Source organism: Phragmites australis, chromosome 20 (genome assembly GCF_958298935.1).
Source record: "Phragmites australis chromosome 20, lpPhrAust1.1, whole genome shotgun sequence".
NCBI lineage: Eukaryota > Viridiplantae > Streptophyta > Magnoliopsida > Poales > Poaceae > Phragmites > Phragmites australis.
Window position 1 is genome coordinate 16396977 of NC_084940.1, and position 71335 is coordinate 16468311.

The following is a 71335-nucleotide window of genomic DNA, read 5'->3' on the forward strand; positions in this document are numbered from 1 at the left end:
TAAGCTACTCGCCTATCCAAACCATTTTTGTTTTCGTGGAAGAATCGAGTAGTTCTTGAAGTTCTTGGCATCCTTGAGCGTTTTGGAGCAAAAATGGAGTTTTGGTCAAATCTGAGCTCTAGAGTCGTGTTGCTAGTTGATGAGTAAGTTCTAGTACCCTTAGACTGTCTCTAACATGTCCCCTTTAGGCTTGGAAAAGATCACAACTCGATCAACAAAAAATCCACTCGAGAACAGTTTTTCTAGGCTGACTCGGATACTCCAGACTCACCCGGATACTCCGAGTTCAGCAGAATTTGTCCGATGAATTGTGTTCAAAATTGGTTAGGGTTTAGGGTGCGAGTTTGGTTTAGGATCTCTTGGATAAGGCATATGCACATTTGTGTAGCACAGATTTGTAATATGAGCCAAATCATCCGAGGGAAAAATCGTGAAGAACCCAAGTCTGTATCACTCGGATTATCCGGACAAACCCGGAGACTCCGCATCGTTATGTGATCGTGTAGTCGAAAGCTTCGTTCGGAACCTCACTCGGAGTGTCCGGCACATCCCGGATAGTTTGGACCAACCCGGAGGTTTCGAGTCAAGTTAGAATAGTGCTAACCGAGAGCCTTCCCCGGAGGATGGCCCGGATACTCCGAAACCCGGACATTCCGAATTCACCCGAATACTCCGGGCCAGTCAAATAAAAAGCATTAATCGAGCGCCTCTTCTGGAGTGTCACCTGGAGGGTCACCCGAAGGGTCCGAGCCCGAATACTCCGAACCAATCTGGATATTCTGGATGGCTGTTATTTTCTGGTTTTTATTTAGATTGTTTAGTATTGCATTGATTTGCATATCTTATACTTCTAGTAGGGATGAAAACGAACGGGAACGGTCGGGAAAACCCTCTAACCATTTTCATTTTCACATTTTCTCTCGAAAACGGAATCGAAAACGGGAAAACCGGAAACGGGTACGAACTTGGGAATGTTGGGATATCAAAAACGAACCAATCAGAACATAAATATGCGGGTATCAGTCAGGAACCAATACTTTAAAATGAGAACACCGATCCGTAGAACAATGATTTCAAGCATCGGCGTGACACATAATTAATTCACACCAACAAAAGTAATTTATATCATACACAAGATGAACCACGTAATGACATAAGTATCAACTGAAAAATAACTACCATGTCGTAACTCGAGTACTCGACATAATATACAATCACACAAAGACTAGGATTGGAGGTGGTCCAAGAACTTGAACAACATCGGTAGATCAGCAGCCGACTGAGACTGGACCACTGGGATCTGGTTGAACTTTGGGATAGGGGTTATGTTTGGACTGGCCGGTCGGGCTTGGCATTTGGGCTAAATTGTGGTTTGTGAAGTTTGATCTCAATTAGAAAAACGGGAAAATCTAGATTAAAAACGGGAAATCCAAAAACGGTCGGAAAAACCCCATAACTGTTTTCATTTTCACATTTTTTCTCGAAAACGGATGAGAAAATATAGAAAACGGATCGGAATGGAACGGAATTTATCCCGTCCATTTTCATCCCTAACTTCTAGCATGTTGTTAAGCATTGTGGCATGCCTCATTGCATTCATTCATGCTCATCATTGCATGTGTTCTTGTTTAGCAAACAAGGAGCCGGAGCGGGAGGCGACCGTGGTCGAAGACAACTCCGATCTTCCGGATTTCAGCGAGTGTTGCGTGGATAACTATAGGTAGCTACCTGAGCAGAAAGACAAGCATCTATCATATTGCACCTTTGTCGAATTGAATGAAATCTAAATATTGATAAACTATGCTTATGTATAGGGAGTCGATATCGGGTTTTTATGGGTAGAACCTATGTTGATTACACAATCTCTATCTATATCCTTGTAGCCTTAGTAACGTGGTAAATGTCTAAGAATCGATCAAAATGCTTAGCAATGCATAGGTCCTCGGTAGAAGACGAGCAATAGTTCGACCGTTGTTCGCGAGCTTAGGGCTTACTACTTGTTCACGTATATGGTTATGTGAATGTTGGTTGGATGAGTTGTGAGTATGAGACGAGATGTGGGCGGTGTTAGGGGTGGCGTCTGCCTCGAAGGAAAGTCCTGGGGGCAGTTCGGGAGAGGAACCCGGGCACCGTAGACCACTTGCATCGTTTAAGGCCGATCATCGGGGTAGTTAGCTTTAGCACTTACCTTACTCACCGCATGCCGATCTAATGGTAAGGCAAGCCGAATACCTTCACAGCTGTGGCTTTGTGGGCCTGAACATCAACGGTGTGAGCGGACAAGCTTATAAGTGGTACTAGTTTGCTCCGGGAGTAGTTCTAGTACCGCCGCGCCGAGCGATGCACGATCCACACAGTTGGGGATGGTTGGGAAATGTTGTCACGAGTACCCCCTTGTATGAACTTTAGCGGGTGGCATAAGCCGTATGGTCCTCGTGTCGTGTGGGTCCAGGAGTATCCCCTGCAGGGTGTATAAATAGTTCGAATTACCGCGCTCTCGGTCATGAACATGCTATTGTTTCATTTGCACCCGGTCGCAGAGTTCTCGTATGTGGTTGATGGTTCGGTTATTATGGTGATGGATGAGTTGGTTCAATGTACTGAATTGTTCAAGTACTTATGTGACATTTATGCTACATTTTCATTTATGTTCAGATGGTTATTGCAGGGTAGAATGGCATATTTGGTTAAGTATAGGTGCTCACACATATATGTCTAGGTTGCTTACCGCATATGCTTTACTTAACCTTATGGCTTGTCCTTGCTAACAACTCAATGCATAATCCTTGGAGTTGGAATATTATATATCCATATTGTGTAAGTCTTGCGAGTACCTTCGTACTCAGGGTGCTGCCCTAAAGTTGTTGCAGGTATTGCTGCTGCTGAGGAAGAGGCTGTTTTGGCTACTTCGTGCCTTCCGATCAGGGTAGTGGGCAAGAGTAGTGCATCCTACTCTAAAGGTGGTATTTTGAGACGGTGCCTAAGGGCATGTGGCGCCATCCTCTTTTGTTGTTCATAAGTTTGTCTTTCCGCTACATAGTTCTTTTGTGGTTAGGAATTGAGGGATTCTGTCTCCTCCTAGCTCGCTTTTGTTGTAAATTGTTGAAATTAGTTGTATGTTTAATACTTGTAATATAAATGTTTATTATTCGCTCTTTATTAAGCTATGTTGTTATGTACATGTTGGAAGGCATGTGTTCCGATCCTTGGGCACGAAACACATGCCAGGACTACCGGAATGATATTTTGGTTAATCATTGAGAATGTGATTATAGATAATGATTCTCCTGGTGATTAATTAGAATATTGTTTGGACGGTTCCCCATAGTCTCCTCAATCGTCCGGCACCATGCACCCCACTTAGCCCTGATCATTCCGTTGTCAACTACCAAGTTGCATCCATCACCTACACAACATTAGACAAGCAAACATGCATCTTCAACACCATTATAGATTAATCTCTAATCAAAATCCTCAGGTAATGCACGTCTCAAAAAAAATCGTGAACACCGGATATTCCAGCATTGATGTTCCGATGTTGTCACCTCCTCAGCGCCGGATCATCTGGTGTATGATCCAGTAGACTAGCCATCATGCAATCTCTCTGCAAGAAATGCTTCAGTGTACACTTCATCCCATCGCCGAACCATCCGGCGAGTTCACTTTCACCAAACCACCATTTTGCAACCTTTCTGCAAAAAATAGTCTGACATACATTGCTCTCCATCGCCGGACCATCCGGCGAGTTTAAGTCCAACAGATCCGACTTGCGACATCTATGTAAGAAATGCTCCGACGTATATTGCTGCCCATCACCGGACCATCCGACATGTACTTTAATTTCTGCCTCTGGGATGAAATGCTCCGATGCGAACCTCATCTGAATGTCAAACCTTTAGATGTGTACAAAATCTCAAGCGTCGGATCATCCAGCGTGTACAATTTTCCTCAACTCAAATATAAACACGCCAACTCAATTTCTCTCTGCAACTTTAGTTAGCCATGATCATAATTGCAACACATATATATATGTTCGTACAATCCATAAATAAAAAAAATAACATTATCAATCACTCATCATATATAAATTAAGATATATTTTTACTTGGTTTCTCAGTTAGTTATTTGATCAACCGTGACAGTGGTACATGGAACATGGATGCCCTCTCGACGAACTTAATCCCGGCTGATGCTGCTGCACTGTGCAGAATACTGCTGGGAAGTATAGCTGAGGATTTATGGGCTTGGTTTGCAGAAGGAAACGCATGGTTTGTACACTGTACGGTCTGCTTACCGGCTGCTGTCTGATGCTGAGGCGCAAAACAGATACTTTGCTGAAAACAACGCAGCACGCTCAGTTACTGGTTCAAATCCCACCTGGCGAATATTGTGGAACCTCCCAGTGCGCAAGGCAATTAATTGAGTGGGCTATGGACACTACAACCCATCTAGTTCATGTTTCTCGTCCGACAACTGCACTGCAACGACAACAGACATCTGAAAAATGGTCCCCGCCTCCATCGGGTTACCTGAAGATCAATTCGGATGGTGCTTTCTCTTCAAATGAGTTCACTGGTGCTACTGGCGTCGTTGTTCGTGATGAGCATGGCTCATTCCTTGCGGCAGCTTCCAGATGGCTCCCATCTGTTGCATCCTCACTAACTGCTGAAGCCGAAGCTTGTGGTGGAGTCCGGCTACTATTGACATGGGCGCCAGCGCATGCCATCGTAGAAACGGATTAAAAAATCCTGATGGACCTGTGGCACAGCAGATTATCACAAAGGTCGGATATCATGATAATCGTAGCTGACATCCAAGAGCTTAGGTTAAAATTTTCCTCTTTTTGTCTAGTACATGTAAAGCACTCGGTTAACTTAGCGGCCAATGACGGATTTAGAGTTAAAAAGTATAGGAGATCTCTCCTCTTCTTTTTTTTCTTCCTCCTCTTCGTCTCAACTAGTCATGTTTTTATAGTCTATATACATTTTACAAGGGTAAAAAGGTATGTGAAGAATTTAATCCCTCCCGTCTAAATGTTCTTTTAAAGGTGCAAGGCTAAGAAACCTTACATCCAAAGAATGTAACAGATCCAAACAAAGTTTAAAGGATGTAAGATTTCAACAAGTAAAACAGTAGTTTTAAGGATGTACGGAGCCAAGGTTTGTTTCGAATATGAGGTTGTATGGGAACATATCCCTCACTGGTGGGCTAGTTGCTTACAGGTTCATAGATCCTAGGTTCAATCTCCACATCGGCCAGAATTTCCTACCAAAGAACAAAAGTAGGAGGGTGCCATTGAGCACTCCACCTGCGCTCGAATCTGAGTGCTTGATTTCCTTCCTCACATGATGCATAATTTCAAAAAAAAAAAAAAAATATGAGGTTCTATGAGAAAAGAAACATGCACGTGTATCAAACGTAAACCCTAATATTACACGTGTCATAGCCGCATTGTAAATCTGTAGTTGTCAAAACTAGTACGGATTTACGCATAGATTGATCCTTTCGTTACTTGCTAAGAATTTTTGCTTGTGATCATTTTTTGGCATGCTTTAATTCTGTCAAACATGATCAGTTCCGGTCAAACTGACGGCGACGGCTAAAACAAATGGGCACCAGAGAAACTAGTGGCAAAATTTGGGCTGCTTAGTGTCAAAAACAAGACGGTTTTTTTTTTTTTTGCACCTGAAGTCAATAATTTACTGAGAATCATATAGTACCGATATTGGTTCAATGTGTCGACTATTTTGAAGTATGTAGGACTGAACTTGTAAGCCCAATACAACGGTTTGAATCATATAGTAAAAATATTTTTCCTCTACAAATGCAACATACAGGGGCATCCTAGACTAAACTAATTTCTTAGCAACTTGTAATGTCTATGTTACAATTATGGCGCTGAGCCAAAAATAGCTCAAGCAACCAATTCAGGTACAATGGGAATACAATTAATGGAGTTATTGGTCGACCAGAGAACAGATGGATGTGTAAGGTTCCTTCATGGAATAAATCTGAATATGAAGACAGGACCCTGCAAGTCGACAAACTTGTAGGATCCTTCGAGTGAGTTCAAATATATTGCTTCACGGGGCTCCTCGCTTACTCCGCTCTGCATGGCGTAGTCCAGCGCCATTTCATAATCAACCTGGTCAATAACAAAAAGAAATAAGCAGATTATAGTAAAACATTTGAGGCCTTAATTTATCGGTATTCAGGACCTTAAATCTCTTTGCAGTGATTAAAGAAGAGTAAATTTCAAAAAATCTACAACTATTTTGTTATATATTGCAAAAAACTGCAACTTCAGGTGTTCATTTCAAAAACCTACAACTATTTTGACAGATATTACAAAAACTATAACTTTCTTACTATATACCCACCTGTCATTCTCTATAGCATGTAATAGGAGAATTAACACTAAGCTTACCTGTTGCTAGAGGATAACAGGTAAGCTCACAATAAGAAAGTTATAGTTTTTTGCAACATGTGTTAAAATAGTTGTAGGTTTTTTGAAATGAGCACTAGAAATTATAGTTTTTTGCAACATGTGTCAAAATAGTTGTAGATTTTTGAAATTTTCTTATTAAAGAAAGCACAACAAGAAATATGATACCATGATTGTATTCCGCAATACCAACAAATTTATTTGATACATCATATTCGACTTCTAGAAAGTAATGTGGTCACAACTTGCAACAGAAAGTTACAAGACGACAGAGAATAGATCGCATAAGAAGAAAAAATATATCATGGATTTTTCTTTGTTTTTTTTATAAACTCATTCTTACCTGTTCAACATGCTGCATTAAGCAATCTCTGAAGGTCTTATCTGTCACCTCCTGAGAATTCACCTTCTCAAGGAGTTCCTCATCTTCCTTATCATAGCGTGGCCTTTTTGGGGGAGAGTCATCAGCAATTTCTACCAGAGTCTCCATAATCGCTCTTGCAACATCAGGAATATATCTGCAAATATAAATCATAAAAATAAGAGAAAATGCGTACAATTTCGGATTATTTGGCGTCAGTGTAATGAAGCATGCATATCATTTTGTTTAGGGGTGAAAAATGGTTAGCACATATCCGTATTACCCGATATTCGTATTTGGCCAAACGTGAATGTGGTAAGAAAAATTCGTATTCGACTGACAGACGGATATGAATATGGATATATCCGAATTTGTTTCCCAGATATGAATATGGATATATCCAAATACGTACAAATACTTCTCTGGAATATAAATATGAGTAACATAAAATTCCATTCTTTTCTTTTGTTCTCTTACTTAATTCTTTCGATCCTACCTATTTTTTTATTGTCTGGTATTGTACCACATATACTGTAGCGATAAACCTTCTTTCATCTCCCATCCAACATTCCAAATCTTATAGAGCCATGGTACTGTAGCAAAGTGGCTCCCTGCCTTAAGGTGGAGGATCAATCCACTAAAAAATAAGGTTCCCTATGTTGGATTGTTGTCATGCTCATGTCAAATAAATTTATCACGCAATTTGTCATTAAAGCTGTTGGATATTCACATACAATTGAATCTAGTACATATTCGGATGCAGATTCGGATTCGTACAATCCGATTCGTATTCACATTCGTACTATTTATATACATCACTCAATCCCAAGCAAGAAATCACCTGTTCAGGTTTCTTTTCCTGTCCTGTCGCTCACGAGCCTGAAGTTTCTTCACAATCTTTGACTTCAGTTGAAGACAGCACTGCTTAAGGGCTGACTGAAGGTGCAAGGGGATCGTTATTATATGGCCATACAGAGACAGTTAATCAGGGAAGTTGGAATGTACCTTAACAGCACTTGATATTTCAGTTATGTCATCCCCGATGTACTCCTTTCCAGTTCCTTTAAAGGGTATCTTTGTACTTACAATGCTCACAAAGACACCAATCTTATCTTGCTGCTGATTAATTTTGTAGCTGCTCCAACTAAAAAGGAGGGAAAAAGGTATAGAAGAGATACAACATATGAACTAATGAAGTACTAACAGAAATAAAATCATACTTGATCCTTTTTAGAGCAGTTCTTGTGATGACATCAGCACCTTGTTCAAAAAGAAGTGGTATTCTGTTTGCAAACCTAAAAATATTTAGACCCTGAACAAAATAGACATAGTTATATAAGAACTCCAATCCTTGGTAGAAGAATATTGTGTGACAATATCTTGTTAGCAAATTCAAATACAGAAATTGGAAGGGCAATTCCCAGAATTGGAGCTCAATGTGTGATACTGACACAAATAATTATGTTTACTCCTATGGTCAGATGTTTCAACATTAAATCAATAAAGTGGTGAATCTAAACAGTGCAGGCAGCTATTAGTTTTTAATCTGGGCCACCCAGATCACAACAGATGGCCAAAATTGCTACCTCTCATCCTTCCACTTTCAGGGCAACAAATTTCATAAATCCCCTAAAAAGACTCAACTCTTTGCACACCAGACCCCTCTATGAGTTTGATTCAGTATAGCATCAGATAAAAAGAACCTAATCTAAAAATTTAACATAGAGATTTTAGCATCACATAAAACAGAGAGAATCAACAATCAAGAATTTTTTGACATCAATAACTGCCATCACATGCGGAAAGCTTCTAGAAACACAAAGGAAGAAAGAAAGAACGTGTTTCTAGAAAATTCTTTGAACACAATAAATAAAAGCGGAAAATGTTGCTGCATGAAATCAAAATATCAGTGTTTCCTTACTTGTTTGACATCTTTTCCACCCATGCTTATCCCAGCTTCAACAATAAACGGATGCCCTTCAAAAACCTGAGGACTAAACGGAACATTACATTATATTATTAGGATGTTCAAAATACATAATATAGAATTGCCTTCTGGAATTCAGTCTGATTAAAATGATATACCTGCTTGCATGTGTTGCAACCATATCAGGGTGTAGCTCTTTTATGATACCTAGGCGTAAGTTATATTCCCCTGCAGGACTAAGACACTATAGAATTGGTTGATTTCTATTCGGTGATGACTAATTGCATATTTGCAAGAGTAAGTAGCCAATGAACAGTTGATGAATAAATGAAAGTGGAAAGGGATGCACACATTGCCACTGGGATCATCAAACTTAGCCTGCCGAAATAATTGATGTATCCGAACTAATTGCTGCGATGTAAGGCTCTTAACTGTCATTTTTGGACTAAAATCAGGTCCCATCTCCCCTGCCAAGTTAAAAATATGTGATATTAAAAAAATAGAACTGATAACAAGAATAGTAAAGCCTAGATACAAAGCAATACGAAAGTATGTATGACAGTGCAACTACATTTTTAGCCCAGCAAACAAGTTCTACATAGGATTAGGTAAATGATTTTAGTGGACAGTAGCATACATTGAAAAACAGCAACATACAAAACATAAGTGAAACTCGAAACCCTAAAAGCAAGACAAAGATGTAACTGCTAAAGGCAGACTACTTCGAGAGGCAGACTACTTCATAATCTCGAAGAGATAATATTCTAGAAAATTGGACTATAGTAGTCCATGATTGTCAATGAAGATAGCAATTACTGAGTTAATTACTTTTCACGATGACTGCCCCAACCACACTGCATATCATACAACTCACCAATTAAACGTTCAGCGTGCAATTTGCTTATATTCACAAATTCGTGTTGCAGAAACTGCAAAAGATTTTGCTTTGTAGTCTCGGCAATTAAGCGCTTTATCAGTAATATATCAACAGCAGATGGGTGGTGCTTTGTTTGAAGCGGAACAGGAGGCATAATGTCTGTCCGTCGTGCAAACCTTATCGTCAAATTTTTGCTGCAAAATACAAAGTCATTTACGAGAAGAATTAAAGGACTACCAATTTAGCACAACATAAATAACCATAGACGAAATGCTTACTCTGCTGCATCAGATAGAAATCTAAAAAGGAATTGAGCATATGGTGTGATGACAGCCATCTGACGCATATAATGGAGGATCTTTGACTGCAAGAAATAGATGACCTGATTAGCTTTACAGTATAATACTATAATTCTACATTTCAAATTTCTAAAAAATGAGCCACTCACACGATGTGTAGCCCAATTTCCCTCAATTATAACTTGAATCTCTGCCCCATGCCATTGATTTTTGTTCTCCCTTTTCTCATGCAAATGAACATGAGGGACATTTCTGAGTAGTGGAAAACACCAAAAAGCATAATGATAAACTGCAGAAGTTATCAAATTGACATACATGGAGAAAGATAGAAATATCAAGTTAGTTACTGTGTTAAACAGACACATGAACCATCAAGCTGTGCTTACTTATGAATATCTATATCCAGGCGACAGAAGGAAATATAGTTCTGGCCTTTCATCGATGACTTAATTTCAATAGGAAGTCCCGTGCTCATTTTTGACCATATAAGTGCCTGTTTCAATTAACTATTATAAGATAAGCAGAGAACAAGAGCCAATGACAAAGTAATACATGTTCATAGTCCTGAGGAAAAACATGATAAGTATCTGGTAACCATGGATGCTTAAGCATCAGAATACGAACAAGTTTGATATGACATGAATTCAGTGAAAGAAAAGGTTCATTCTGCCAACTGCACATCACTACTGTAATTGTGACTTAAGCTTTCTGTTTTTGTTATGATCCTAACAGCACAAGATGACTCATGTCTTCATGCTACCAGCTATATTGCTTGGTTGCACACTTGCACTAAGCCACTATCCAATGCAAACCACAAGACGGTCATTTCCGAAGCAAAAGAAAAAAAAAACAATTCCAACATTATATGGTAACGTAGAAATTGACAAAGTGTTTGCTCTTTCTTTTATATTAGAAAGACTAGATGATACAAAATTACAGTTCACAGCAACCTACAATGTAGAAAGATTCTTACTCAATAGATTATATGCATAAAGTTTACCATTTTAGCACCAAGTCCAAATTTTCCACGCGTTTGCCTCAAACCATATTTTGTGCCCGACAAAACTGCACCAAATGTAAATAGTTTCAGTGATATTGAACAGCATGGTACTATCCCTTCTTCAGTCTTTTAAAAAAAAACTCAAATTGTTCAGATTCAGCATTACTGGACAAATATACTGTTGAAACTTACCTCTCCCAAGCATATTTGGTATATCATCATGTGGCATACCTCGACCGTTATCCTGAATTCACAGCCAAAAAAAAATGATTAAAAATAAGAAAATATTTTTTCATCATATAATCCACATCGTTGTGACAATACCTTGCAAGTCACTTTGAAAAATGCAGCCTCACCCCGGCCTTTTCCTCGAAAAGCTGGAGCATCCTTAACTTTCTTCCCAAGAGAAGCATTTTTAGCTTGAGTTTCTTGGAAACGTGCTTCCTTGGCTAGGCGTTTCTAAGTATTGTGAAATTATACAGTATTATCAAAACTAAAAAGATGCATAATTCAAAGATTAAAAGAAGAGACGAGTTTGTGAAGTCCATGACACCTCGTAGTGGACCCACAATGTTTAAACTAATACAATTATAGGTGACAACATTACCTCACGAGCCTTAGCTGATTCAAAATCATCATAGAGTGCTTCATCAACACGCTCTCGATCAACTAGCCCTATCATTGTGTTGAACTTGCTCTTAGTTATCTCTTCTCTGAAAGACATGACAAAAAGAAGCCATGGAGTGCCGTCTTGCATTGTAAAAAGGAAAATACCACAACACATACCTTTGAGAATCACTTACATTGTAATTTCTATGTCAGGGAGCTCAGAGATGGACTCAGCCGAATCAAGGGCGTTCTCAACTAGCTCCCGCATCGTGGTGTACAAGGATTTGCCAGGCTGGCCAATATTATGAAGTCAGTGTCTCCACAAAATACTGATTAGAACAACATTGTGCTTATGCCAGGAGTAACTAAATGGCATTCTTCGTTTACATGACAATAGAACAGTAGCATCTATCTATAACACATCGGTGTTAACCATTGCACCCAATTTGACTTAAAAATTGTAGAGAAAAGCTCACATTGTCAAACCCGGCAATGTTCTTGTTCTCGGCGAAGAACTCGGCGGGCGATTCTGCAACATAAACCACAGAAATGATTGGGATTTTGTCAGATAAACCAGCCTAAAGAACCTAAATTCTCGATTAGAAATGGATCGAAAAGCGCGAGAGGGAGCTCACTCTGCTTGAGGAGGCTGCTCTCCTTGTCTGCGGGCGACGCCTTGGGGCTGGCCTTCCCCTTCCCCGTCGACTTCCCCTTGGCCGCCGCAGTGGGAGGCTTCTTCTTGGTCTCCCCAGGGACCGCTCCACCGCCGCCGGTGGCTGCGTCGCCGGCGGTGTCCATGGCGAGATGGATCGAATCGGGATGGAGCTAGGGTTTTCGGTTTGGGCGCAAAATTGGAGGGGCGCGAGCTCCATATAGGATGTCGAACGAGCCGAGCTCTAGCAAGCCTAACGAGCCAAGCTTGAGCTCGACACAAACTCGAGCCAAGCTCTAGCGAACCAGATTTAGCCTTTGAACTCAGAGACAGGCTAGAGGTAGGACTAAAAATAAAACTCGAGATTTGTAAGTTTACTTGAGTTTAACTAGGCTTGATTTAGCTCAGTGATTAAATGAGATGAGCTCGAGCCACCTTCCTAATTTAGTGACTAAACTAGTTAAGTACAAGCTAACTTGTAAGTGACTCGGTTGCTGGACTAGTTCAGCACGCAAACCCTAAGGCTCACATCTCATATTTCACTTCCGCAATACTCACACATACACAATCATGCCTCTTTGTCTCTACCGTCGACTATCGCCCACCGCCTCTCCGTCCTCAGATCATATTAGTCATCGTCTCTCTGGTCACGACTGACGACCAGCCTATGACCTTACGCTTCCATAAACTATGAAGTGAAATAACCTGTAAGAAACCCCTATGTGAAGCAACCTTGGCTCGTGAGCCAAACCAAGCTGGCTGAGTCGGCAACGAGCTTGGGCCGAGCCAATATTTCATCTCGATCACCTAAGTGAGTCTAACGACTTGTTTCCATCCCTAGTTAGAGCTGGCTCAGTGAGAGGTGATAGAGCTTTGAGCTTGACTCAAACTCAACAGGGAAGGGTTTATCAGAATTAATTTCAAAAATAGTCTAACCATTTTGCCTCTTAAACTATTGCAAAATTGTAATTAATGTGCTCATCTTATAAAACCAAATTAATATTTTGTCCTTCGTAGAACATAAGTCTCTTTTGTGTTAATGATATGAAAAATTAGTGAGGCTGACGAGCTAATAAATCAATTGTGATAACAATTTCTACTGTAGCTGGTCACGATTTAAAGCTGGGTTTATATTTTTCTAATAGTGTCACACAACATATCTTAGGAATCATTTTGCTAACATGTTATCTGGACAAAATTAAAAATCAATTTCATAGAACTTTAACTTGCTCCGGCTACACTGTATCTATTATTTCTCCCCTAGATTATGTGAACGAAAGAGTGGCCCTTGCAATAAAATTGATAGTTCCATAAGGATTGTCTCAGTAATAGCAATTTATTTATTTGAAAAACAAAAACAAAATCACAATAGCATGAACAAGAAGACACTTCTATTCAATAATCTATATATACCGTATTAATATGACTCATTGAAGAATTCTCTAGCAGAGTAGCACAATTGCTGAGGGAAAAAACACAATTACATTCTTTGTCCAAAGCGACCAACTAAGCTTTAAGAGAATAATAGTCGCTCCGATTCCTTACATGCTAAGCATGGGCGTTCTTTTTAGCACAAGCAAATATTAAGATTATATTTGGCATTGCGGTGATTTTTCAAAAATATTTATTTATTTCTAGTTTTGGATGCAGTTTTTAGATGGAAGCATTTTTTCCACATGTAATCGTAAAAATTGCAGTAGGATCGGTAAATATTTTGCTAACTAACTAGATTACACGACATAACCATCATTATACATCAACCACTAACATATCCTAAAACATGTTTCTTTAAATTGGGTGAGCAGGATGATTCATAAAAATGGTTTTACATTAAACTATGTTACCTTACAAATCACAAAAGTTTTGGTTGGAACACAAAATTCTACTTATTTTAATGAAATTTAGAACATTTATTTTAGAGATCGAGAGGGAGGTAGGGAGAAAGTCACCATAGCAGGAGGAGCCGAGAGGTTTATCTCCGAACTCCAAAAGTCCAAACCACCCCTGGATCCGGATAACGCTCCTCTCTCTTCTCCCTCCGCTGTCGCTCCTCTCCTGTCCACTCCACTCTCTCCAATGGCGACCACCATTTCGTCTCTCATAACCCCTCCGGCCCTCCACCGCCGCTGCCGTGGCCCCGCCTCCGCCCCAGCCTCCCTCTCCTTCCGTGCCGTTGCGGCGCCGCGGGTGAGGCGCTGGCCGGTTGCGCTGCGGGTGGCCGCCTCCTCCGCGGTGCTGGAGGCGCCGGAGGAGGTGGCGGCGCGGAAGCTCTACGTGGGCAACATCCCCAGAACCGTCACCAACGACGAGTTCCGCGACATGTTCGCCGAGCACGGCACCGTCGAGCGTGCGGAGGTAACGCAGCGCCTTCCCTTTCGAAGTACCTAATCCCCCACCCCCCAAAGATTGCAATGCAACTATCTCATTTCTCAGTCTGTCTCGGTTCTCGTTTCCTCCACTCCTTTTTTGGAAGAAATTCAGCCTAATTTAGCGCTTGCTCATGCATTACCGGTTCTTGGAATGGTAATCATTAATCAATATGAAATTTAGTTTCTTGTACTGGTGCTGTAGAATTACATCAACACACAACGCTATGGTGTGATGAGTTGCTTGCAGTATGTTGAGATAATTTAGCTCAGCGAACTTATTGGAATGTCCAATGGTTTCGTGCAGGTTATGTATGACAAGTACACCAATCGCAGCCGGCGGTTTGGGTTTGTCACTATGAGCACGGCGGAGGAGGCTAACGCTGCAGTTGAGAGTCTCAATGGCACCGTAAGCACCCAATGTTCACAGCCTGCCATTCCGAATTCTTGTTTTGGAGCATGATCATGAGTGCAAGGCAGGTATGGCATGACTCATGTTTGTGCTTGTTTTGTTGTACCAGGAGGTTGGAGGTAGAACGATTAAAGTGAACGTGACAGAGAGCTTCTTGCCTAACATTGATCGATCGGCTCCAGAACCAGAGCCTGTATTTGTGGACAGTCAGTACAAGGTTTATGTTGGTAATCTTGCAAAGACTGTAACAACGGAAGTTCTTAAAAACTTCTTCTCTGAAAAGGGGCAGATCCTCAGCGCCACAGTCTCCCGTGTTCCTGGGACTTCAAAGTCCAAGGGATTCGGCTTTGTCACCTTTTCTTCAGAGGAAGAAGTTGAAGCTGCGGTTGCTACTTTTAATAATGCGGTAAGCTTCTCTTGCATACCGCCTTCTGTTTTCTACCACAAAAAAAAAAAAAAAAAAAAAACTTGCCATATGCCAAACAATAGCAGAATATAGTGTTGTAATCTGTATCTTATCGTTTCAGTGACACATAGATGGGATTAACTTTGTGAGTATTATATGTACAGATGAGTTAGAATAGCTCACTAGTATGATCTTAACTACATCAACTAATCCCGTATTTTTTTAACATTTCATGCTGAAAGAACCTTGTTTATCGATACCCTGATCCATTTTTTACCTCATTATTTCATCACACGAATTAAGTCAAATCAGCAATTAAATTTGCTATTCAAAAGTTTCTGTTGCATTATAGAATTGGCAAAGCTTCTGATCTGAAACTTCAGACAGGAGCATGTGACTGATTTATTACTGTTCTACAATTGAGCGTGATTTCAGGAATTGGAAGGGCAACCCATTCGTGTGAATAGAGCTTAGATTAGCAGAAATTTGCAGGAGCGCTGAAGGCAGGGGGAATATCTCGGCGGATACATGTAGACTGAGGGATACTTGGAGACTAGATTTTGATAACAAAATGAACAAGACCTTCAATGCAATTTCAGTCTGTTAAACAATTTTTGTATGATAACAGTGTATGTGAAGAATTTTGCTTGTCATTGTTCATATTCTTACATGGAGCATTTGTTTTTTGACCGTCGTTTCTATATGATTACATAAAGGCAGCATGGTTTCGTTTTTGTTGTGTACCATATTTGTTAACTTGAGTCGAATTTGGCATCTTATACATGCTAGCAATAGTATTTTTCTGTTTCATTCTCAGACTTCTGCTTTTAAAGATTTGCCTGATGGGATGTGGTTAATTGCATTCCTTTTTGGAGGCTCAAATGCATTCGTTGAACAGTATTGGGTTCAAAGAGAATGGCGGTGATATGAGTGTTAGGCTTTCAGCATTGCGCTCCAGTAGTCCAGTCATCTAAATGTGATTGCTTAACTAAATTATGTTGGCATCTCCAAAAGTTTTTTTTTTAAAAAAGGAAGTGAAACTTTGTATGCCTTGGTCATTTGGAGTAATAATAAAATATTTATTTAAGTTATTTATGTGCCTTGGTCATTTGGTCGCTTCAGATGTTTGAATCATTAGAAAAGTATCTTAAGAATTGAGATACCTGCAACACAATATGATCTCAATCCTCCTAGACAAGTGCAAGATTAGAAAAGAAGACAACAAAGAAATGGTTTGTTCAGACTCTACTATTAGGTTAATACACAAAAGACACTTCCATTTCATTTGCAACCGCAATTGGAATCTAGTTCGACATAATCTTTCAGATCAATGTTCTGCCGTGGATGCGAGCATGACAAGATGGATAAAGCACTTCTATTTGAAATCCTGAACCATATCTGCAGAGGCCTAATACTTCCATGAATTAACACAAACAAGTATATGAATCAAACATACAATTGAAATAGGATGTTTGATGTTTCAAACATAAACACAAGCTGATTTGTCAAAAAAATCACTATATATTACGCATAGAGCCTAACTTTCTTTTCGACCTGAAAACATCTCACTCAGTCCACTCGATCATACAGTCAACCTGTAGGAAATGGGAAATATATCTGATTAGTTCGCATTCAAGTACATGTCTGGTGGGATGAATTCTACCCGACAGATGCTGTGAATTAACTCAGATTTTCAAATGACGGGACAATGACTCAGATCTTATTTTTCAAAGGACAATACCTCAGATCTTTGGGTGAAAATCAAAACTTCAATAGGTTCTCTGGCTTACTTGCTACAGTATAGGCATTGTTCTTGGTACTATTAAGTTCATCCAACATTTTTTTTTGCGATTATCATCAAATAGTATTTACCTTAGGGTCTTTCATATATATGAAAATGTTAAGGAATTTAAGATTTTATTACAGTAAGGCAAAGGCATTTGCACTTTTGGCTGTCAAAAAAATGTTGGTAAGGTTCTAGCACTCACTTCAGTAGTCAACATCTAATCATTCTAAACTGTCTATTTTGGAGAGAACAGGGATCTCTGCATGAACATAGTTTTGATATAGATTTCAGGGAACAGAGACTCAAATAATGACCTGACTATGGAAACATGTACCCCCAAATGGAGTACCAATATGCAAGGAACGAGCATCAGTTCTGATCACAAACTGACACCAGCCAACTCAAAGAGCTTCTCAGCCTGGTCCGGGAAGAATGTTATAAACAGGTAGGCACCTGCACATGAACGCCCATAAGAGAGGATGGCGAGCCGATGCACTAAATTTATCTGAAATAGCATGATCCAGTCATCTTACTTATCAGTATAGTCCCAAGAACTACTGAAATCTTCCCTTGGATGGTCACAAGGCCGGCTTTCCCCGCGTTCTCCAGCTCGCTTTTCCCGACGGACTCAAACGTTCCTGCAAAATATGGCGCGCTGTATATAACAGCGGAAAGTCCAAACACTTGGCACTAACAGATTGATCTGTGAATAGCTGAGAGGTTTTTTCAGCTTATTGGTTTGGTACCTGGTTTCACTTTTTGAAGACCTGATGTGATGCATGCAATATTTTGGAAGCCTTCTCTCTCCAGTGCATCTGCAGCTGCTGCTGACCTTCAGCAAACAAGGCCAATGCTAATGAGCCACTCCAACTATCCAAGTAAAATATAGGTACTCCATTGTAATACCAAATTATACTTTTTACGTTTAATATAAGAAGCACAATTAGGTGTGTAATATGCGAGCTTAGCATGTCCTGACAAAGGAACTTGATAGCAGAAGTGTTCACTCACAAACCTGAGCCCTTCCTGGCAGACAACCAGCAGCTTGCTGTCCGGTGAGAAATTCTCCTTCACCGTCTGTGCGAAGTCAGGGTTGAGCTTGGTGAAGGGCAGCCCGAAGAACAGCCCGGCAAAGTTGTTGTGCAACTGCCGCTTCACGATCGTCCCTTAAGAAAACAAAATCAAAAGGTTGTTCAGACACTGTCGCGGCAAGTTTAAGAACCGAGATGGCGCAACAGTTGTTTCCATACCAATGTCGTTGTCTTGGTTCTCGATGAAGAGGGGCACATGGGTGGAGGACTTGATGTGCGCCCTCTCGTGCTGCCTACTGTCCCTGATGTCCAGCACCGTGTACCCCTCCTCGGTGACGAGCCTCTTCGCCTCGTCGCCGCCGACGAAGCTCACCTCGGCCCGAACGACGGCGGCGCAGGACGTTCTCCTCCTTCTCCCTGGGGACAAGTAGCTCCTTGCAGGATTACTAGCACCCTGCCTGATCCTGACAGCTACCCAGGAACCTCTGAAACAGAAAGACAGTTAATTCTTTGGAACAATTGCACGTTGGAGAACGGAGAGGAAACTTTTGCTCACCTGGGAGGAGAGAAAGCGGTAGATAGACCAAGAGCTGCCATTTTTTGACCTTCACTTGATCTTCTTTTTTGAGAATTTTTCCCAAGAAATGGATATTTAGGGGACTTTGTGAAGGTTTTGGGACGGGGGCAAGCTGCAGGGCAGAGCACAGCAATGGATTTTGCTGCAAGAGCTAGAGGTGGAGGAGGGAAATCCAGGGGGCCAATGGGATCGCGCCACGCAGGATCCACTGCGGAGAGGGAAGAGTTGGGGCCCAGATGGCCAGGAGGCCCAGGAACATGGAGCTTCTGTGCCTGGTGCCTGTTTTTGTGCCGATTCCTCTGCTTTTGGACATTTGTGCTGGATAGACCACCAGCCTGGTAAGGTCTAGCAGGATCTTGTTTAGATGAAGGATCAACTCCTGTTTGGATTCTTTACCAATCTCTATAACCAAATTCTAGACGGAAATCTCATCCCTCCTGAGCGCACGTCAGCCAAAAAATAGAACAACCGTCCGATAGCTAATGGACGGTAAAAAGCATGTCCCAAGTTACAGCGTCTGATTCTTCTCTTCCTGATTCTTCTTCTTCCTTATCAGAGTGGCAGCAGGACAAAGCACACGCTGGGTGAGTGAGGAGCGGTAATGGCGAGCGGACCAAGTCAGCGCAGGCGTCAGTGCCTCAAGCCCGCGTGGAGAGGACCAGAAGAGAGCATCAGAGAGGGTGGGGGGAGGAGTCTCACTGCAGGCCGTGTTGGGCAGAGCGAGCAGAGAGAGTGGCCATGGGAGACGTCGTATTTCACTTCGACTCATGCAATCCGCCGTGCATGTGCAAACCCATTGGATGGTTGAAGTGCTTGGAGGCTTGGGAGTGGAGTAGCATCACATGCAGGGATGGGCCCAAGTGGACCGGCGTGGTCTAGGAAGTTGGCCTCCACGGCTGCCATGGAGAGAGCAATGAGTTTAGAAGAAGAAGGATATCGATTTCCCTTCAGTGAATAGATAAGGAAGAGAGAGGGCATTGATACAGGAAGGTGGAAGAGGGTGAAGGGCAGGAGTGGCTCCCAAGTGGGGGCAGTTGAGGCTTTGGACCTGCTAATGGAGAGGGCACCGTGAGTAGCTCAGTGAAGAAAGACTTTTTTATTCCGAATTTCGGTTTAGCCTTCCTTGTAAATCGACCAAGGTAGTTAGGGCTTAAGAAAAATCCCAAAACTTTTTGTGGGAAAACTAGAGTTCACTAGCAACCTATTTTAACTTGTTGTACCTGATTTGGCTATGTATATATGGAATTAAAATTCCCCAAATTTGACTATTTTTAGAACTTCTCTAAATTTTAGAGTGACTAACAGTTCCAGAAAATTTGGAAAAAAAACAGTACAATTCATCATTTGCGGCCTACTAATTTACAAAATTATTACCTAACATATGTTCTGATGTCCAAATTGAAGTTACTTTACAAGGTATCATTTCTCATGTAATTTAACAATTTATGTTTAAATTCAATTGCATTCCATAATTGCACAAACATTCAAATACGGTGCTTATGATGCTTATGAGTGCTCCCTGATATGATAAAAGATTTTTGGGCTATGACAAATCTCTCTCCTTAAAAGAACCTCATCCTAAGATTTGAACAAGCTCATGGGAGAAAGCGATGGATTTGATAGCAATTAAGTTACGATGATGACAAGATTGCAGGAAAAGCTCTAGGTTACTTAAGGCCCTATTCACCTAAACAAGTTCATTAGTCTAAACTTACCTCCGAGTTAAGTAGGTGGTGCTAAGTGGTGATGTTGACTCCTCCTATTTTGGTTCATCAACATGACAAGGTAATTAACCCTAAATACCTTCATAAAGAAAGAGCTGGAAAGGTGGTTCTCCCGGTTAACTTGATAGCTATTGCATACGTATCTAATAATTTGAGGATGTTAAAATCCTACAAGATAAATGGTGGTGTGGGTGGATGACAAGAATTCAACAACCACAAGATGCTCATTAGCCAAAAGAGGATGTTCATGACACAAAAAGTATGAAGAACATCACTCATATGTTGGAAAAAAGATCGGGAAGGTTAGCACAAAGTCAATCTTCATTGTTATATGAATTTAGATAATATTTTATTTGATGTAGAATCTCTGTTTGACATGTTGTGCACATAGCAACCATTTTTTTTCCCCGTAGATATGAATCTTGGCACGATCATAATGTACCTTCATGGTTTATGGGCACACTATACAATAGACATGGGAAGAAGAAGCTAAGGGGTGCCAATAACCTCAACATTTTGGGACCTAATCTCTCAGCTTTGATTGATATGTATTGGTTGGCGACGATTTGCATCATGACTGCCACAAAGGTATGAGTAGCTGTATGCATCATATTCCGATCCTCCTCAACCACCACCCATTCTTAGCAATGATTTGCATCACAACTGTCTCCAATATATGAGCAACTATATGCATCATATCCCAATCCTCCTCTTATGTAGAAATGTCTAAAACCAAAGCCAGTGGGTACCCCTGAAGATCATTTGCATATATGAATGTATTTTAATCTTGTCAAAAATAATTTCATTACAATCATAACCACAATACCCAACACAGTGCACTAGCCCACACTAGAATCTTGGCTCTAAGCTTTGTCTCTGTCCTAGCCATCCATGAACCAAACAAATTGGCAAAACTAGTACGAGGCCTTAAACGAAAAGATATTTGAACCGTTCTCTAGATAAACTTAGCAAATCGACAATAAAAATAAATAAATAACTTTGGAAACATCAAAATAAGTGTGTCTTCAATGATGCTTCACCAAGTGTGAATGTGATGTTATAAGAAGTGGTTGATGAGGGTGCTTTGTTGTGTGTTACTGGAGCTCCACACCTCCGCAGCCTCCTGTCAGGGTAGACTAGGAGTAGTTGTTCCTAGATCATGCATAGGTCATTCCAAAACTGTCTGTGGCGCAAATGTAACTTTCAGTTCTAGGTGTGTGTGGGTGTGTATTTGGTGTTGTACGTTGTACGTTCGTCTTCTTTAATGAAATGACACGTAGTCTCCTGTGTGTTTGAGAAAATAAATAAATAAAGAAATGTTGGATAGTCTTGTTGTTGTGAAAAACAATATTTTGAACTGCCTGTCAGTTGCATTTAATCAAGTTATCTTTGGTTAAGATCTCACCCTTGTCCAAATACCATAAAAGGACTTTTTCTTTAATTTTCCGGGGGAGGGGAGGGCAGGGGAGGGGGTAATTCCCATAGGTAGCATTTTGTTTGTATCATATCTTGATTTATCAGTGGTTTGTACATTGACTGGACCGAAAATTGACTACTATGATGTAGCGCCTGTTTGAAGGTATCCTCTTGATCACTTAAGTGAACATTAGCAATTATAGCAACTAGATTATGCCAGTCCAATAATTTATTCCCCACTAATACTCTATGAATGGATACGTTCACTACTACACACAACATCATCTCACACGACTTAGAAAACCTCGTCTCACACAGTTTCTGAGCCGTCATAGTGATATCGTAAGGGGTTATTGCTGATTATCTCCCACGAGTATGTAGCCGTGTGAGATAATCTCTATCTCCCACGGTTCGCGACTGGAATCGTGGAAGATAAGATGTTAGTGATATTGTTTTCCAGACGCTAAAAAGGCCAAAACAATAGAAAAATGTGTCAAAACCAAATTTTTTTTTGGGATACCCATATGACCTAGGCATCACCCCAGTCATTATTTTTTTTCATCATTTTCTCACAAATTTCTCCAGTGTGTTGCCATGATTCGAACTCAAGATCATACATGTGACTCAAACCTCTTACTACTAAGGTAGCTTGTATCCCAGGGTTTCAGGATATACTTTTTTTAACCAGTTATTACTACATTGACTTGGAGCAAAAATTTAAACACTAGAGAATTTAAACAAGTTTAATTGAATACTAATCTTTTAAAAATCTTTTCATTGCTTTAGTTATGAACTATGGAGAAAATAGGAAACAATTCCTTGACTTAAAAATGGAACTTCAAATTTTGGCCAAACATGTCCTTGATGTTGCATTTTGAAGTCAAGTAGTTGTTTTCCCTGTTTTGTCCCTCTTCATGTAGAGTTCCTAATTAAAGCAACTGATCTTTTCATTGTACACAAAATAATATCAGCACATGATTTTAGCATATTAGGATCTTTTTATAAATTTACACAAAAAATTAGTTACTAAAGAGATCAGGATTTACACAAAATACCATAATTCGGATCACCATCACCTACACCTAACTAATCCTAAAAGATCATATGCCTCTTGCTCGATTCACCACCGAGGGCGGCATTGTGGCTAATGGTGAAGAAGGGGTTTGCGGCACCAGAGTCGTCGTCGTCCTTAGAGTCACCGTCGTCGTCGTCCTTGCCCTCGTCATTGGAGTTGGCATCCCCCTTGGCATCAGCATTGCCCTAGACGTCGATGTGGCCCACGGCACTGGTGTTGCCCACGCTGACGTCACCTTCGGCTTCCTCACCCTTGGCTCCTCCTTTTCCTCATCGGCGGCCTTCTCCTCTTCTATGGCCTCCTCTTCCTCTTCTTCCTCCATGTTATTATCAAAGTTGTCATCATCAGCGCGTCCTCCACTGGCTCAATGGAGAACTCGGAGTCTGTCTCCTCCGAGAAGACCTCCGTGGGCTTCTCCTCCTCTCCGCCTCCTCCTATGCCATGGGCTAACTAATTGGCAGTGGTGGGCTGTGTGGAAGAGATGGCGGAGCAAGCTTCGGCACAGGTGGCAAAGGAGGAGGAGGAGCGTCCATGGGAGGTGAGGGGGTGGAACAGTGGCGATCAGAGAGGTGGATGACCTCAGGGTACATGATTTCAAGGATGGTTAACAAAAGATGTTCTTTTGATATGCATTGTCATGTAGTTATGTTAATGGTTAGACTAGCAACTTGAATGTCAGATTTATACTTTATTGAGTGCTCCTGTGCTTTGTGGATTTGGCTTCAGGCGAAGGGAAGATAATTTCCACCCGTACCTCCACCGGAGCTCCAGACAAGGCGTTTGAGACATGGAGGGTCGGTACTACAAGATCGTTAATGACAAACAATCACTGACAAACATTTCCTCTGAACCTGAGCTCACGGATGATAACTGTCTTCGTAATAGGAAAAACATAGAAGAAAACAAATTCACCCACACGCATTGTTAGGCTATAGATAATTTCAGCGAAGGAATCCGTTGGTTTCAGCACTGGAATAGAACAGTCTAGTTCAGAACACAAATGCTCAATTTGACAAAGCTTTCTTCTACTACCAAACACTTATTATTTTTGCAAAACCAAATACGGCAAAGAGATGGAGGCGATCTTCCACCTTCATCTCGTTTCTCGCTCAACATGGTGGCCTAGTCGCAGCAGGTGCAGAGGCAGTCGAGGCAGCACTCGCAGGTCTCGTAGCAGCAGAAGCAGCACAGGGCGGTGAAGATGCTGTGGACAGTTGAGCGAACATGAGAGCAAGTGATGTAGGGAATTTTGACAGAAAGTAAAATTCAGAAAAGCCCTGCCTCTTGGCAAAGATTAACACAGCGTGAGATGTTAACAAGGCATCGGTTTCATGTGCAAAGTAAACTTAGAATAGCAATAACAGCTGTAAGCCTGTAGGGGCATGCTGGATTCTGAATAAATTGATCAGTTTTTTTGTCTAGCCTGTTGACTTTCGGATATGTATAAATTATCTTGGCTCTCCTTTAGATCTATAATGCAGGACTCCAAGAAATTAAGAATGCACACCAGAGTATCTTTAGAGAAAATCAAGCCATCATAATGCAAAAATTAAGGGATCAGAGACGGAAACGAAAACACCGATGAATGAAATCATGGTCATGGAGTACTCGTCTGGAAAGGTTGTTCCACCAAACTGGCATATATTTTCATGAAAAGGAGCAGGTTGCTAAAAAATCCAACAACAAATATAGAATACTGGTAAATAAACTGGACTGTAAAAAAAGAAAGAGGGATCAGTCAGCTGAATAGGACTGAACTGACCGGCATCCTCTGAAACTGAAACAAAACCCTCACCATGCATAGAGGCAGCCCTTCTCGTCATGGCGCCTCTGGACATGCTCGTAGTAAGACATCTCCTGCGACATTGGAGCGTAATACATCTTCACTACCTCCTTCTAAGTAAGATCTACCTGTCTGTTTTGTGATGAAGACTAGCTAGAGGAAGGGGAAGGGTTTCTTTTAAATCTGTCTGCATTGGAAGGAGTGGATAGCATTTATAGATCGCAGCAATGGAACTATGAATACAACTGTTTTTTTTTTTTGACGTCTCTCAACTGGGTAAAGGTGTAGTATCTGTTCATGTGCTCTATGAACCCACCTGCCAGCAACCATTCTTTTTTTATAACCTAATTTTTTAAAACAAGCTCCGTTTGGAACAAAATTAATTTCGTAGGAAATGGTTTGGTTTACCTAGGATTGGGAAAATATCGCGCTAGTGCTGAAAGGGGACTAACCAAAGACTACAGCTGGCCTTTATTTTCTCTAGTATGAACTCTAATCTTGTTTGTCTCCTTTGGGTTATTTGAGCCGGGATAATTTCATTGTCTTTTCTGGGAACAGGAGGCTCTTATTTGGGTGGTCAGTTCTGAACTTCTGGTGGGCTGAAAAAGTGCAGAAAAGTAGAAAACTGCCCAATCCCCAAACAACAAACTGCAAAGCAAGTTATGCGTGTCCTATGAACGAGGGCATAGAGGGAATCAAGGTCCTTCCAACTTGCCTCTGTTGGATATTGGTAGAATTTGGCAATGCTTCACAAAAAGATCCATCTGATGGCTCTAGATATCTAGTACGCGGTTGAAGTGTTCGTATTTTTTTTGCATAGTTGAGTTAGCATGAAATTACGGAAAAAAGTTTATTTTACTACCCACAACTATTCGGTTTGTCCGCTAACTCCCATACAAAATTTTGACTCATTTAACCCTTCAAACTATTTAGGCTGGGTCAATTTATCCCTAATGAAATTTGTCTCTTTTTTTGTTTATCCATGTACAAGTTGTGTTTTAGGTTCATTTTTTTGGAGTGATAGTAGAGATCATTCCCTATACTAGAAAAATGTTTCACGAACTTTTTGTAAGTAGTTTTCATACATTTTGATATCTAGGGTTAAACCAGTATCAGATGCTCTCATTGTGTAAAAATAGTCACGAATACCAGGTGTATATATGAAGTTGCGGTCATTTTTCCATACATGTTAAGACCTGCAGCTTTGACGGTCAGTTGGTAATGTAATTACCAAGTCAAATGTACAACGATATAATCATGGATATCTATCAAAAGGCGACTGAATTTTTTATCCAATTGACAACATAGCACTAAATTAGTGGCATTTTGACAATTATAAAAAACCCAATGTCATTTTGACAAATTGTCTGTAATACCCATGTTTTTAGCTATTACTAACAATGAACAATATACACAGCACATATATATCAAATACATTGCACATAATATGGCATACAAGTCATATTATCTCATTCATATAGACAGTCCAATTACATACAGTTACAAGTACAAGTTCTTCATCATATTACAAATCATGAATTTACATTTACAGCCTTGATCAATTTACACACAAAACATACATACATACATAAATACATATACTAGGACAAGAGTGGAATTCTTTTGAAATGTCTGCTTCTCGTAGAGAGCATTTTGCTATAGGAAGCTAAACATGGCAAAAACCTAAGCCAACTATTTTCTAAATTCCCTATGTATATTTTATTATGGCTATTAATCAGCTCACAATTAAATATACATATAATTTTAGAAAATATTACAGAAAATCCAAATATCCTTCCAAAATCCTAATTCAAGTCATTTGACTTTTCTAAGCCATGCCACTTTGCAGAAAAGCCTCTCAAGCCTCCAAAAATAACAAATTGACCATGGACCCTCATGCAAATATCAATTATTTGCCGAGGGCCAAAATACAAATAATCCACATTTTCAATACAAGGAAAATTCGGCCAGAAGATTCTTGCACCACAATTAGCTTCCAAAGGTCAAAAATTACAAGTTTGCCACTTGAGAAATTACCAAAATACCCTCAAGTGCCACCTAGCCGGTTTATGTGTCACTGAACCAAGTCATCAAAAGCCATGCAATGTGATACCAAGCATGCTAGGTGTCACAATGCTTAAAATGTAAGCCATGAAAAAAATTAGCGAATGCATTATTGCATAATAGAAAAACAAGTGCATCTTCATCTATAAATATAGTAGGAAGGAAGGGTCATCATGGTAACCCTAATGCCATTTGCGCAAGGGGGAACCAAGACGGTCACCTCTGGCTCGTCGTCGCACTCGGATGTCCCGCACCACCTTCTTATCCTCCTCCCTTCTAGCTCCAAGTTGTGGGAGGATGCGCGCAAGAAGGAGGTTGAGGAGAGGCAACGTGGTAGCCGTAGGAAATGGTGACGGTCATAGCTACCTGAGGAGGTGTGTGGGGAGCATGCAATGTGGAGGAGAAGGTGATGGCGGGGCGGAGCGACGTGAGGAGGGGTCGGCGGTGGTGGGAGGCTGAGCGCACGGGGAGGACCTGATTGAACGGACACGATTTGATGTTTCTAGAGGGACCTAGATGCAAATACCCCATAGACATATCTGGCCGCCAGTTTTACTTTGTGGTGAAATCGGACGACCCAAGTTTTATGGATGAAGTGGAGTGGATTTTTGCTGTGAACTCCACGTAGTTTAGATAATTAAGATGAGCTTATATATATGTTCGTCGCTTGTGGCACGTGGTGACACCTTGGATACGCTGCTTACGGCACTGTTCATTTTGCGTTGACTACATTAAATTAGCGCCCCCCCTGTAAAATACATAAAGAAAGTCGGATCTGTAGCATGTAGTTATTATAAGCAAATCTAACTAAGACGAAGAATATGCTCACGTTACCCAGATCTTAATATCGGTTGGAAAAGAAAAAAAAGAAAACACACACATATATAAATAATACGATCCTGGTGAATGCTCAAATAGAAATAAAATTACCACCACCATTTTGCCTGCACATGACGCAAAAGGCTTAGGGGTGAAAACGGGTTGAATTTTTTCTGACCACTGATCACCCGATCTATTTTATATGCTAATCGGATCTTAAATATCTAAAAGAAATCTTAGATATCGGATCGGATCTCGGATAGTTATATCGGATGTTGGATTCGGATGTAAGGAGCCAGGTATCCGTTGGATCAGATATCCGAAAATAATTTCGGATATATGCGAAAACTATCCGATAACTATCTACGCCTATATATCTTTAGAGCTTACAACTTATTCATATGGAGTCCTATAGAGACAATCTTTATATGAAAATTGTATCTCTCAACGAGATATATAAGTTTGTAGTTGATAATTTTTTTTATTTGAAGTTATTAATATATTCAAATAATTAATAGAAGCTTTAGCCAATATATTGGTCACTCGTAACTTCTTCGATTTTGCTCTAACATAACTCCTTCTATAAGAGTATATTGTTGATTTGCTTATTAGACCTTTAACGTAGTTGAGTTTTGGTTACATGGATTGGTCGAATAATCATAACATATGCAATATATATGGTCGTCGTTTTTACTTAATATCTGAATAAATATTTGTGATCGATATTGTCTGTATCTGACTTGTCATATATTTGATCCGTATTCGTGACATAGACTATTCGCATCTGTATCTGTATCTGACACTATTTGTGTCTTGCTCTGATTCCAAAGAAAAATGAGAGATAAAATATAGGATCAGCGATATCGGTACGTATCTGTCCGATTACACCCCTATTAGTTCACGCTTGGACTGTTGGAAGTATGTGGCTTTGTACATCTATTATCTTACTGTTATTATTGTATTTATTAAGAGGAAAGTAAAACTTAATGAGAGGAAGTGGCGACGCTCCTATGCTACTCAAGGAGTAGAAGCACTTAACATGAGAAACCATGTAATGGAATTATCTCTGGTTACGTAATGGAAATCCATGATATTAGTAAGGGAACACTTATTGACATTATGGAGTGGAGACGAGGGGCGGAGGATGCATTAGGGAAAAGAAGAAAGGAGGTGGTGGAGCGGAAGGGGATGCGACCGACGCCGAGCTTGACAGTGGGTGCCGTGGAGGAGGCGATGGCGACGAGCCCGACGAAGAGGGTGGTGAGACTCAGAGAGGGAGGGGAAGGGGGAAAAGGTGGGGAAGTTATGTGGGGAGGAGAATGACCGGAGCGAGGCCGATGCAAGGCGTGGGCGCTGCTTTTGCATTGATCGCAAGCAATTTCCACTCCGGTCATCCTTCTCTCTACTTTGTCTAAAACAATCCCGAACGTTCAGCTATTGTTTTTATCCAACGGTCAAGAATAAAAGGCAACGTGCACCCGCTACTTGAGCTCAACTTCAGCCCACGGTTGTGCTGGATAGATCACCAGCCTGGTAAGGTCTAGCAGGATCTTGTATACGGTTGAATGAATCTATTAAACTATGTTTCAAAAATGGCAAGCAAAAGAATTCATCAAGATGATATGACAGTCATATACATAATAGATTGGCACCAACCTCTCCAGATGCCCAGAACGTAACTACATACTGAAATATAGATAATACATCAGCAAGAACCAACAACCAACACGACCTCAGATCAAAAACGAATGAAAGAAACCATCCACCACCTCCATAAAATGTGAAATGGACGATTTGCAGCGCGGATTCGGAATTTGGCACAACCTGATGGTACTTTAACAGTCAAGTCAGCGACTTCGGTTTACAATTCGAGCTTCAGAAGTATCTAACAGCAGGTGAAAATGGCGAGACGTACTATGCAAAGATGCGTTTAGATCAGGATCACTACGTAGTATATACCCTACTCCCTATATTATGAACAGACTACATTTGATTGCATATGTTGATGGAAAAGAAACTATAAGTGTTGCCGATACTATTAGCATGTCTGTAGCAGGAAAGGAACTCTGAAACAGACGCTGCTATGCTCTTCCATTTAATAGGATGACTAGTGGTGGTCTTTTTCTTCTTCGTCAGTAGTTTTCATTCCAGTGACATCCAGCAGTACAGAAGTCAAAGCGACTGCAGACCCTGACAGGAAAGCTGTCCGGAAGCTCCCAACTGTGCAAAACAGGTTAGCAATGACAGATTGACAATTTAGCATTACTTCATCGAACAAGTTAATCACATAATGAAAAAAGAGGACTACAAATATTAGGGCCATCAGAGTGCAAGAGTAACATGAGTAATATGTTGAAATTGACAGTAAAGCATGCCTAATGTTTCATGTTGAAATTTTCCCAATGTAGAATTTACATCATAGAACTTCTGAGTTGTGACGACCACACTGGATTCTCCTATCATGCCTTGTGATCACACTTCCCTTCTACCGCTTAGACTGCATACAGCATATCTAATTCCAAAGTATCCTTTGTGGCATGACATTCTCTCATCAATGCAATTAAACAATCATAGTCATTAAGTTCCCCTTTAGTTGCATGCTAATTTCTACTATGGTCCATACGAAATTTCCAAACTTTACTATTCCAGCATGGCAGCACCAAAGAAAATACTGGGAACAGATGATAAGAAATGAATGTGGAACGTGCAAGATCCATCAAAATAGCATTAACAGTGGTTCACAAAATACGGCTAACTGTAACTTGAAGACACATTCCATAATATGGATGGGATGGAATTTATTGTTACTGGAATTTCAGGCTAGCCATAACAACTGGAGTAAGATGAGTGTATTACCTCTGAAACCCGTAACAGTTGCACCAGCAGCAAAACCAGCAACAGCACCATTAATGAAGTCTTTCTTCATCCTGTACTTTTCCAGAGCCTGCTCGACGCCTACATATGTAGCTCCAAGAACTGCAAAGCTTGCTGCATAATTCCCACACACCTTGCCAGTTCTGATCAGCTGAGGATACTTGACATTACTGCCAACCTGAGGTCCGTCGTGCAGCATAGAAACTAGCGCACCCCACACACTGCCAGCAGCTAAACCAAAGCCTGCAGCCTTGCTCGTCTTCATGACAGTTTCTTCATTCACCAGATCTCTCAAATTGGAATGCTCCATGTTCCCTGTCAACCAGAAACTGACAATAGCACAATGAGTATTACTAAGTACAAACAACCAAGAAATGCAGTAATATGATCTTATGTTCACAAAATAATGACAGCAAATGGAACCAATATGATCTTACGTTATGTGATCGACAGTTTTTGCAGAAATATGATTACGAGAGACATCCAGCTAATTCAGTGTTATGCCCTTGGTAGTGCATATCATGATATGTCAGACTACCTATTTTATATTTGACTACAAAATATAGCCATTGAATTTACAAAAGGTTATCAAAGACTACAGGAAAAAGATATTGAGAGCAAGGTATTAGTCCTCTAGTCTGTGTGAGTGACTGCTGTATATATTCCACCCAAACACGTAAACATTCTAGCACCTAAACTTGCACAGGGAGATCGACAACACACATTCTATCTATATTCTATACACACAACACATTATTGAGCAACTGCCACCTCCAGACTTCCAGAGTTCCAGTACACAGAAAATGACATATCAGTAATTATGATTTACATATAACGCTTAAAACTCTATGATCACAAATTGTGCATGTTCCTTTGCAACCCTGGTTTGGATGAAAAAGTGTATAGTGTAAGGTCTTCCATCCTCAACAATGGGAAACTGCTAAAATGACCGTTTGTAACCCTTTCATCTAAGAAATGACCTTAATAAATGCACCAAATTCTCACCAATATCACTCAGATTTACAGAAAACTATTAAAAGTGATTGAAATTATGGTTAGCATTTCTTCATTGACATTGTCAATGCAAACTAAAATTAGCTCCCGTACACAAAAGATAGTAGCATTGCGCCTGATAATGTTAAAAGTCAGGTTGTTTACAGCAAATTGACTCGCTGCTACTTAGATAAGTTATAACAGAACTGGTGCAACCAAGGCAACACAGACAAACTGGTGCAGAGGTAGCCATTTCATTAGCACAACAGCGTGACTGGATTATCCTAACGGTATAAAGGCTTAGGATGATGTTCAGTAACTGATCCCCAATGTAACCTTCGGGTGATCACCACCATACACAAACTACAACTAAACACAATCGGACGAATCAGAACGAGGTGTTGCAGGCCGTTCGCAACAAAACCCCTGTTCCAAATGCTCTATACATTTTATGTTTATCCAAGAAACAAATACAAGCAGCCAATGCACAATAGATGCATTCCACACGAATTCCAACAATCTTTTCCATCCATAATGCAAACAAAAATAGAACTATCATCTGATCATCGATGAGCAGGGACGGACTTCACGGGTCGGACTAGATGCACTCCACACGAATTCCAACTATCTTTTCCACACGAATTCCCACAAATTTTTTGGGGAAAATAAACCGCACCAGCGCCATCCTAGTTGAACCACAGATGGATGACATGGATCGGATTGGATTACTCGGTAGGGTCGCACAACGCAGCACACGAATACACGACTAACTGAATCTGAACGGAGAGAAAGAAGAAGGCATTGGGTTTGATCGAGAACAAAACCGAACCCTGGACCCTTCGAACAACGGAATCGATCCAATCCAAGCAAACAAAGGTTACTTACCAACACAAGAAGCTTGACCGAGAGGCGGCGGCCGGCGGGTGGGTGGAGGATGAGGCAGAGAGAGGGAGACCGGCGGCGTTGTGCGCGGCGGCGAGGCGTTGGGTGTCCTCTGGCTCTGTCCTCTCCTCCTCAAGGGGCAGCGAGGCAGCCTTGCGCCGCAAGAAGATTAGCCTCCCTATTTTTAGGCGTGCAACCAGTTGTAATATTAGGCTTCGGCAGGTCAAAAAAGAAAAAAAAAAACCAGGCCTCGGTTTTTTTTTGCCTCCCAAGAAATTGCATAATTTTAGTTTCTTTAGATAAACTCTCGGAATTTTACATTACTAATTTCATTATAAAGTACTCCCATTTAAAGGCTTCTTAGATAATTTCACAACATTTCTCCAAATACTCGGGAGTTGAGCGAGCGAATGTTTCAAAATATTCGTTCCTTAGATAATTCCACAACACTCTCCAAAATCTGCGTGGATTCATGTAGGCCGGGGAACTCCATCCGCAAGGGCCTTCAGACTCCAGTGCCAAGCTTTGCACATACGTGCCTGTACACATGCATGCACTGCACGTCATCTGGTCTCAGCCGTGGAGCTCTGCGTCCGACAAGACCCGGGTCAACAACTAAGCACATAAATCATTCAAACTAGATCACATACTAATATGTAACAAAAATAAAACAAAAGGTGTACAATTTAAACCGTTAACGTATCAATTGAACCACAAATCCACACTTCACAAATTGCACATCCCAATTTCTATTCCTCACATTCCTCTGCTTTGCTCATTGCCAACTGGGCTCCATCTGTCCATCATGATAGACTCCCTAAAGAACCATGTCATTCCTTTACTTCCGTAGTCACTTAAATACAATGATCACCATGCTGTCAAAGGCCTTTCTTTATTGTGCACTAACTGTCATTTTACTGGTAATCTAGCAACTATGTGCCTGTTTGGAAGAGGAGGTTTACTCTAGGAATTTTGAGGATTTAGTTCAATTTTACACTAAATCCTGCGGATTTGGATCCCAAAACCTCTTTTCCAAACAGGCCCTGAATGTCATAACAGAGCTCCGAGCGTAACAACAGGTGATCTATCATCTCGTCTTGGATTCCTAAAGATGGGCACACGCCTGATCCAAAGCGAAGTCGATGATCTATCTAAATAACCTGATACCCTAATCACATGAGCAAAACCTCCCAAATCCCCACACGGCCATACGCCCATACCATGACTAGCAAATCGAGTGCTTGAAAAAAAAATGACTAGCAAATCATATCAAGCAGAGACGCGACGCAGCCACAAACTAACAAGCCGCATTGCGCATCAGATCAAGTTAACTGCCCGGGACGCGCCATCTAAACCCGAGAATCCGTCAGAGGAAGTGCATTGACAATGCTGAAACAACAAGAATGGACGAAACAGGAGGAGGAGCAGGAACTCACAAGCGCCATGTCGATGGGACCAGCGTCGGCTTCGCACGATCCGAGCCTTAGATCTGCATGACGAAAAAAATAATTAGTGAGATCGAGAGCTACCAGCACGAATGGATCAGAGAAGCGATTCCGCGGGATAGATTGTGGGATCGTACAATGGCGCGAGGAGAGAGGAGATCGCGGAAGCAGCAACAGAGCAGCCCGGCGGAGGAAGAGGGGTTCAAGGAGGGAGAGAGCAGAGTATTTATGGCGGCACAGGGGCGGGGAAGCGAGAGATGGAGGCAGTCAGGCCGAGACACTGATCGATTTGAGATCGAGACGGAGAGCCGGAGTGAAGTTGGGCCTAGCCGCTGGCTCCTTTGGCCTGGGCTGTGGGCTAAGACGCTGAGTGAAGTCTGGGCCAATTCATGGAATAGCAGCTGGGCCTAGGAAAATTGGAGGGATTATACTTGGGTTTTTGGGCCACGACCTCAGTTGACCAGGCCCAAAGTCCGCCCCTGTCTGGCCTCCCAGTTGCACGTACTACTCCGGTGGCCATCATGCCGACGTCGGGGATCCATGCAACAACGTAGCTTCGAATTCATCCTCACGGCTCACGGTCGGCCTTGGCAACATTAGCTCCTCCGCAGCCTGCATTCTGCACTCCATGGCTTCGACGCCGGTGACTTCCTGGTGGTGTGTTGGTGGTCTTGGCGATGTCAGCTACTCCACTGGATGATGTCATCTTGTACTTAGATCAAGGCAACCTTGCCCAGCCTTCATTAGAGGCCATGCGGGACGGGGGATCAAACGCCCCCGGCTCCCTCCACCTTGGAGTATGCCATCTTATACTTGACAATGAGCCATCGTCGGATGCTCCAAGCAACTACAAGTCGGACGCATAAGAGATCCTCGTGCCTCAACACACTACTATAGAGGATTTGTACATGCCTCCCTATTGTTAGAATATGAAAAATAAAGATACTTGCATAGTCATCGAATAGTATCGTAAAGAGGAACATAGAGATATGTTCAGACATTCAAACTGGATAATAACCCTACATCATATATTGTCTTGATTATTCATAGGATCACAAAGTATAAAGGGGTTGTGTGTGGATCTAATTCTAAAAATTAGGTGGATTTCTGTGTTTCTACTACTAAAGATTTAATCAGATGGGAATTGATTTTGCTGTAAATCTTCAATGAGTGTTGGTCTTCTATCCAACTAGACTTGTTTAGAGTTTCGCGACTTCAAAAATCTAAAAACACGAGTTGCTTGTTGTGAGGCTTCTAATCGATATGAGATTGGATTGGCTCATGATTGACCCTGTTTTGGATGCGCTCCTTGTCGAATATCTAACTACGGAGTATATACATATAAAGAGTATATCATACACAGACATGGTATACACAGACATGGTATATACGACGCATATTCAGCAGCTCCAGATATCACGTAACCGAATCAGCAGTACCTGATACACCCGGAATCAAGGAAGTACATACAAGAAGGTTTAGATTGGTTACCCAACTCGATACGACCTGTATTCAAAACAGATCTATCTACCTAGATGTCAAAGAAGATAACTCCCTATTGACTACAGTTGGATAGGAGTCGGTACTTCACCCCTATATATGACGAAAAGACTGGGGGAGGACACAAACAACACGAAACATGCGAGAGAACAAGAGAGAGAGGCAAGAATCAACAGAGGAGTTACTCGACAACTTTAGCACTAGGATAGATTAGATCCAATCAACTTATTATAATAGTCTTAGCCACCTTGCTTGTACTCGAGATCATCAATACAAGGCAGCAACATCCCTATAGGATGTAGGATATTACTCAAATAGGAGGCTCGAACCTGTATACATCGTTTGTCTTGCTTTTTGATTAATCCCTATACTCGAAGGTACCCAGTCAATTTATAAACATATTGTTGGGAACTAATCTTCGACACTTGGCGCGCCAGGTAGGAGCCTTCTTCTATTTTGTAGGATTAATCATGTCTTAGACTCACTCTTGCACCGGATTTTCCGATACCAGCTTCTACGACTACTTCGAGTCAACGGCGGATAGCTTTGAGTCCTCTCTCGTCGACTCAAAGATCATCTTCGGAACTATAGTTTTCCGTTGGGACGACCAAGGTGGACTGATCCGTACTAGTACCCTCAAATTGAGACCAGTGGATGCGTACCGTGAGGTGGGACATCTCGAGTGGGATACCGCGGAGCCTAATGTTCTCCACTGCATGGACACCGATAGTGACGAGGGTGGCGACGGTGACTCTAACGATAGCCAGAGTGTCACACCCGGTTTTAACGGCCAAAATCAGATGCGGCTTATGTGTGCCCAGGATGTTCAACACACATAAGGACGTCACAGGTGAAGTAATAAAAGCAATACTTCTATTAAATAAATGCTAAACTCCTACAGCAATTGACATATATAATCTTCTATGAAGATATCTGCAGTGGAACAGAAGCACTGGTGCCCAACAACACCGCAGGCAACCGACCGGGAGACACGCGCCTAGAATGTCACAACCTCGTCTTGATAGTCTTCAACATCTTCACTCACTGAGCAGCAGTACACATATCGCATGGTATAGGAAAAATAGCAAGTGTGAGCACATGACGCGCTCAGCAAGTGTGGAAAAGATAATGATATGCAGGCTTATATCAAGAATAGGCTAACACATGGTATATTTGCGTAAATGCGAGTAATGAAAACATATTTGAACTCAAAAGCATTAAGCAATTATTAAGTGAATGTAATCCATACAGTCTAACACGTAACATATAAGACTCCCTACCTTGCATACTATAACCGTTTAGTACTCCCTATACCAGAACCATAACCATAACCATCTAGTACTCCCTGTACCAGAACCATAGCCACAACCATCTAGTACTCTCTGTACCAGAACCATAACCACAACCATCTAGTACTCCCTGTATCAGAACCATAACCACAACCAAATCCATAACCACAACCCACTAATCATGTGAGGATCCAAGTCTCTCATAACTGTAAGCACGGTTGTTATAACAGTTTTACACTCTGCAGAGGTTGTCCAGCTTTCCCCACGAGTCAATAAATTCCATGTTGCCGTGTTTGCGAAACACTTAATATACGCCAGTGGTGTACCGCCAAGAATCACTGAATGGCATTTGCCACTAACCAGAGACTAATCCAGTATATGTCTGCCCACTAGGTTTCACCATTAGGCTTTATGCAAGCTAAACTCGTAGTTGGTACGTTATTTCTTGGGTTGTCGCTCCACGAACCGGTTCTTACTTAGGTAACTTGAGCAAACACTAAACTAACATCATAACCATGATAACCATCAAAAAGCACTTTGCTCAAGGCCTAAGGTTCCATGTTACTAGACCATTAATAAATTAACCACCATTGTTGCATATGTTCATTAGTCAAGATTATGACACTTACCAGTATCCCAAAAGCATGGCTAAGCAATTTATCCATGAAAGACACCTAACCATAAACCATCTAGGTTTCAAGGGATGATAAGGGAAAATCTAGGAAAAAACCCTAACATAGGTGACTACCCATCATATTGACACTGCATGCAATTTTGTAAAACAAAACATTTAAAAATATAGGTTCAAGATGATCAAGGACACTTACCTTTTACCCAATGCTGCTCAGTGTTGTCAAAATCTTGGTCTTGAAGTCCCTCGAACTGCTCTGGAACGTTATCGACTAATCGCGAGAACTACCGACAAACAATACAAAGTAAATACTAAGAACAACATATCAAACATCATCGAAACACTTTAAAAATACTATGGTTGGATAGGGATGATTTTAGAAACATTTAGACACAAGAATCGCCTAAATCGGAGTTAAGATGAAAAGAGAACGGGCTTTTGGAAGATGGATTAAACTGAAAAGGAAAAACTAGTTTACTGGAGTTATCTTCCTATAGAAAAAGAGTTTATTGCATAATCACTGTGTCAGGCTTGACAACATTATTGCGCAAGTTTAAGAAGTGTAGGGCAGACTAGACTTCACTGACTAGACTAAGAAGAATGATGTGGTGCTGACTTGACATGCTATGCAAGTATCATCTTGAATTAAAGAAAGGATACGCTAAGATCTAGTCTCGATCACCTATGATGGATAAAAAGGCCGAATGTTGCGCTTCTAGGTGAAGAATACTACTGGTCACTCTATGTAGCGGTGGTGGTTCGGGTTTCGTCGGAGATGGCGATCGGGCATATGGCCACAAATATCGATGTCAGCTTCAGTGGTGTTTCAGTGAAACGAGGGAAGCATGGCGTAGAACGCGGAAAGACTAACTCAGCGGTATGGTTGGTTTTGGAAGGGGTCATCCGAGGTAGTGGCAAAACAGCGATGACTGCTTCTAGGTTTGGTAGTGACCGCGAACAGATGCAGGAACAAAGACGCTCGTGTTCTCAGAGATTGGCTATGAAATTTGAGAAACCGTTTGAATAGAGATGTTCATATATCCTAGGAATACAATGCTACGGCATAGTTTTGGGTAGATCATCCACTGAGAGGAAGAACGATTAGCAGAGATGAGATGGGTGATGGCTACGACGTGCTGTGGTTGGCAATGGTGTCCTGGTCGTGTCGCTGCACAAACGGGGATGGGCTCCTAGGGTCACATAGAAGACTCAATGCATCCATACGGCTTTTGGATTGACGGGGAACGCGAATGCAAAATCCGATGCACGCGTAGAACGCGTCTAGAAACCGGACAACGGGTATGTCGACCTTGATTGCGGTGGTTTGGCTGCTCTACTAGCCGACCTGGTTTGTGAGGGCGTGGGGAACATCATGGGACATGCACCGGTGAAAGAGCTTGGTGATTTGACCTCTGGTCGGTCGGGAATGTCGATGCCAATCGGCTACAATGCTGCTGTCCTGCGGCTGTCCGTGACGGTGACGACCGTGGCGGCGTAAATCGGGCTTTGGTCGGGGCTAGAGCTTAGCTAGGGACTTAGTATGATGCTAAAACAGTAGTAAGGGAGGAGAAGAAGGGGTCCTCACCTTGCTTTGACAGTCGAGGAAGGAGGATTCGCGGAGAAGACAGTGTAGCGCATCACGCACGGCGGCGGCGGCTCCGGCGAACGGCGGTGCTCCGGCAAACGGCGGTGCTCCAGTGATGCACGGACATGGTAGTAGTGACTTCTAGGGCTTGGGGACGTGGAATAGGGGTAGGAGAGGGCGTGCAACTCATATTTATAGAGCTAGGGACGGCTGGTTGAGGTGGAGTCCAAACTGAACACGAATCGGATTCGAGTTCGAGTCGGTTACGGTTTCCTTTTTCGCAGCTCTCTATTCCGAGGATGATATCTCTATCGTCCGGACTCCAAATTGGACATTTCTTAATTCTAAATTATAGTAATCGAAAAGATATATAACTTAGGTAGTCATTGGAACTTCTGAAAACACGACCTTGATTTCCAAAAATGCACCACAAGATAAACTGTTTGAACTCAGACTTATCTACGTAGCACTAGTTTCGGGGGCCATAACTTCTATCTCCATTATCCAAAAGAGAACTTCCATAAGTTCAAATCGAAGCTATCAACGAGACCTACAACTTTGGTATTGTAAAGATTTGCATTTGAGGCCGTTTTTTAACTCCAAAACATCATGCGAAGATGAGGCTGTCCAGGACTCCACGGAAATTTTGCAGATTTCGTGGATCCTTTGTGTTGGCCTTCTAGATGACTTGGCTAAGGGTTTGGACTTGAGCAAGATTGAGCCCAAAGACACTTTAGGTATATCTAGGGTTTAGAAAAGAAATTTTTGTAGAGAAATTTGAATAGGGTTTGAATTTGAATTGAGCTTGGAGTGAATTTAAGAGAAACGAAAAATTGAGGTTGAACAAGAATAGGATTAGATAAGGAATTTGAATTTGGATTTAGGTAGAATTTGAGAAAGAGGAGAGGTTGACTTTAAACAATGATTTGGATAAGATTTGAATTGAACTAGAGAAGGATCAAGTATAATCAAGGATTGAATAGATGATGAATTCAAGGATATTGAATTCCAACCATTAAGATCCTTAACTTATTCACTACTGAGTTTTGTAAAAACCTTTTCAAAATCTTTTTCACTCAAAACACCAAAGAAAAAGAAAAGAAAAAAACTCTAATGCATTTACCTGGCTCCTAACAAAACTCAGCATGCAATGCACACAAAATAATAACCTATATTGATTGATTGATTAAGAAAATAGGTTTTAAACCTATACTACTGGTGAAGCTATTCAATAATCTTGAAATTTTTTAGAAATTTGAGAAATCTGAAAATCAGGGTGCTACACAGAGCAGCCGAATAGATCCATTCGTGTTTATATCTAGAGGGAATGACCTCCACCGGCTAACCCAATGGCGATAGATCCAAACATTGTGGTTGATAACGATGCGGAAATTCTTGGAGATCTAGCGACAACAGTTGCTGACGACGATACTAGCGCCGAGTTACCACTCGAAACATCCGCATCTGGAGTTGTACATGCACCCGACACGGTCCTCCACCGGCGAACTACAGGAAGGCAGATGCCTCCTGGCCTTTCCCGACGACTTTCGGTGGGTGTACCTACACCCACAACAGCCCACGGCTTAAGGGACAAGCTCCCTCCGAACAGTCATCGTGAGGCTTCATTGGCTTGACTGCAACCGAGCCTCCGTAGAGACATATTCAGTACTCCGGATGCTAACATGCAAGGATCTCATCTGATTCTTAGATCCCTTCCAAAATTGGATCTGGTGAATCCACTGACTTCTATGGTCAATCAAGTCAAGATCTTACTCGATATGGCTTAGAACCAAGTCGCCCGATCAAATAATCCCCGCAACTCCAGGCCCCCAGTCGGAACTGGAACTGTCTTGGCTCACAGAGCCACGGGCGAGAACACTCTTGAGTAGGGGAATCCCAGACGGTAAGCGCAGGTGGTCGAGCCCAAAAATGATACTATGGGCCAAACTGTAGCTGTCCTATCCATAGGCGTGGGCATCAGGAAGATTTGAGGAACCGTATTCCTCACAATCGGCGTGATCTACGTATGGCGATCGAAAACCGTCGTGAGGAACTCCATGAAGACGACCGCCGCTACTACAACCGCAGCTCTACATGACGAGATGATCGATATGATTCCCCTGCTCGAAGAGACAGGCGTGGCAGTCCTCCACCACCTCCTCTTGAAGAGTTCAACGGGGGCTGCGAGGCTTTCGTACGCGAACTTCGATTGATTCGGTGGCCCACGAATTTCAATGCGGGCCTGATCCAGAAATACGACGGGAAAATCAATCCCAACGAGTGGTTGCAGATCTACACCACTGTAATTTGAGTAGCCGGTGGTGACAATCGAGTAATGGCCAATTACCTATTAACCGCCCTTGATGGACTCGCAAGGTCCTGGTTGCTAAACTTACTGCCCAACTCGATTCGTTCATGGGCAAAACTCAAGGCTCAGTTCATAGCCAATTTCCAAGGAACATTTGAGCGCCTAGGAACAGAGAACAACCTCCACCAGCTGCACCAAGGCGACAATGAATCTCTTCGAGATTTCATCCGCAGGTTCAGCGACAAGCGTAACACGACCCCAGACATATCAGATGAATCAGTAATTATTGCCTTCAAACGAGGTGTTCAGGACACGGAGTTGCGTGAAAAGATAGCTACTCGGAAGATGCGCATGGTCAAAGATCCTTTTGAGTTGGCCGACAAGTGCGAAAAATGAGCGGAAGCACATGTGCATGCTAAAAACTTCCAATCTAGCAAGGACAAACCCGAGTCCTTGAAGACCGGAGGAAAGTGACAAGCGTAAGGGTCTCGATACACTATAGCCGTGGTCGACAGGAGCAAATCGCACAACACTAGGGACAACAAAGGTCTCAGTCGAGGTGGTGGAAAGTGGTGCCCCATCCATCGGAGCAACCAGCACACTTTGACGAGTGCTTTGTGTTCAAGAAGAAACTTGATGAAAAGATCAAGACAAATGCTGAGCATGGTAGTAAGCAGGTTAAGCCTAACATTGAGGGTGATGAGCCCTAGTTCCACGAAGCTGACCATAGCTTGGCGGACATCTTTGGAGAATCCGCCACATATGAGTCCAAGAGACAGTACAAGGTGGTCAAGCGAGAAGTCAACCTGGCCCTAACTGGACCCACTCGGTATCTCAAGTGGTCGGAGCAGCCGATCACCTTTGATCAAACTGACCATCTGACCGCGGTGCCACATCCTGGTTGATACTCGATCGTGGTTTAGCTAACCATACTAAACATCAAGGTTTCCAAAACTCTGGTAGATGGAGGTAGTTCACTCAACCTCATTTTCTCTAAAACGTCGAAGGTGATGTTTGGTCCGCACTGGAGGGCCCTCGTCGAAAATGATCGGAAGTTCTATTTGGCCTAGGGCATCTAGAGGGGCCGCACTGAACCCCTGCAGGGGCCTATGGGCCAGAGAGAGCTGGTCGAAAGCGTGTATAAAGAGAAGGCCCGCTGAACTGCCTTCGTCGACTAGCACCCTCCGAACTTCAACTTCGGTGATGCTGGCTGAGATAACTAAGGCTTCGAAGTGGGGGAACTTCACCCCCTCAGAGTCATTGGAGGTGAATGTTACGGGGATGTCGGCCCATCTAGGGGCCTAATGATGGATGATGGTTGCCCCGACATGGGTGACCCCATGCATGTAGTCTCGCTGCTGCTGTTTTGAGGAGCAGCTGGAGCTTCCTCCCCCTACTATGACGAGAATCACCTGCCTGGGCTAGCCCCCCTCATTGTTGTAATGTTCTGCGGGTGGCGGAGACGGTGTAGGTAGGGCCAGCTGGGAAGCATTTTTAAGGTCAGGTGGTCAACCTAGTGGCCCGCCGCTGGTCTACAGCCTTCGGACCGCTCATCATCGTCCCTCTCCATTGTCGTGCTGCTGGCTGCCTCCTGAGGTATTCCTCTTGGAAGGTTATGAGAGTACGACAGTCTTCGTTGTTATGGCAATGTTCGGCTCCGTGCACATTGCACCTGTACCCCTCCTTGAGGTGCAAGCCAGGGGCGCGATGCCGCTCAGGGAAGCCTCCAGAGCATCCTCGACCGCGACCCCTAAAACGGGGTGGGTTCGGAGCCCCTCAACCTTGCTTAATATTGTAGATGCCACTCTGCTGTCGTGGCCGTACCTTACGGACTCCGGAGCCATTAGCCTCTTCAGATCCCCTCTTTGCTGATGAAGGAGGAGGAAAGGCGTGTGAGCACCCTACTTGCGAGGTTGATTTCTCGGGTTCGACGTTGGGGGTCGGGGTTACCTTCACGAGCCCTCGTTGGAGCCGCTCTTCCTCCACACGTAGATATTCCTGTAATTTGAACATTAGGGCCTCCACTGAGCACACAAGGCGGTGGTGCAATCGATCGAAGAGGGGCCCATCGGCTAGACTTTGAGTTGCCGCATTGATAACCGATGACTCATGGATGCCTTTAATCTAGACCTTGGTTCAAGAAAACCTCTGGAAGTAATCCCGGAGGGTCTCGCCTAGTTGCTGCTTGACATTGAATAGGCTCCCAGAGGTCACCAGTTCGATGAAGGTGCCTTGGAAATTGTTGAAGAAGAGGTCTTAGAGTTGGACCCAGGTGTAAATAGTCCCAGGCTCTAGCATCTAGAACCATCGAAGGGCTACCCCTTCTAGGGTGAGAGGTTAGCACTTGGCAATGACGGCCTGTCCGCCTCTGTTGGCTTCTAAAGCCAGGGCGTACGAGCGAACAAACTCGTCTAGGTCTGAACGTCCCTAAACTTAGGTAGCTTTGGGGTCCAGAACCCCTCCAAGAGGGGTGCAGCCTGCAGGGAGAGTCGTAGTCTTGTAATGGAGCTTCGCAATGATGGACCTGAGGTTTCAGAGCCTTCGCACTGACTGCGGGGATGCCTGCCGGTGATGGGTAACGATGATGAAACCTCTGCCGGGCCCCGAAGCCTGAGTCGTGATGGCATTGGTCGTTAAGGGACTGGCGGTGGTTATGTGGGTAGGTTGCTGCGCGTCCCACAGGGCCGCCTGCAACTCCTCCAGCTGAGCTTGGAGGGCCACCACACGCGACTGTTGTTCGGTCAGGGCGGCGTTCATAGCGACGGTGCCAGCTGCAACCCCTAGGGATGCAGTGGGGCCCTCACTATGCTGCTACTGGGCCTTCAAGGTAGGGGGTAGCGTCAGTCACAGCTATGGTTGTGGCCGGGTTGGTAGTGGCCACTAGGCCCTTATTCCCCTGGTTTGGGGGCTGTCGTCAATGTAGCGTGCACTTGGTCGCGGTGGTCATGTGGATCTTCGCATAGGTGTGGACGGGGAGTCGGCCACCTATTCTTTTGCATTGATGGTCTTATTTTTGGGTGGCATCCTACCTCTCTAGTACTTCTATATTTAGACTCCGTACGGACGGTGTGTTATTGGCGGAAGAGAAGACATCTTCTACGAACAAAGTGCAACGAGAGTCTTTCCTGGAGAGGAGACTCAAGCTTAGAGAAGAAGTGGGGCATGATGGTCATGGGTCCATAATTATAGTGTCGTTCAGGATGTAAATGTGCAAGCATGCCCTTACAGAGATAGTGATACAAACTATCACTATACCACAGGGACCTAGGGCTGGTCGAATCACCCGCCATGGGTTTAGGTAAGATGCATTTATCCCTAATCAGAAGATATTATCTACTATGGCAATACAGAGGTGCGAGTGGTCCTAAGGGTGTGGTACTCAATCGATCGCTTATTGCTGCACCGCACTGTCCAAGGTGTTAGTCCGGCTCCTACTTGCTCTGAGATGTCAGAACGGCCTCCACTTGTATTGGTTATAAATGCCAGTCACTTCCTTGCAGATGGAGGATGGCTGGAGGGCCCCCTCTAGCTTATCTTTTCCAAGACCTGATGACTTGCACCCCATGCTTTGGGGAGCCTGCCCAGGCTCTGGAGGAGTGGGGCTCCAAGAGGCTAGGGCTCTGGAGAGTTTCAGAGCCCGGAGATCCGTAAGACCTCCGAGGACCCGTGGTCCACAAGCGTAGGCTGGCGGGGCTAGGGCGTCGGGGGTTCTTAACGACGACTCCCAATAGAACCTAATGTCTATGGGGGGAGGTACCTCCTCCAACAGGTAAGGATGAAGGTTTGACTGGACTGACCCAACGACCCACTACCCAAAACATAGAACGTGGTGTAATTACCTTATAGGGCCAACCCACTAATTTTTTTTTGCCAAAGTTGGGTCCAACACTGGTGTCATTGGGTAACCCAGTTCGTGAGTTCATCTCTTGACCCACTCGACCGTGACTACACTGTCGTCGCTGCTTCGTCCACAACCACTAGCGCTGCAGCGTTGCATCACCGCCGCTTCCTCCTCGCATACCAGCGCAGCATCGCCGTCGCTGCACCCTCCACTGGCACATCACCGCTCCTCTCTCGATCTAGTGCAGCTGAGATCTATTGGACGCGGATTGTTCCATCTTTTGTTGGTAAATTCTAGTGCATTTTTTGTTTGTATACTAGTTAAATATTTGTTAATTTATTTTTGTACCATATTAATATAACTAAAAATTGCTTGTTAACGTTGCTGCTTATTCTCTCGAGAAGATCATATTACAAGTAGTAGCATAGCAGGTCAGTAACATATTTTGTCTTGCTATCTTGAACTCAGCCACTCATGCTAAACTATTCGTTCACAACTTTTTGTTATAGCACTTCAGCACTTGCCTTCTGTCACTGCAGATTCAAAATATCTTTAACAAATACTTAGGTGTATCTTCAGAGGAACAACAATAGAGTAAGAAGTCTAGGTTGTTTTGCTCTAGGCCTCAAGTATATGATAAGCCTCAAGTATATGATAGTAACTTGTCCTGGTAGCCAGTAGTTGTCAAGTGACATGGCTGAATATAGACATCAAAAGAAAAAATTGTAGTGAGAAAGGAGAGAGTGATGACTCATTGGGACATTAACAAATATGTTGTTTGTATCATTCAGAGGTAAAAAATCATTCAAAATATCATTTGCCGGACAGAGCATGCTGTCTTTCTCTCAGTTTAAGATGAATATATTTCATTGTATATTTGTATCTCTTTTTATGTGGTCCATGGACTTGGGGACAATTTGGCCTGGAGGGGCCATGGTACTTTCAGATTATAACGTTTCAAGTGAATTATCACATGTTTTGGTCATTGCAGAATAGTATTGATTTTCCATCAGACAAATGAACTTGATAACTGCCATGTTGCTGTACAACATAATTTGGATCACTTGTTTGCGTACATATGCATTGTTCCTACTTCAGTACATATACAAATGTTTAGGACATGTGCATTTGTAGCTAAAACTGAAATTGCATGACTCAACTGCCTTGTTGTCTGATCTGACATGTTCATTTCGATTCAACATTTTAATCCTACATGTATGTCTTTGATGTGTTAAATAGAGATCCAGACCGATATGTTCATGTTTCAGACATGGCTACTTTGGTTTGACCTGCAACGTGAGTTGAATGTAGCAGCCACTAAACAAGTTAGGCTTAGTGGTGTATGTTACTGTATATCAGTTTAGTTAAGCCCATACGTGAGGGCAGCACCGACGCATGCTAGTTTTGGGTCAACCCAGTGGTTTGTTTGGGTCAGCTCAGGTCATGGGTCAAGTGAATCCATTACCCAAACTTATCTTGATGGGTAACATGGGTAGTGTGCATTGGGTCGATCCAAAGCGACCCACCTACATCGTAACCATCAGGCGGTGACGGACCAAAGGTTAGTTTAGTGGACCTAGGACTATCCTGAAACCTAGTTTAAGTTTGATTCAATATGTGATCTAGCTTACGGTTCATAAAAAAAAAGAAACACATAATCAGATGACTACCCAACACTCTGACACTGAGTCTACCACTGCCACCAAGCGAGCGGCACTGTTTGTGGACGTGTAAACTTGACAGCTCATGCAGCTCCAGTGGTGGCCGCCACCAGCATTGTGGTTCACCCCTTCCATCTCATGATCGATACGATTGTACACAACCCCTTGCAAAAATAGCTTCACACAGTTACATGTGGCCATCTTTACTATCGGAAATGCTTATTTTCGAGCGTGCACGCGTTGGCGTTCCAGACTTCCACCGCAATCTCCGTCCGATGCGAAATAACCGGCCATGATTCATGCTTCTTCGACTGGAAGGAACCTGCGTCCTCCCTGACGGTCTCCTCCCCGGCCGGCCACGGCACGTCCAGCAGCCTGCCACCCCAGCGAACGCCCTCGCCTCACCAGCTGCTCCCTTTCCCGTCGTCAAGCCCACCCCTCGCTCCCGCACCATGTCTCCTCCGTTGAGATCTGGAAGGGGCGTGGCTGGCTCCTTCAAGCCGGCCGATGCGAAAAGCTGTTATGGCTGGACTTTACTCTTTCATCCTCTTCCTCGTCGGTGGCCACCACTAAAAAAAAAGAAGAAAAATGCATCACTGAAAAAAGTCTAAATTTAAATAAGAAATAATTAAAGAGGGACATGTGAAAGATCCACCAAAAGGGCACAAACATATGAACATGGTAGTTTGAGCACCTGGATAGCATGAATAACATGGTTTTCTCATCGGGATACCGTACCATTTGTGCAAGTTAGTGTGTTAATTATTTTTACTAGAAATTCAAAACCTAAGATATTCAGGAAGAATAAAGATAATCAAATCAATCACTCATTTATGAATGACAATGTCTGAAGGATCACCAATAACTTCTTATCCACATTTTTAAATAACAGGCAATTTAGACCAAACACGTATACTAGGCAATCATCTTTGGATCGATGAAGTTTGACAAAAAAAAAAAACACCGATAATATCTCAAATGCAACATGGTAAAAAAGTGGAGATGGCCTAATTAAGAGGGGTAATTCCTGGAACGTACACATCAGTAATGGTGAAGAAGTTTCAAGTATGCGCGAACAAAATTTTCGTAAGGAATATCAATTATATAAAACTAGCTATCAAAGTTTTGTCAATCAAATGGCACTGGGCTTTCACAAATGCATGGGTCCCATGTCACGGCACATATATGAATGACCAGGCCAGTGCCACCAACTTGAGATGCTCACCAAGCAACACTACACTCTCATGGCGGACCACCTACTACGCATTCCTCCCTCCTACCATCTCAAGCTCACGGCTCAGCACCAGTCACCAACCAAGACCGTCCTCAGGATCAGGCGCCTCCTCCGCGCCTTCGTCTCCAAGCACGCCGGCCGCGTCGCCGCGGCGATGGGAGGCGCAAGGTCGCTGCTCCTCGACCTCCTGAGCAAGAAGGCCGGCGTCGAACTGAGGAGGAAGACCAAGCGGAGGAGGAGGAACAACATGGATCCCTCGTGCTGTGGAGGCTCCATCGCAATACACCTCAGCTTGCTCCCACCCGACGTCACGCTGTCTTCGTCCTTGTCGTCGGAGATGGTCGTCCTGGAGCCGCTCGAGGCCGGGTTATCCTATACCTACAACGATCCGTCGTGGAGCACGGCGATCCCTGCTGAGCTGCAGCCACCGCCGATAGCCGGGTATCTCGAGTGGCCTGACGAAGAGGATCAACTTGAGCAGGAGGACGAGGAGGAGGATGGTGATGATTGCAACGAGATTGACAGGCTCGCGGAGAGTTTCATAGCGAGGTGCCATGAGAGGTTCATGCTTGAGAAGCAGGAGTCGTACAGGAGGTACCAGGAGATGCTGGCGAGAAGCTTGTAGTGCAGCAGGCATGAGAGTTTTGGTTTGTAATCGGTTAATCAGTACACTTATCTTATGCAATTTGTTTGTTTTTGTCATTTTCTTTTTGTCAGAACACGCTGAATGATTAAGAAGAATAAAAAGTCAGGATAACAGGACACTTTCTACATGCACAGCTAGGAAGTGTTAGAAATACATATCTCCATGTAGTCGTCTTGTATTTCCTTATACATGATATGTGATGAGATTTGGCTATGTTCGCGCATCGTGATGTCTTGTCGGTACACAAGCCGAAGTTGTATTTTTATTATTATAAAATAAGGTGTGATTAGATAGGTTTGTTGTAATCCTCCGAACCTTGATGTCTTGCAGAGTGGGCTAAATGGGTGGCTCGGTCCAGCATAGCACGGGTTTATTGAGGTACGGTTCATTTAGATCCGTTAGCTAAATGGGTCGTATCGTGTCGGTCCACATGCCCCGACTCTAGTTCAGCTACGGCTCACTTAAAATTGTTCAGTAGTGTGTCAATAGTTGTCAGTGGTTGCCAATAGTGTCAATAGTTTTGTTAAATAATGTCAATAGTTTTGGTCACTAATTTGTTTAGTAATTGTCAGTAGTATCAATAGTTTGTTTAATAATGTTAGTAGTATTTTTCAGTAGTTCTCAGTAGCCAGTCACGCATTCAGTGATCGGTAGTTGGGCGTGGGGCGCAAGGTGGGAACATGTGGCAGGCGTTGGGGGACCCGAGCATGGAGGCGAGGGCACATGGCACACGTGGGTAGGTGCGAGTGTAGGGGGTGTGGGGCGCGTGAGCAAGCGGGGGCACGTGACGCGAGCGCGGGGCAAGTGGTCCGAGCGAGCGCAGTGGCGCACTGGGAGTTGGGCTGGCGGCCTGCTGTAGGTGGGTGGGCTAGGCAGGGTGGGGTGGGCGGGTGAGCTAGGTGTATAATAGTACTACCGTGTGTATATATATACACAGATAAAACAAAGAGAGATAAAAAAAGGCTTGGATGGCCAGTGCAACACAAAATTGACATGTAATAGCTAGCAACATCAAATTCTTATCCACTTACTTATGATCACACATACCCTAATAAATAAAGCGTTATCATTTCAATTAGCAATTTCATGAATTAAGTTTGATTCCATTCCAAATATGCAGAACATATTGAGTTTAATTTGTTGTTTCGTGTGAGGAACCGTCCAAATAATATTCTAATTAATCACCAGGAGAATCATTATTCATAATCATAACCTCGATGACTAAACAGAATATCATCCCGGCAGTCCCGGCACGTGTTTTGTGCCAAAGATCGGAACACATGCCTTCCAACATTTAGCATCACAACATAGCTTAAGAAAGAGCAGATAATTAAAGTTATATTACAAGTTCTTAAGCATGCAACCATTTCGAACAATTTAGATCAAAAGTTAACAACATCTATGCAGCGAAAATATAAACCTATACAATAAAAGAGAGTGGAGCCACATTCCCTTAGGCTCCACCCCAAAAGCACGGCCTCCGAGAGTAGGATGAACTACTCTTGCCCGCCACCCTGATCGGCAGGCACGAAGTAGCCAAACACCAGCTCTTTCTCACTAGCAGCATCTGAAAACGCAGGCATGAGTACGAAGGTACTCGCAAGACTTAAACCATATATAGCATATATACATAGCTCGACTCCAAGGATTATGCATTAAGCCAAGCAAGGAAAAGCCACATGGTTAAGTTAAACATAAGCGGTAAGCAATCTAGACACATATGTGTGAGCAACTAACTTAACCAACAACAACATAACTCTACCCTACCATAACCAACTGAGCATAAATAACTGGAACCATTATGAACATACATGTAACAAAGACCAACTCAACCATCTCCCACATGCTCTACGACCGATGCAGATGGACAGAAGCCTGCTCATGACCGAGAGCGCAGCATTTTGAAATGTTTTTACACCCTGCAGGGGGATACTCCTGGACCCACACAACTTGAGGACCATACAGCTTGCATGACCGCACAGATCCATATGAGGGGGTACTCATGTCAACCTTTCCCAATGATCCCTGATCATTTGAAACATGCATCGCTCGGCGTGACGGCACTAGAACTACTCCCGGAGCAAACTAGTAGCACTACAAGCCCGCCCGCTCACACCGTCAATGTTCAGGCCCCAAATGACCACAACTACAAAGGTATTCGGCTCGCCTTACCATTAGATCGACATGTGGTGAGTACGGTAAGTGTTAAAGCCGACTATACCGACGATCGGTGCTTAAACAACGCAAGCGGTATACGGTGTCCGGTTTCCTCTCATGGCCTGCCCCTAGGACTTTCCTCTGGAGCAGATAACACCCCTAGCACCACCCACATCTCGTCTCATACTCAATCACTCCTCCAACCATCATCAACCCATATCCAAAATTGTGATCATTACGAAAGTAAATAACGCCTATGCTCGCTAACGATGAAACAATTCACCGCTCGACTTCTACCGAATGACCTATGCATTGCTAAGCATTTCGATTCAACCTGTAATATAGACACCAACAACATACTCAATGCGACAAGGAAAGGATGAACAACAATTCAAGGTAGAAGTAATGCATTCAACATAGGATCTACCCATTTGTACCGGATCTTGACTCGACACATGCAAACATACATAAGCATAGTTTATCAATTTTAAACTTCATTCAATTGAACAAGGGTGCAATATGCTTAGTTGCTTGCCTGGCTGCTCAGGTGGCTACCTAAAATTACCCATGCAACACTTGCAGAAATCCGGGAGGTTAGAGTCGTCTTCAACTGCAACCGCGCCACGCTCCGGCTCCTTGTTCACTAAATAAAAACGCGTGCAATGATGAGCATGAATGAATGCAACAAGGTATGCCACAATGCTTAGCAACATGCTAGAAGTACAAGACATGCGAATCAATGCAATACTAAACAATCTAAACGAAATCTAAAAAATAATAGCCACCCAGAGTATCCGAGTCCGGACCCTCCGGGTGAACCTCTGGAAGAGGCGCTCGGTTACTGCCTTTTTATTTGACTACCCCGTAGTATCCGGGTGAATTCGGAGTATCCAGGTTCCGGAGCCTCCGGGCCATCCTCCGGTGAAGGTGCTCGCTTAGCCACTTTTCTAACTTAACCCGGAACCTCCGGGCTGGTCCGGACTATCCGGACTGTGCTAGACACTCCAGGTGAGGCTCCGGGAGAGGCTCTCGGTTAATCGTTAACGCAATTACACGGAGTCTCCGGGTTTACACGGATTATTTGGGTGAGGCAGACTTAGGTTTTTCCACAAATTTTCCCTCGGTCGATTCGACTCACTTTACAAATCTGAGCTACACAAACATGTATATGCTATATCCAAAGGATTCTAAACCCATCTTGCATCCTAAACCCTAAAAATTTTTGAACATAATTCAACGGACGATTTCTGCTGAACCCGGAGTATCTGGGTGAGGTCGGAGTATTTGGGTCAGCCCAGGAAAGCTGTTCTCGAGTGGATTTTTGGTTGATTCGAGTTGTGATCTTCTCCAAGCCTAATGGGAACATGTTAGGGATAGTCTAAGGGTCCTAGAACTCACTCATCAACTAGCAACACGACTCTATAGCTCAAATTTGTCCAAAACTACATTTTTGCTCCAAAAAGCTTAGGAACTTCAAGAACTATTCGATTCTTCCATGAAAACAAAAATAAATTGGATAGATAAGTAGCTCATGAGCTAGAGAATGCATAGATACCACATTCATACCTTGATCTTGCTCCTAGAGAGAGAAATCCAAGGGAGAGTGAGAGAGTTCGAGTGGGAGAGTGAGAGGGGGCAGCAGCAGCTGCTGCCAGGTGGGAGGCGTGGGAGAGTGGGAAGGAGAGAGAGGAAGCAGGTGGTGTGGCCCCATTTGGTGGTTGGGATGGTGGGGTCACTTGTAGGGCCCACATGTTAGAGAAAGGAGGTATTTCTAATGCGATTTCTATTCTTTTCTCTCTCGGATTAGTTTCTCTCATCCAATTGACCCAAAATGAATTGCTCTAATGTGCCAAAATAATTCCCCTCGAATTTAATTATGATGCTAATAACACATGATTAAGCTTAATCACATGATTATGGAATTTGGGACGTGACAAACCTCCCCCCTTAAGAAGAATCTCGTCTCGAGATTCGGTACGAGTCGGGGAGAGGACGATGAGTCTATGAACCACGCTGTGAGAGATATCACGCGGTGAGATACGGAACCTAATGCAATACTTTCATTCAACATAGTGATGAGCATAGACATACAAGAGATTTCAATTGTGCAAAATTTACACAACGCTTACAAGCTCTCAAAAAGTTCAGGATACTCAGAGCGGATTTTATCCTCACGCTCCCAAGTTGCCTCTTCTTTGGTGTGGTTGCTCCATTGGACTTTGATAAATTTTATGGAATGACGCCGAGTTTTGCATTCCGCTACATCCAATATCTGGATCCGTTGCTCACAATATGTAAGATCCGGCTGCAACTCTTGAGGTGCAACATCAACGACCTCGGTTGGAACTCGGAGGCACTTCTTCAGTTGTGACACGTGAAACACATTATGCATGACGGAGAGAGACGGCAGCAAGTCCAATTGATAGGCTGCAACTCCATGCCGGCCAACAATTTGAAAAGGTCCCACATAGCGAGGCACTAGCTTTCCTCGAACTTGGAAATGTCGGACGCCTTTGAGAGGCGAAACATTGAGATACACATGATCTCCAATTGCGAACTTGAGGTCTCGGCGGCGGTGATCCGCATAGCTCTTCTGCTGTGATTGTGCCGTGAGAAGACACTTTCAAATAGCTAGAACATGCTTTTTGACCTTTTTGACCAAATCCGGACCTAGAAAAGCCCTTTCGCCGGATTCGGACCAATTCAACGGCGTTTGGCATCATCGGCCATATAGAGCTTCAAATGGCAACATTTCAATGTTCGTTTGGAAGCTATTATGATATGAGAACTCGACAAATGGCAAGAAAATGTCCCACCTCTTCCCATAAGTGAGAACACAAGCCCGGAGCATGTCCTCCAGAATCTGATTCACCCTCTGAGTTTGACCATCGGTTTGAGGATGATACGTAGTGCTATGAAAGAGCTCGGTCTCCATAGGTTCATGAAGGCTCCTCCAGAAATGAGAAGTGAACTGAGTGTCTCGATCAGAAATGATCTTCTTCGGAATCCCGTGGAGGTAAACAATCCGAGTGAGGTATAGCTCTGCATATTACTTAGCTGAAAATGTGGTATTAACGGGCAAGAAGTGAGCGGACTTCGTCAACCAATCCACAATGACCCAAATCGAGTCATAGCCATGCGAGGTCTTCGGCAATACAGTAATGAAATCCATGCCGATCTCCTCCCACTTTCAGGAGGGAATAGGTAAAGGTTGAAGTGTACCGGCTGGCTTGAGATGCTCGGCCTTCACCCTTTGGTAGACATCACACTCAGCAACATATCGAGCGATTTCTCGCTTCATGCGAGTCCACCAAAACCTTGACTTGAGGTCTTGATACATTTTTGTGCTCCCTAGATGAATGGATAGCAACGAGTTATGAGCCTCATCTAGTATCTTCTTCCTTAATGCCTTAACCTTCGGAACCAATAAACGGTCCCCGAACCACAGAATACCCTGGTCATCTTCAGAAAAGCACACAGCCTTGCCGATCTTCATTTTCTCCCGGATTCTGGCCATGCCCTTATCACCCTTCTGAGCTGCCTTGACATCATCCAGGAGGGTGGATCTGATCTCTAGATTGGCGAGAAAACCATCCGAAACCATTTCAAGTCCAAGCCGACGGAAATCATCACAAAGTGCGGCATTCCTAGGCTCGACTCTAAGACAATGACAATGAGCCCTTCAGCTCAAAGCATCGGCGACCACATTCGCCTTACCGGGGTGATAATGAACTTCCAGCTCATAGTCTTTGATCAACTCGAACCACCTTCGCTGCCTCATATTCAAATCCGCCTGAGTGAAGATATATTTCAAACTTTTGTGATCCGTGTAGATATGGAACAAGTTGCCCATTAGGTAATGGCGCCAGATCTTCAGAGCATGCACCACTGCGGCAGGCTCTAAGTCATGTGTTGGGTAGTTCTCCTTGTGGCACTTCAACTGACGGGAGGCATAAGCAACAACTCTGCCCTCTTACATAAGGACACATCCGAGGCCCATGCGAGAAGCATCGCAATAGACGTCGAAGCTCTTGCCCACATCAGGCTGAGCAAGAACAGGAGCAGTCGTGAGCAGCTTCTTCAAGGTATAGAAAGCTGATTCACATTCACTTGACCACTCAAACACGTTGCCTTGCTTCAATAGCTCGGTCATTGGCTTGGCAATTCTGGAGAAATTCTCAATGAACCGGCGGTAATAACCTGCTAGTCCGAGAAAACTCCGGATGTCGGTGACATTCTTGGGCTAAACCCATTTGAGCACATCTTGCACCTTGCTAGGGTCAACTGCAACACCGTTCTCTGACAAGACATGACCTAGGAAAGCAACCTCCTTGAGCCAAAACTCGCATTTGCTGAACTTGGCATAGAGTTGGTGATCTCGGAGTCGGCCAAGAACAACACAGAGGTGCTCAGAATGTTCTTCTTTAGTCTTGGTGTATATAAGAATGTCGTCGATGAAAATCACGACAAACTTATCAAGTTCCTCCATGAATACCGTGTTCATCAAGTACGTGAAATACGCCGGAGCATTCGTCAATCCGAAGGACATGATGGTGAACTCATAAAGACCATAACAAGTCGAGAAAGCCATCTTCGGTATATCCTCCGGTCGGACCTTAATTTGATGGTAGCCCAACCTTAAGTCAATCTTCGAGAAAACTTGGGAACTGGTTAGCTGGTCAAATAAGATATCAATCCTAGGAAGTATGTACTTGTTCTTGACCGTGACCTCATTCAACGGACGGTAATTAACACACATCCGCAGAATGTCATCCTTCTTCTTCACAAAGAGTGCTGAGCATCCCCAAGGTGAGGAGCTCGGACGTATGAAACCCTTCGACAGCAACTCCTGAATCTACTTCTTCAACTCAGCTAGCTCAACTGACGACATCTTATACGACTTCCTCGAAATTGGGGCCGCTCCAGGCACAAGGTCAATAGAGAATTCCATGGCGCAGTCGGGTGGCATCCCTGGCAACTCATCCGGAAAGACATCCGGAAATTCACACACCACAGGAATGCTTAACAGCTCCATGGTGGGGACAACCTTCAGGGCATAAGGACAAGGATTGACACCCTTATGCTTCAAATGAACTCGAGTGCTGGATAGGCCATTAAGAGTGATGATCCGTCGAGCACAATCTATGACAGCCTTATTCTTGGTAAGCCAATTCATCCCTAGGATGACGTCTATCCCTTTGGAGTTCATTACCAACAGATTTGCACCAAATGATCTCATTGATAACCAACGATGCTCTGGGAACATACTGATTAATAAGAACCTCAGCTCCAGGTGCATCTATGAGATAAGGCGTAGGAGTGGCGCTAACATTCAGCCCGTGATGCCATGTATAACTCGTCGTATGAAATAGTGAGAAGCCCTAGAATCAAAAAGAACAACTGTGGGAATGATGACCGGATTAAAACTCATATTCAACGTACCCATCAGTACGTTGCCACCCTCGTGAACTTCTTCAGTGGTGGTGTGGTGCGCTCGGCCACGCTTGGGGATGTGGGTAGCCTAAGAAGACTGCGGTGTAGACTAAGCGGGTGGTGGCCTTGGAGCGGTCATCACGGCTCCTAGCTTCGGATATAGGAAATCCTGAGCATAGTGGCCGACATGGCCGCAGTTGTAACACGGGCCACCAGGGCCACCTGTCACGCTCACTTGAGAGCTAACGGGTCTTGCAGGCTGCCCTTGTGGAGCGGAGAAAGACGGGCGCCGCACCATCCACATCGGCTGTGGAGCAGTCGGTGCCGACACGTGAGATGGTGGAGGATGATTTTTAGTGCGGGCGCGTTGAGAGCTCCCGCTCATGGAAGGCAATGGACCCCTCTTCTGCTTCTTCTCCTCCTGGTGGTTCTTGAGCTTGAACTCCACTGTGAGAGATGTGCTCACCAACTTGTTAAAGTCGGTGAACTCATGTGCAGATCGCCGGTCTTGCATCTTCTAGTTGAGGCCATTGACAAAGCGGTATTGTTTGCTGTTGTCGGTGTTGACCTCATCCTGAGCATAATGTGCAAGGTGGTTGAACACCTGCACGTACTCCATTGCTGATTTACCTCCTTGCTTGAGGTCCATGAATTCCCTTCTTTTGATCTCCATAAGACCCTTAGGAATATGGAAATCCCAGAATACCTGGCGGAACTCAGCCCAAGACACCTGATAATTGGCGGGGTGTATGGTCAAGTAGTTGGACCACCACGCGCACGCTGGGCCTTGGAGCTGATGGGCGGTGAAGAACGCCTTCTCGTGATCTTCGCACTGAAGGAGAGCGAGTTTCTGCTCGATGGTGCGAAGCTAATGGTCGGCATCGAGCGGGTCCTCAGCACGCATGAAGGTAGGCGGCTAAGTCCGCAGAAAATCCGAGAAGCACCATCTGAGCTTGACGGTTTTGCTCAATTTGCATTAGCACCTCCGTCATGCTCGGCGGTGGAGGCAGGTTATTCTCATTAGAACCTTCAGGAAGATCACCCAAACTGCCACGGGTTCTCATTCTGTTGTGACGATAAAAAGAAAGAGAGGCGAAAGGTGAAACTCCGACATAGGTGAAAAATCAAACTCCAACTAATGCTACTTTACTATGTCGGATCTCGCTTACTTGGATCCGTATTCTATATACTGATGAAAATGCATGTTCAAAGGCATGATACAAAATAAGCAATGAAACATGAACGCATGCTCGCTTCTAAACTATACATATTTTTCTCAAATGCATCTCACCCCATAAAGCATCACAACTACATACGTAGGGACATAGTATAGCAGGTTCATACATATTGGTAAGAAGATGCACAAAAGAAATTTTAGTGAGTTGCTTAGTGAAATTAATCACTTACTAAACAACGTTCTAATTATGTTTAGGCTACTTAATTAAACCAAGCTTTGATACCACGCTATGAGGAACTATTCAAATAATATTCTAATTAATCACCAGGAGGATCATTATTCATAATCACAACCTCAATGATTAAACAGAATATCATCCCGGTAGTCCCGGCACGTGTTTTATGCCTAAGATCGGAACACATGCCTTCCAACATTTAGCATCACAATATAGCTTAAGAAAGAGCAGGTAATTAAAGTTATATTACAAGTTCTTAAGTATGCAACCATTTCAAACAATTTACATCAAAAAGTAACAACATCTACGCAGCGGAAACATAAATCTATACAACAAAAGAGAGTGTAGCCACATGCCCTTAGGCTCCACCCCAAAAGCACGACCTCCGAGAGTAGGATGAACTACTCTTGCCCTCACCCTGATCGGCAGGCACGAAGTAGCCAAACACCAGCTCTTTCTCACAAGCAGCACCTAAAAATGCAGGCACGAGTACAAAGGTACTCGCAATACTTAAACCATATAGAGCACATATACATAGTCAACTCCAAGGATTATGCATTGAGCCATTAGCAAGGAAAAGCCACATGGTTAAGTTAAACATAAGCGGTAAGCAAACTGGACACATATGTGTGAGCAACTAACTTAACCAACAACAACATAACTCTACCCTGCCATAACCAACTGAATATAAAGAATTGGAATCATTATGAACATACATGTAACAAAGACCAACTCAACCATCTCCTACATATCCGACCATCAACCACAAGCGAAAACTCTACGACCGATGCAGATGGACAGAAGCATACTCATGACCGAGAGCGCGGCATTTCAAAATGTTTTTACACCCTGCAGGAGGATACACCTTAACCCACACGACTTGAGGACCATACGGCTTGCATGGCCACACAGATTCATACAACAGGATACTCATGTCAACCTTTCCCAATGAGCCCTGATCATTTGAAACATGCATCGCTCGGCGCGGCGGTACTAGAACTACTCCCGGAGCAAACTAGTACCACTACAAACCCGTTCGCTCACACCGTCGATATTCAGGCCCCAAATGATCACAGCTACAAAGGTATATGCTCGCCTTACTATTAGATCGGCATGTGGTGAGTACGGTAAGTGCTAAAGCCGATTATACCGATGATCGGTGCTTAAACGATGCAAGGGGTCTATGGTGTCTGGTTTCCTCTCCCGGCCTGCCCCCAGGACTTTCCTCCGAAGCAGATAACACCCCTAGCACTGTCCACATCTCGTCTCATACTCAACCACTCATCCAACCATCATCAACCTATATCCAAAATTGTGATCATTACGAACATAAATAATGCCTATGCTCGCGAACGATGAAACAATTCACCGCTCGACTTCTACCGAATGACTTATGTATTGCTAAGCATTTCAACTTAACTTATAATCTAGACACCAACAACATACTAAGGGCGACAAGGAAAGGATGAACAACAATTCAAGGTAGAAGTAATGCATTCAACATAAGATCTACCCACTTGTACCCAATCTTGACTCGACACATGCAAACATACATAAGCATAGTTTATCAATTTTAAACTTCATTTAATTGAACAAGGGTGCAATATGCTTAGTTGCTTGCTTGCCTGCTCAGGTGGCTGCCTAAAATTACCCACGCAACACTCACAGAAATCCGGGAGGTTAGAGTCGTCTTCAACTGCAACCGCGCCACGCTTTGGCTCCTTGTTCACTAAATAAGAATGCGTGCAATGATGAGCATGAATGAATGCAACAAGGTATGCCACAATGCTTAACAATATGCTAGAAGTACAAGACATGCGAATCAAACGATCTAAACGAAATCAGAAAAATAACAGCCACCCGAAGTATCCGGGTTGGTCCGGAGTATCCGGGTCTGGACCCTCCGGGTGAACCTCCGGAAGAGGCGCTCGGTTACTACCTTTTTATTTGACTGGCCCGGAGTATCTGGGTGAATCCGGAGCATCCGGATTCCAGAGCCTCCGGGCCATCCTCCGGTGAAGGTGCTCAGTTAGCCACTTTTCTAATTTAACTCGGAACCTCTGGGCTGATCTGGACTATCCGGGCTGTGCCGGACACTCCGGGTGAGGCTTCGGGAGAGGCTCTTGGTTAATTGTTAAAGCAATTATTCAGAGTCTCCGAGTTTATCCAGATTATTCGGATGGTGGGGCCACTTGTGGGACCCACATATTAGAGAAATAAGGTATTTCTAATGCGATTTTTATTTTTCTCTCTCTCGGATTAGTTTCTCTCATCCAATTGACCCAAAACGAATTGCTCTAATGTGCCAAAAAAATTCCTCTCAAATTTAGTTATAACGCTAATGACACATAATTAATCTTAATCACATGATTATGAAATTTAGGACGTGACATTTCGTGCTTGCAGTAACAAGACTTTACAAATCAGGTGTCAATCACGATAAATCAAGGATGTCAAAACTATTCGGCTCTCTCCAACCTCCTCAACATGTTGCAGGTGCGTATCAAAACTCAGTAACAGAAAAAAATTCATCAAAGAATTATCAAACAACACATATCTATCAAAGCAAATGAGAGGATCACAAATTAGACATATTTGAGAGCAAGAAATCTGTCAACAAATAAATAACAAAACTGATGATTAATTATAAACACCTTGACTACAAACTCGGACCATCCACTTGGAAATCAGGTCGGTAAATCCAAATATATGAGAGTAGTTAGAGCTAACATGTTAGATATATTGTTTCTAGAAGAGGAGTTGAAGAAAAGAAATGTTTGGCGGCGGCGGCGGCCTACCTGTCGGCCATGCGAAGGCCGAAGAAGGCTCCACACAGGCTCAACAGGAATCACCAGGCTTGGCTTGTCTCGCGCGGCCGTGGTGCCATTGCTACACCGAAGGACAACGCTGGCCCATCGGATTCCGCCCGTGAGCAATCGACGGAGGGGAGCGCCTTGCCTTCCTCCGTCAGCCCGTTCACATGCTCGACGAAGGGGAGCGCCTGCCTAGGTGCATCCGGTAGTTCGATACTTCGATAGCCTCCATCCGCGAGCTCCATTCGCTCATTGGTTGCTCGATTTGGCCTCATCACGCCTGTTCTGTAGGTGAAATTCGGCCCTGATAATTGTCGTTGGCAGGCAATTTTGCCACTTGGATCGAATTGGGCTTAATCTGATTCGACCTCAGCATAAAAAATCACCGCCATGTAAGCTCCTCATCTCCACTACGCACACCAAGCCATCTAATTTTACTTTTTTTTTTCTAAACAGATCAAGGACGAGTTGCTGAACAAGGAAGATCGGGATGCGGCAACGTCCATGGGGTGGCACAAGTAGAGGGATCAGTATTTAAATCCCATCGGGCAGTTACGCTTTCTTGACCAATTTGCTTCTTTTGCTTGAACAATAGGTTCCAGGTTTGTCTGCCCATGACGGGTTTGTTCAGATGCCTCAGAGAGAGTGACTTCTCTTTCCCAATTCGCTCGAGTGCTTTCATGTTGTGCCCTCTGAATTAACACCAGGTTACTTTAATTTGGAGGTTGTAGTGATTTCAGTTAGGCTTAAGTCTTCCGTATTTCAGTTTAGACCATGAACAGAAATCTTTCTTTTATCCGTATGAGACAAGATGCTTTCATTCTAATAGAAATACGATATTATAATTTATTGAGCAAGAGAAACTTCTAGAATGCTATCAAATTGATGGAGGATTGTCGCAAGAAAGATAGTTTTCAGTCTTCACAAAGTTACATAGTTGTTAACCTTCTACAATAGATGCTTAATTATTCAGTGTTGTTTTCAATTAATTGACCAAAAACCATTTTTCAGTTTATTTTGCCAAGCTGATCAACTCACCAACCACCCATGAATCACCTATAGCAAGATTGTATTTCTTTCACGATTCAATGGACATTGAAACACTCATATGAAGAACGACATATACAGATCTTTGCCTGATAGAAATATACAGATCTTTGACTGATAACCAAATCTATTTGCTGCAGGTGCTGCTTCATTTTCTTATTGTCTTCATGAGACGATTGTTGGCATAAATTCTTATTCACACCACTAAATCTCTATTCTCTACAAAAGTTAAGTTCACTACTAAATTTATCCTTGACCTATTTACTTATCATTGATGAGTGATAGGTTTCAGCTAGCCATAAGGTACCATAAGGTACTTTATGAGTCTGTTTTGTTGCCTGTATATACCTAGTTTGATTCGTACCAGTGAGCCAGGCTCACTTTGGCCAAGCTTGCATGCAAGCTCACTCTGATTAGTTGCCTCTATATGCATAGCCTTCTAAGTAGAGAGGTTTTTTGTTTACTCGTATGAAGTAGCAAGTTTAAAAAGCAGATGCAACTTGAGTTTGTTTAGTTACCCGAATACACATGTGGTTCGGTAACCTCCTACTTTTTTGGTGAGAATACCTCTATCATTTCTTAACTTTGCATAGTCTCAAATAAAACAAGTCACATTATCTTATATAGCAAAATAATGATGATTACAACTTGAACTAGGATTATGACATCTTTACATGTGAAAGCACACTTTTTCTCCTTATTTTCAATGTTAGCCAATTTTAGCTCGATTTGGATGACTTGACTGTTGTATGCCGCAACAGCTTTATGTTTAGACTTGTATCCTTTGTAATATGCTCATTTGAATCTATTAACTTGTGTTGGCATGCCTCCCAACTAGAGAATGTTTCACTTTACCAACCATGATAGACAACATACCATATCATAGCAATTCTAAATTTTAGAAAATATACATAAGCAGTAGAAAATAATTCATATTTTAGAACCTACACTCTAGTTTTCATTCACATCAGAGTAAAATGCTAAGAGGCTCAATTTTCATTCACAGTAAAAAGATCATGTCATATGCAATGCAAAATGCTTAGAATTCATTCACATATTTTGCACCATGTCATAGTAAAATGAACAAGTCAAGGATGGTAGTAAGAACAAATGAAATATGGCAAATAAACAAGGAGGAACAAGCAAGAGACGCATCAAATTCAGAATATAAAACATTGAGCCATAATTGAACTTGCTGAACCATAATGTAAGCTTAGTAGAGTATCTGATGCATAACCCAAGATTGAACACAACCACCTCACAATGGATGGACTGTCATAATCTAAACATACTAAATTAGAGAGTTTCTAAGATAGGAGGGGTACACCAACCACCTCACAATGGGGCCCTTATCATCTCATTCCTAAGCTTACCAACAGCATACAACTCCCTGAAGTATCGACTCACTGTCTCTATGGACCTCCTAAAGGATTGGTGGATAACCCTAAACTATTGGTTATGGCCGACCACATGGAGAAACATTGTGACTTGTTCTTCTACAATGTTGTGTATGATATCTCTCAATAAATTCTTCTCCCTTAGCAAGTTGCATAGGTGAAAAAGGGTGCTCTCCTCATGCGAAGCATGTCTATACATTCTTCATCATTACAATTGTAAATTTTGTCCAAGTTGGCTTGACGTTCTTTGTCTCTCTTGCTCATTGGGCCATAAGTTATCTGAGGTCGTGATCGATGAGTGGCTCACAAAGGATGCATACAAAATCATGACAAGAGCAGCAACCTGAACAATAAGCACATGCCTTCTGTTTTCCCAAACCATCTAGACAGATTCAATAAAAAAGAAGTCATTGACATGGACATCAAATGTTCAGCTTTTTTTTTTGCAATATTATTGGCATGGACATACACTCAGATTAACAATAAAAGATCATTAGCATGGGCATATGCTTAGAATAACATTAATAAATCATTGGCATGGACATAAGCTCAGATTGTATTGTCATATCATCGAATCAATCATGGCAAATCGACATCACAAAATATATTTGCCTTTGAGAACCATAAATCAAGGCAACTCCGCATCATATATTAAGCCAGGGATGGGGAACAACAAAATTAGGGGAAATCACTTGCTTGTTTCCCTGTGCACGATAATCACCGAGAAAAGAAGTCACCGCTGCAAAAAGGAAGAACAAGGAAGAGAGGAGAGGTTAGAGGAGGCAACACTACTACAAAACCAGGTTTATATGTCGGTCCATCACTGGCGGTTACTAATGGGCCGATAGTGATGTGGCATCACTGACAGTTCGTAAGCCGTGCGGGAAGAAACAACCATCATGGCTTATGAACTGACAGTGATAAGTGTCATCACTGCCGGTCAATGGATTGAGCCGGCAATGATGCCCTGCTCCCTCATCACTGCCGACCTAATCCATCAACCGGCAGTGATAGCATAACATCACTGCCGGCTGGTTAAATGAACCGACAGTGATGCCCCCCTTCCCCATCTTCTCCAAGCTCGAGCTAACAGACTGTTCGATCAGAATTTCTCTCCCCCTCAGAAACTCTCACATGGCAGCACCCACTTCATTCCTTCTACTCCTTTGATTCCCCCACCACTCAAGCTTATTTTTGGTCAAGAAGAAGGTCTAGATGAGCTCTCTCTAGCTATCCAAATAAAATTCCTTCTTTACTCTCCATTTGCTCATTTGCCTTTCTTCATTTTTTGGGCATGTGAACCTTGGATTTTTCTCAAACAGCAAGCAAGTTTCTAGGAGCCTCTTGAGCTCAAGTAAGTTGAAATACCCAAGTTAAATCCTATATTTAGCATTTTAACTCAAAATGTTACCTTAAAAATCAAAGTTGATCTTATCCCTTATTTTGATTTTTAATGAATTAGAAAATTTCGCCATGATATTTAGGTATGTAGCAAGATCCAATTGTATTTTTGATACTTTATTTAATTAGCAATCCCCAATACAGAAACTTTATGTATGAGTGTATTTATTTTTCATGTTTCCTTAATAATCATAAATAAGGGGTTGAATAATAAGGAAAATTTTTAGAGATGGTACCAATAAATACTCATTGGAAGTGGACGCAAAAGCATGCAAAAGGCGACTCCTCCAACCCGGGCTAATTGCCGGTAGGTGATGATAAGGTATTTATTTGTTGGTGATCGCAAAATCTTCTAGATGTTATGAATTTGGATTTACAATAATGATGTAATTGTAGATGGACAAAAGATGGATGTACGATGCGAGCCGTGTGAGTGTATAGTACAAGAACGGCGTGGATTGGTTCCTGGTACAAGCCGTGGCGCACAAGTCAAATACACAGTCTCAATACATGTGTTGTCCATACGTTGATTGCGAGAACAAGAAGCAGTTTTTCACCACCCAGCAGATATATTCCCACTTGATGACAAGCGTCTTTATGCCTAGCTATACTCGTTGGACCAAGCATGGTAAAGCTGAGATCGTACAGGAAAGGAAATACATTGGCAGAGAAGACGAAGACTTGTGCACCGATATGCCGGTTGACAAATACACCGATATGCCGCTTGCCGGAGATACGTTGGTCAATGATGATCTAGAGGAGATGTTGGCTGACACCGATGCTGATGCTAATGATCTGGAGCAGATGTTTGCGTGATGGGGAGGGGAACTTCACCAATGAAAGAGAGTTTCAAAAGTTCAAACATATGATAGAGGACTCTAAAACACCGTTGTTCCTGGGCTGCGAGAAGGAGCACATAAAGTTGTGTACCATACTTTCACTGCTATAATTGAAGGCAAGCAACGGGTTGTCTGATACAAGCTTCACAGAGTTGTTACTATTCTTGCAAAAATTGCTTTCAAAGGGAAATACGCTGCCAGAAAATACGTATCAAGTCAAGTAGGTTGTGTGCCCATTAGGGTTGAAAGTGCAGAAAATACATGTATGTCCAAACGTTTGCATGTTGTATCATAGAGAGAATGCAGACTTGCAAGTGTGTCTCGTCTATGGGCATCACAGTACAAGCGTGACCGTGATGATATCGATGGTGAAGGAAAGAATAAAAGGCCTCTCGTCAAGGTGATGTGGTATTCCTATAGTCCCCCGTTTGGAGAGTTTATTTGCGAACAAAAGACATGACGAACTGATGCGGTGGCACGCTGAGGAGCGCAAGGATGATGGAATGCTGAGATACCCCATTGATTCTACGTAGTGGAGAAACATCGATAGGAAATATAAGGAGCCGTTTGCAAAAGATGTGAGGATTATAAGATTTTGGTTGAGTACGGATGGGATGAATCCATTCAGCAACATGAGCAGTAGTCATAGCATTTGGCCTGTGACTATGTATCTATAACCTTCCTCCTTAGTTGTGTATGAAGCAAAAATACATTATGATACCGGTGCTGATACTAGGGCCGAGTCAACCTAGCAACGATATCGATATTTACCTGAAATTATTAATAAAAAATCTTGTAGGTATAGAATGCATACAAACGAGAGAATTTTACTCTACGCGCAATGTTGTTTGTAACAATCCAGGATTGGCCAGTCCTTGGCAACCTATGAGGCTAGACTGTCAAAGGCTATTATGCATGCATGCATTTTTTGGATGAAACAAAGAGCTTGTGGCTGATGAATAGCTGAAAAATGGTGTATCTAGGTCATCGTAAATTTCTTCGCAAGAATCACCCGTACCGCAGCAACAAGAGAGCTTTTGATGGGAAAGTTGAGACTCGATCACCTCTTAAGCATCACACTAGAAGACAGGCATATGAGATGGTAAAAGAACTTAGGGTTATCCTTAGAAAGGGATGCATGAGTATACCGGTTTCGAAATCTAATTTTAGAGCTCTAATGTTTTAAAAGAAATCTATTTTTTATGACTTAGCTTATTGGGCGGATTTGGTGGTTCGACACGCAATCGATGTCATGCACATTGAGAAGAACGTGTGTGATAGCTTGATTGGTACGTTACTAGACATACCTGACAAAATAAAGGATACACTCAAAGCACGGAAAGACCTGAAATGTTTGGAACTCAGATAGGATCTACATCCCGAAGATATGGAAGAAGACGACAAATATCTTGGTCGACACTACTCATTGAAGTGTCTGCTTTACCACCAATACAAGAAATTCATACTCTTACCCTACAACTATGAGTACGTGTTTGCGCACCAGTGCGTTCCTCATTTTATAGGCAACTCGATTCTAGTACTAATTTACTATAGTGACATATTCTGTAGTTTTCATTCGATCCTCTTTATCATCTACCTAGATTTGAGCAAGATCATTGTCTTGGACTCACAAAAGAGAGATAAGACAACTTACAACACCTCATCAACATGCTAAACAGGTTAACTCGATCATTTAATCTTCTTGATGATTGCATCTAAGTTTAATTAGTATTCATATTCACGTACATGGTGTACATAAGATACCGCAAAAAGAGTGTTATCCACTTTCCATTTAAGAAGCAGTACTCATGTCTTGCATTTCCTACTGAATAAAAATGTTCAATTTATTCCACTGATGAATCCTTTCCTCTTGAAGTGTATGAGGCAGCCACCCGACAACAATCTCTGCACGTTTTATATTCTTACTTTCATGCACGCATTCAGCCCGAACGGAGACACTGTTAGGTTTAATGATTGTGCGGTATGAAATAATATATCAATGCCTTATTTTCAATTTCTACACGTGTTTAAGGACTAATTCTTTCAATTCTTAAAACACAACGCTCCAAACTATGTATAAGTGTGTTACAATCTGCAGAAATACATGCCCTTAAAGAACAGATGGTTGGATTATTTTTGGGACATGTTATCAACCCAAACGGCAAGTTTCATGAACCGATCGTGTTGTCCACGCGTGAGAAACCTTTAGATGACACTGTACCTTCTAATAGAGAGTATGCGACAAGGAGGAAGGCTACCAAGGGGCTTGATAACGTATTATATTTCGCCAATTGACATAATATTAATGAATGACATTAATTTCTATTTATTAATGAATGATATGAATTACTATATATGATGCGAAGTTGGTATCATTGGATGAGTCTTTGACAGAATGGTCTTCCAACGATGATGTGAAGGAGGAGGAAGAAGCAACGTTCCATAAGCGTGCCCATGAGGAGGAGGATGAGAGGCTGACCTGTTAGCTGTACACTGCAGATGAGCAAGAAGTAGCGTCCCATAAGCGTGCCTAGGAGGAGGAGGAGAGGGTGGCCCGTCAGTGTGCTGCGAAGGAGGCCGAAGGCTCAAACCGTAGAGACGTTCGGGTGTCATACTTTGATGTCTTTGACACGCCGGCGAGCCTAGAGTATAGGCGATGCTACGGTCGATCAGGCATGGTCGGGTCCTCCACTCCACCACCATCGGCCCCCCGGCGTCCCCGAATGTACACACGTTATCAGTTGTCAGTGCGGAGACGCGATCCTCATCGTGGGAGAGGTAGAGGGATACTGGACTGGCTCAACTCGATTGACTTTTCAGGGGGTGACCTATGAGAACTATTAAGTATCTATATATGTGTGTTTGTCGATGCCTGATTTGTAATATGTGTTCATTACTATGTATTAATAAAGATATTTTTATTATGGATTTACAATAAATATATGTATCATTGTATGCTTTTATTGAGAGAGAAATTGAGAGATCAAGGAGAGAGAGGGAGGATCGAGGAGAGAGGAGAGGAAAAACACTGCCTACCAAAGGCTTCAGTCGGTAGTGATTCCAGCGAATCACTGTCGGCCGAAGGCTTTAGCCTGCAGTGATGCCTTGGGTATCACTATCGGCCAAATCCTTCAACCAACAGTGATAACCCCCTTCACTGCTGGTCCATCGAGCCGGCAATGATAGTCCTCGACTATCACTGCCCGTTGCCCACTACTGACTCCAAAACCGGTAGTGAAGGGGGTTTCTATATTAGTGCAGACAATCAGCGACAAATAGAGTGGAGAGGAGATGAGAGGAGAAGAGTTGTGCCTCACCTGGGTGAGAGGAGCAGACAATGGAGAGGAGTGTAAGGAAAACGACAGTGGTGAGGAGTAAAGGAAGGAAATGGTGCGAAGATGGTCAGTAACCCTTAAACCTCCCCCCCACATCCCATCCTTGCATGCGCTGAGCCAAAATATTGGCTCCCACGCGCGCTGCATCAATTGAGCCAGGCCTACGAGAAATGCAGGTGATTTTTATTTCTATGGAGCCAGGCTGAGCGAGCCATTTTGCACCCGGTGAGTCAGGACCAAGTACCCATACAGGCAACCAAATAACCGGATCCTGCATCCCGTGGGCCTGGTTAGGCCAAATTCATGCAACTAACACATGCCCTATATGATCAATCAATGGTTTGTACGAGTAAAAGAGATCCCTTTCCGTAGCCCCTTGCATTGCATCTTTGTTATTTATAGCAGTTCTATGAAACTTTCTTGTACTTACTAATGCCTATTTGGAATAACTATAGAGTTTATATAAGTAGAAGACACCACCACAATTGACCAGTTAACTCTTCTAACATATAGTCTTTTCATGCTAATAATGATACCCAATTCCCATATCCATTTTTTATTCTGCAAAAGCACCAAGAAATCTTCGAATCAGATGATGCGACTATACCTATAGCCACAATCTCTATGGTTGAAACTATTGTGTGTGATGTTATAATATTCCAAATCTTTTTGCATCTGTGAGTTGATATAACGTGATTTGCATTCGGCTTTTACTATGCTCCTTCCTTGTACATAATGTTTGAGCTGTGTTATAATAATCTTTTTATCATCAGGAGTTCCTGGGAAGAGTTTAAGCTTGAACTCTTGGAGCTGGTGACGTTAACATCGGCGAGTTCATCGTCTTAGGCTGTTGCCTTTATGCCACTAGCCTAATCACCTTTTTGCTGTGCCCACTGGAGTCCTGCTTGGGAGACTATCCACCATGTGCGCAGCGAATGATAAGCACCAATAGAAGGGCAACATGATCCCAAAGTTTGCCTCGCTACAATTTGAGGTCTTGATGTCTCCTGGTTTTTTACGCTATGAAATTGGCATTGCTGTAATGTACATGTGGTCTTAGGGTTTTGGATGCTTACGTCTAAGCCAAGAAGTAAATAGATATTCCATCTTGTGGCAGTGAAGTTTTCATGGATCTGTACAAGGTCGGTCAATTGAAAGTTTTGAATGATCTCCGTATCATATAACTAAACTATAAAATCTTTGCAAATGCTTTATTTCTACTCCAATTCAATTAAGTGTATTGCGTAAGTGCCATTCATTTTTATTATTATTGATAAAATAACTTGATTGATGATATATTAGTAAAACAGTTTGATTGATGATAAATGTAAAATACTTTTGAGGTAGGTCATATGTGTTATTCACTCATTTAGATATTTTGATTGGCATGAATATGCACATTGAACATGTGTGATGATGTAACAATCCTCTACAAATTTGACAAGAATATGTGTATTGCATGCATGATTGTTGCCCGGTTGCAACGCACGTGCATTCAACTAGTCTATCAATATAGTTATTTGGAGCTATGATGCCACTTCATGTAATGGGAGAAGGATGCATCTGTAATTTTATCAAAACAAGGGGTGATTTTATTGTAAACTTTGGAGTTTCATGAAGAAGTCACTCAGCAACACAACGATTGGTTTAGGTTTTGAATGTTTTATTTCAAGAAAATGCTAAAACCTCAAAAGTTGTTGGTTCTCATGGTACTGAGATCTCTTCCTGCAGGATCAGGCAACACTGGCTCCACATGCTTCTTGGGTTGGGTTCATCCCAGGCTTAACACGCCTAGTGTGAGTAGTTAGGGTGTGTTTGGTTTGCAACCAATATTTGCCAATGCTTACCTTACCAACATTTGGTAGCATTGACCAAATTTGGTTAGCATTTGGTTTACTACTAAATTTGGTAAGACTAGTTAAATGTCCATACGTTGCAATGAGAGACAAAAATTTGTACAAGATAATATAGTTGATTGCGTGCCACATAAAGAGCTACAATGGAAGGCTATCTTGCAACAAAACTAGGTGAGGGTACAATGATGATATGTGCATGTGCGTATACAATATCCATCATTTTGTGCTTAACTTGTACAATACACAACATCCTAATGAATCAAACATTCTTAGAACCCAATTCAACAATTATTTGAATTCAATGTATTTTTATCAAGATGGATGCATGAAGATGAAGAGTCAACTATTTGCCCAAGGATGACATATCAAGTGGCTCATATTGTATGCTGGGAGAACGAAACAACTACTCACCCGAAGGTTTCCAGGATTTTAGATGAGATTCGAAAACATGCATTAGAAACACATTTATGGAATTTGAAGGCGGAGTGATTATATCAAGTGACCAATAACATGCAAGCTCACTCCCAAAGCAGGTCTCACAATAGAATAATGCATAGTTTCGACATCAAGATGAGCACAATGCTTTCCAAAACCTGTGCAGAGATGATCAAATGTCTTAGAAAACTATAGAAACATCAAGAAAAGCATATTTCTTTCCAAAATGGATTGAACTTGATATTTGTTTCCTGTAGCTATATAATCCAATGTAACAGGAAACTATAGAAACATGAAGATAAGCATAATGCTTTGCAAAATAAAACAATAAACAAATCAAGCTCCACGCTAGTTGTTTTTAGAGCTAAAAGAAGAAACAAGAACATCCAAAGCTAAAAGAACACACAAATAGCTAACCTTTGCTATTGAAGAAAAAAGAAATTGTATGTTGTAACGGAATATTCAAACATTTGAGTTACTTCCTCCTCCACTTTATTGTGTCAGACCAAAAAAAAAAATGCACAGGCAATGATCCCTAAGAAGGTCCCGACAAGCAGGTCAACACTAATTCATATGGTTAGCAAATTCACCTAATTTGCACATCAAGCTTGTAAGAAGTAAACCACCATCTCATGAAGAAAAAGTGCTAATTACCATCAACCATTCAGTTCATTACACATTTACTCTATAAC

The 71335-nt window shown here is 42.7% G+C and overlaps 5 protein-coding genes and 1 pseudogene across 8 annotated transcripts; 2 read left to right on the plus strand and 4 right to left on the minus strand.

Annotated features, from left to right (window-relative positions):
- Positions 1-5777: 5777 nt before the first annotated feature.
- On the minus strand, positions 5778-12358 carry LOC133902067 (DNA topoisomerase 6 subunit B). Of its 3 annotated transcripts, none has more exons than XM_062343645.1 (19): positions 12154-12358; positions 11995-12047; positions 11713-11810; positions 11517-11622; positions 11234-11368; positions 11102-11153; positions 10910-10974; positions 10296-10402; positions 10059-10128; positions 9889-9974; positions 9608-9804; positions 9085-9200; positions 8892-8977; positions 8728-8800; positions 8027-8118; positions 7812-7950; positions 7648-7742; positions 6789-6963; positions 5778-6145 (listed from the first exon to the last, which is right to left on the minus strand). In XM_062343645.1, exons 1-19 carry the CDS (start codon positions 12314-12316, stop codon positions 5999-6001), a joined length of 2055 nt encoding a protein of 684 aa, XP_062199629.1. In that variant the 5' UTR covers positions 12317-12358; the 3' UTR covers positions 5778-5998. The 3 variants fall into 3 exon arrangements, 2 of the variants coding, with proteins under 2 accessions (XP_062199629.1, XP_062199628.1); XM_062343644.1 differs by having other exon boundaries at positions 10059-10161; XR_009906822.1 differs by lacking the exon at positions 5778-6145 and having other exon boundaries at positions 6823-6963; positions 7648-7738; positions 10059-10161.
- Positions 12359-14143: 1785 nt separating this feature from the next.
- On the plus strand, positions 14144-16088 carry LOC133901699 (small ribosomal subunit protein cS22-like). The gene is made up of 4 exons (XM_062343151.1): positions 14144-14525; positions 14844-14945; positions 15058-15354; positions 15790-16088. The coding sequence occupies exons 1-4, from the start codon at positions 14247-14249 to the stop codon at positions 15826-15828; spliced, it is 717 nt and encodes a 238-aa protein (XP_062199135.1). The 5' UTR covers positions 14144-14246; the 3' UTR covers positions 15829-16088.
- Positions 16089-16753: 665 nt separating this feature from the next.
- On the minus strand, positions 16754-18892 carry LOC133901698 (rhodanese-like domain-containing protein 9, chloroplastic). The gene is made up of 7 exons (XM_062343150.1): positions 18728-18892; positions 18391-18656; positions 18156-18306; positions 17887-17972; positions 17674-17778; positions 17455-17593; positions 16754-16949 (listed from the first exon to the last, which is right to left on the minus strand). Exons 1-6 carry the CDS (start codon positions 18766-18768, stop codon positions 17520-17522), a joined length of 723 nt encoding a protein of 240 aa, XP_062199134.1. The 5' UTR covers positions 18769-18892; the 3' UTR covers positions 16754-16949; positions 17455-17519.
- Positions 18893-29222: 10330 nt separating this feature from the next.
- Positions 29223-32582, minus strand: LOC133901826 (outer envelope pore protein 16-3, chloroplastic/mitochondrial-like). Of its 2 annotated transcripts, none has more exons than XM_062343339.1 (3): positions 32382-32582; positions 30486-30818; positions 29223-29849 (listed from the first exon to the last, which is right to left on the minus strand). In XM_062343339.1, the coding sequence occupies exons 2-3, from the start codon at positions 30811-30813 to the stop codon at positions 29737-29739; spliced, it is 441 nt and encodes a 146-aa protein (XP_062199323.1). In that variant the 5' UTR covers positions 30814-30818; positions 32382-32582; the 3' UTR covers positions 29223-29736. The 2 variants fall into 2 exon arrangements, with proteins under 2 accessions (XP_062199323.1, XP_062199322.1); XM_062343338.1 differs by having other exon boundaries at positions 30486-30832; positions 32382-32577.
- A 15286-nt stretch (positions 32583-47868) lies between these two features.
- Positions 47869-48576, plus strand: LOC133902188 (uncharacterized). Its single transcript, XM_062343784.1, has one exon. It carries the CDS (start codon positions 47883-47885, stop codon positions 48495-48497), a length of 615 nt encoding a protein of 204 aa, XP_062199768.1. The 5' UTR covers positions 47869-47882; the 3' UTR covers positions 48498-48576.
- A 22121-nt stretch (positions 48577-70697) lies between these two features.
- The window catches only part of LOC133901505 (3-dehydrosphinganine reductase TSC10B-like), a 2354-nt pseudogene continuing 1716 nt past the window's right edge, over positions 70698-71335 (minus strand).

Coding starts and splice junctions, on each gene's coding strand:
- LOC133902188 (XM_062343784.1), top strand. CDS start 47,883: ATGGCGGACCACCTACTACGCATTCCTCCCTCCTACCATCTCAAGCTC.
- LOC133902067 (XM_062343644.1), bottom strand. CDS start 12,316: ATGGACACCGCCGGCGACGCAGCCACCGGCGGCGGTGGAGCGGTCCCT. Junction 10,975..11,101: donor ACCAAATATGCTTGGGAGAG/GTAAGTTTCAAC, acceptor CATTTGGTGCAG/TTTTGTCGGGCACAAAATAT. Junction 8,801..8,891: donor GTTGCAACACATGCAAGCAG/GTATATCATTTT, acceptor TGTTCCGTTTAG/TCCTCAGGTTTTTGAAGGGC.
- LOC133901699 (XM_062343151.1), top strand. CDS start 14,247: ATGGCGACCACCATTTCGTCTCTCATAACCCCTCCGGCCCTCCACCGC. Junction 14,526..14,843: donor GCACCGTCGAGCGTGCGGAG/GTAACGCAGCGC, acceptor GGTTTCGTGCAG/GTTATGTATGACAAGTACAC. Junction 15,355..15,789: donor TTGCTACTTTTAATAATGCG/GTAAGCTTCTCT, acceptor GCGTGATTTCAG/GAATTGGAAGGGCAACCCAT.
- LOC133901826 (XM_062343339.1), bottom strand. CDS start 30,813: ATGGAGCATTCCAATTTGAGAGATCTGGTGAATGAAGAAACTGTCATG. Junction 29,850..30,485: donor AACTGTTACGGGTTTCAGAG/GTAATACACTCA, acceptor TGTTTTGCACAG/TTGGGAGCTTCCGGACAGCT.
- LOC133901698 (XM_062343150.1), bottom strand. CDS start 18,768: ATGGCAGCTCTTGGTCTATCTACCGCTTTCTCTCCTCCCAG. Junction 18,657..18,727: donor ACCGCTTTCTCTCCTCCCAG/GTGAGCAAAAGT, acceptor TTTCTGTTTCAG/AGGTTCCTGGGTAGCTGTCA. Junction 17,594..17,673: donor TCTTGGGACTATACTGATAA/GTAAGATGACTG, acceptor GTTCATGTGCAG/GTGCCTACCTGTTTATAACA.